Raw genomic sequence first — 72089 nt, 5'->3', positions numbered from 1 at the left:
TGTTGCTTACATTACAAGTAGCATAAGGGAACATCAATGTAAATGGTTGATTAATGTATTGGCTGTGTTAATGGTTAAGACGTGCCAGTGAGTTGGTAGTTGTAGTGAGAATGTGCCCCACTTTAGAGGTTTATTGCTTGATGTAAGAGGCAAAACTGTAAAATAATCTAAGTCATACCTTTGTGGAGAAGACTTGTGTGGCAGACAGGTCGTGGATTCAGAACGAGGCTCCGGTTCTTTCCAAAGGGAGGTGAGTAACGACATAGCTAAATTTTGGTCGTTACCGAATTAAAGCAGTAACAATACAGCCCAGTGCGAGGCAAACATGCTGGCGCAGAGGGGCTGACATATAATTTCAAAAACAAGCTCGTTTTTTCATCACAGGGAGGCTGGATTAAACCTTGCAATCATTGTAACATCGCTGAAAGTCCACGCCAGTCAGCATCACACTTTCACATTGCTGGAACACGGAAGTGCTGATCTGTATGTGCATGGAAGAGTGTAACGGAACAACGAGGGAGCTACTAATCGCTATAAATACCCTCTGTTTCTAGAAACATCTGCGACATCGGATCCACATCAGTTTTCAACATGATACGGGTGGGCCACCAGCCGACGGAGGTCTGGGCAGCCAAGCTCCGTGGACTAAGGGACCCATAGGGAGCCCTCATGAGGCGTCAGAGCAGCACCAAACTTCTTCATTGGAAGATAGCTCTTCGTGGCCAGAGCGGTACAGCCGCTGTACCTCTGCACTTGGCTGAGCTTCTAAGCTAGTATCTGTGGCGTCCTACGGGAATTCAGGAGACGTACACGTCTCTGCTATCTCAGGACTGCAGAGTGCTAGCTCAGGCACGCGCTTTTGAGGTACAGAGAGTCAGAAAAGCAGTACGTGGACGTCAAATGCCCTTTCTACTGCTGTGACCTTCCAATGTTGCTGACATCATACCATGCAGCAAGTCGGGTGTCTCATGATACCACTTCACGTCGCCCCTTCTCACTAAAAGGTACTGTTGTATGTTCAACTTTCAGATCTACGTCGTAACATTTGCAGCGAAGGGAATTGCACAGATTAATGGCGGGATATCACGGATGATCAATTGTTTTTGAAACCTCACCATCTCAAACACTTTGACAAACATGATCGGTTCAAAGCACCCAACAAATTATCAATGCGGCCAACCACGATCCTCTTTCCAAATACCTCTTCTACTACTGTAAATGGTCGGGCTGTGCCATCATGCTGGTGCATTCGCTCATTATCGTTATAACTATCATAATTTCTAACGGGATGGTTTGAAAAGTCAACTTGCATGGTAATCCTACCCGAAGACTTTGCCATGTGTTAGCGATGTCCAGATCGAGCATCCAGGTGTTGCTCTGAGGCGATGGCATGTGACTATGACAAGCATTGTGGAACGCAGACACTTTGTGGTAGGATGCGAGAAGAATTCTTCCGTGGCAATTGTGGAAAAAAGAAAAGAACATAATATCACATAAAAAAGAGTTACATATTCTAGAAGAAAGGTAGATCACATAAACAAAGTAGACCACAATCGGTGCATATACATGATGATTAATCTGCGACTATCGATTGGTTTTATGTAACTCGCTAAGTCTCTCTCAGGAACCGTACCCAGACAGGCGACAGATACTTAATCTATGTTAGCTCCTTCTTAGCTGATATCAAAGGAAATTATACGGTAAAAAATACAAGTGACAATTTGCCATTCGTTCCACAGTACTTTTAGGGGTAATTAGCGGTATGATTATACACGCTTCGGATGTCTCTGTAAGTTCATTACGTTTGTAGTATTTACTCTTTCGTAAATGTTTCAGAGGGTTCATACCGGAAAGTTGATACTTCGACACTTACCATTTTGATATCTCCTGTGAATTTCATCGTTTCCAATGGTGAAACTCTGTATAAGACAACGTATGTGAACCATTTGCGAAAGATTAAGTAGTATAAACGGAAGAAACTTACAGAGACATCCAATATTTATACGACTACACAGCTCACTACACAAAGAAAGCTTAGAGACACTTGGATAAGTATGGTAGAAATAAGGTATATCTTGATCCAAAGATACCGTGTCATTCGTGACCAGTCATCATTTGTATTTTTTACAGTAAGATTCTGCTTTCTAACAGCCGTTTAAAGCTCTGAGAAGGAAATTTTATCGATTGCGTGGCTGACGGCTTTCGCCTGTTGGCTGTCTGGATGTTGTTTCTGATACAGACGTAGTATGGGCTGCATAAAACGAATCGGTAGGGGCAGCTGAATTGATACTTATTGCACTAGACGGGCACTCTCCTGCCCGTACAGAAGTAAATAATGGTAAAATGTGTTTACCGGCCTCCAACGTACGAAACTTCAGCAGCATTGGAATGTGTCACTCATACTGGCAAACATCCTCAGTAACTGGTTTGTACGTCCATCTACTACAAGAATGTGTTAACTGCAATTTTCCGAACACACGCACACGCACACACACACACACACACACACACACACACACACACACACTCACACACACACACACATAACGTGCAACGTGCGCGAGCGTGTGTGTGTACTTAAAATGGATACTTGTAACTATGGAAGGGGGGTGGGGTAGTGATATGACGGTTTCTATTGAACAATAATATTTTGCGTTAAAAGTTTTTCTTAGTTTCAAGAATTATAAAAATTAACTATTTGTTTTAGTTGTTATTTCCTTAACTATACTGGTCAACAGCCATTTTGCATCTGGAATGTGATACATCGACTGTTATGTATTTTGGTGTGTAGAATCCGAATATACCTTTCAGAATGTTCTAGCACGTACCATTCTCGAGTTTTTAAAGGTTTTTTATTTTTAGTATTCAGCATTTCGCTTTTTGCTGTTTTTCTGTTTTGATGTTTAATTGTTTGTTTTTGATTTGCATAGGAGAACTAGAAGATCTACAAACCATCAGTAAATGATTGGTGTGGTAATCCAGTGGTCTGAAAGAGGTCCCCAGTGAGTGTTTCCTGTGTTAGTGCAAACTTTTTGTCTTTAAAACTTACACTGAGAAAAATGGCAACTAGTAGATCTCGTTTCTGTCTAAGCCACCCCAACAACTTTCGATCTGTGTGTGGGAAATTCACTCCAAAAGCCCAAAGAAAACCAGCCACTGATTTGGTTAAGAAGACATATAAATTGTATTTTGATTGTCCTGTTGGTGATGAAGATAAAAACTTTGCACCTCATATTGCCTGCATCACCTGTACTACAACCTCAACCGACTGGTTGAAAGGAAAACGCAGAGCCATGCCACTCGCTGTTCCGATGGTGTGGTGTGAGCCTAATGACCGTTATTCAGACCGCTGTTTCTGTCTTACAAATATTTCGAGACATTCAAGCAAAACTAGACATAAAATAAAGTATCCAAATGTATCTTCAGTGCATTTGCCTGTGCCCCATTATGAGGGGTTGCCTGTTCTTGTCTGTAACTTGAAAGCAACGGAATCAGACCATGTCAAGTGAATCAGAAAGTGTCGAACATATAGAAGATTACTGCCCTCAGTATCATGACACTTCGTCTCATCTCTTTAATCAAAAGGAACTGAACGATTTGGTTGGCGATCTAAAACTTTCGAAACAGCAAGCTTAACTCTTGGGGTCGAGTCTGGAACAACGGAACCTTCTAGTTCCAGGGATGAAAATTTCATGTTTCAGATGAAGAGGTGCTTCGCTCAATATTTCGATATGCAGAGTTCAACATGTGTATGTAGGGACGTCAATGGTCATATGATGCAGCTAGGTGTACAACATAATCCAAAGAAGTGTCGACTATTTATTGACTCCAGTAAAACCAGCTTGAAAGCAGTACTACTGCATAATGGCAATGCTTAAGTAGTAGACATGAAAGAAATTTATGAAAGTATGGCTTTGCTGTTAGAGGCAATCAAATATAAGGATCACGAGTGATTTAAAAGTTGTTGCACTCCTTACAGGTTTACAGGCTATATTCACGAAATACTGCTGGTTTTTGTGACTTTGGAACAGCCGTGACATGAAGAACCACTTTTACAATCAAGGAATGGCGTATAAGATCGTCGTATGTTCCTGGAAACGTAAATGTGAACAATACCTCATTGATTGAGCCCGATAAAATCATTTTGCCTCCTCTTCATATTAAGCTGGGCCTTATCAAGAACTTTATAAAAGCTCTGGATAAAGAAGGTGAGGCCTTCAATCACTTAAAAGAAAACTTTCCCAAATCAAGTGAGGTAAAGCTGAAAGAGGGTATATTTGTTGGGCAACAAATAAGAAAATTGCTGCAGATCCAACTTTTTATACCAAACTCACAGATATCCAATTAGCTGCTTGGTCTTCTTTTAAAGCCGTATCCAGAAATCGCACGGGTTGAGATCCAGTGAACGAGAAGGGAATGCAACTGGACCTCCTCGTCTCGATCGATCGACCAGGGAAGACACAATTGAGTTGCGTCCGAACATTAACGGCAAAGTGGGCTGGAGCGCCATAATGTAGCAGTCACATACCCCATCAAATCATCAAGGGCACTTCTTCCAGCAGGGGAAGCAAAGCCACTCGCTAGAAACGCAGATAGTTCCGTCCTGTTAGGTGACATGGAAGGAAGACTGGTCCCAAAATACGGTCACAAATTATCTGTGTCCGCACATTCTGGCTGCTCCGATGGTGATGACACACTGTCACCATACCTTGGGGTTCTGCATATTGTCAACATATGACTGAAACGAACGTTGGCCTCGTCTGTGATTAGGATGGACGACACAAATCCCGGAATCGTCGTAGCCTGGTGAAGAACGTGGAACGTCGGTTGTTAGTAAACCCTGCACACGCTGTAAGTAATAAGGGTAGTAACAATTGTCATGGAAAATGTTCCACATTGTCGTCTGTCTTACCCTGTACTGGCGGGACAACTGCCTGGTACAGACACAGCGGTCGCCTTATACAGTATTAATCACTTTTTCCTCCAAGTCAGGTGTCCGAAAATTTCGGGTACGTCCTTCCTCATTTCCTAATTCCTAAAATGACCCCGCCTCAGACAAACGGGGAAACACTGTTGCAAACATTAAACGTTGTGGTCTTTGTCTGCGGGGACACGTCTCCCGATAAAATCTTGTTGCCCGCTGCGAGCTGCAATTTGCCTTTCCGTAAGTAAACACTATGTCGGCAAGCTCTCGATTGGAATGTGGAACCATTATGTAGAACGCTTTATCACATTCACTACAAGGTGAGTCGGCAAGAGAAGTAAATCGAACATCACATCACCCATTACTATGACAGGAGAGAGCGGTAGGGCATAACGTACGAGGAACAATAGCATCCTTTAGGTGAAAAGCATGCATACTGTAACTGTGGCTGAATAGTAAAGCGCTTACGATATCGCAGTCTCTATAACAAAATATAAACACTTTCCACTAATCAAACATTGTTTTTAATTGTATTTTAATAATGCGCTCTACGACGTATAAGTCAAGTTGCCTATATTTCCGTTATTCGTATGCGAAAAAATTACCTGCTGTTTGATTTTCTCTGCTGTATTTCAAGATATAGAAGCGTTGATTTGTTCGCTGCACCTTCTAAACTGTAACTCCCTCCACAGATCAGTTTGCTGGATACGGTTTCTCAAACGCAGTCTCCTGTTTTGAGATGGGATTGTAAAATCCAACATTAAATTTACTATCAAGGTGATCTATGATTTTGGTATCGTCTGTCCTGTAGATAGAAGCTTACTCTCACAAATATTGATTAATTTAATACGTGTCGTTCTATGTGTTGATGGATTACATTTGGCATTTATTTGTGGAAGTACGTCATTTGATTTATATGACCTGCGAAGAATGAATTCTTTCCACAGGCGGTATTTTATTGTACTGTTCAGTCCTTCATTTCCGTGAAACTGGAGTAGTGGTGAATTCGATATCTGTGCATTAAGGTCTCAAGGTATTAACTATGGAATTCACCATCGTGATCGATCTGTATATTGTCTGCAACTCGATTCGAGTTACTTCAAAGTAATCGTTCACACACCTGTTTGAATGCCTTCTCGATCTTTTTCGTTTAGACAGGTATTGCTCAAGTACATTTTGAATATGTAAGCGTGATCATTTAAATATATCTGAAATAGATATTTAACAGTGAATGCTGAGTCATATGTACAAAATCTGCTTGTAGTGAGTCATCCAAGCTTGTCATTATTATACTGTACACATGTCTGACAGAACATACAACACACACTGTTGTCTGATACATTGGCCGTAGGTAACAAATTTGGAAGGGGACCCCGATTCCAGCTTCATTTTGGCAGAGGAAAGCAGGATGGTGAAAGCTGAAAATTTTCAAACGCTGATCTCCAGCTTAACGCGTTTGCCTTAACAGCATCGGCTATTGGGACATGCGTCCCGCCCGACACAGTTTCGCAACTTGTCACGCGATAGTAGACAAGTTTAAATTGAACGGAAAATGTTTCGTTAGGATTTTACATGCAAAAATCCTGTTTCCTTCGGAGGTATTTAAAGCAAGCCACTTCTATACCTTAAGATCGTACGAATTGGTTCAAACTTTGCAAGACGGTAGGTGAATAGATAATAATGGATTTTAATCTTCATCGGCTGTTGATATACATTGGCGCCGTCCAGACACCATCTCGTAAGTCAACTTTTTGAACAGCAGTATGTGGACACAGAGAGATTCGCCAAATTCCCTATGTTTCGATGCTTCTACGTCCCATGAACCATGTGACCGGTTTTTGTACAAACATACCACATTTTCGTTCGTATTGTTTGTTTATCTATGTAATATGATCGTACTGTAAGATTATCTACGTAACGTAAACTACTTACATAAGTTATCCTAAAATTCGCGAATTATTTATATTTCGTTTGGTATAGTATTTATGTTTGTTGTTGTTTTGTGTACTACATGAAGTATTCATTGTTAATTGTCATACACTGTATCTACGTGTACATCCTCAAGCGCATACGAGTAAAATGTGTGTAACTATAAAAGAGAAAAAAAATTTAACTGAAAACTTAAAAAAATAATGAAAGTAATAAAAAATTAAAACGATGAAAAAATAAAAAGTAAAACAAAGAATTTCACCCGGGCATATGACCTTGACGTAGTGTGCTCTGAGGACATAGTATGCTGTACAGGACAGCTTTCACCATACCAGGCAGGCAGATTTAGAGGAGCTAGAGTAACGATATCCAGGTGAAGTAACATGGTTCGAATAACAGTAGAAAAACCTATACCGTATCAGTCGTACCCCAAGCCAACAAAAATCCAGGCTACAGCGGTCCAATTATGGTAGACAAAAGTTGGAAACCAGAATGATAAACGCTGCTGTCATAGCACAAAACAGACGAATATGTCCTGCCCAGATTTGGAGATGTGGAGGAAATGAATTAACTTCTCTACTTCACTGGAAACTCAAAGACATTTAAATCAAAATATCTTGACAAATTCGAGCCTTTTAGGGCAACTCGGGGCGGAACGGGATACTTAATGCTTAACAATTTCTATAAAATAAGGGAACACAAGGAAACACTTCTTAATGTGATAAAAAACACCTTGTAATGTACCCTAATGTATCTTATTTTAAAATCACTTAAAACAATACATTCTTCATTTTTTACAATTTTTCGAAGAAAGTCTTGCATATTTCCCGTTCCGCCCCACCCATGGGGCAGAATTGGATAAGGGTATTTTTATTTGTTAAATTATTGCATAAACGTTGAATTTGAATTACGAATATCGTATTAAACTATGCCAAAATGTTGTATAACAGGCAATTCAGACTAAGGAATGTGTATTTTAAACAATTAAAAAGTCATTCTTCAAAATAATAAAATATTTTAATGTCATTCTGAAAAATGTACAATTCTTAATAACCACCAAACCACTAACTACTAGCCCTTTCGATATTAGTCACAAATCAGTATTTCCTCTTCATCTTCACTGTCTATGCCAGCACATGAATTGTGTGCCCACTCCGACGTGCGACCCAGCCCTCATTAGAAACGGAGTAGAGGTCCCTACAATAGAGACACTCAGCATCCACTCTCTCTCTCTCTCTCTCTCTCTCTCTCTCTCTCTCTTTCTGATTCTCTCTTCTTCATCATCTTATTTCTTTTATTTTTCTTAAGGTCTTTGATGTCCTCTGTTTTGGTTTTTTTGGTTGTACAGTTTGATATTTTTGCCTTAAGTTGCATTGCACCTGATGTCTCTGTCCTACATTGTTCATATTTGTGCACCCTCCTCCTTTCCGTAGGCCTGCTTTACGTGAGACAGCATTCTGCAGTTCCTTCTTATAAGGAGAATCTGTTAATACGACGGTTTTTCCTTTTCGTCTTGTAGTCCGCCGAGTATTTTGACAGATTTGTGGGATTGGAATGACAGCCTCGGGCGATATCTGGAAAGGTGAGTTGTTCGGCGAACATAGCTGATTGGGAGAGTCTGGCATTCAAGAACATCCAGGCTGGGTTTGCTTTCTGCTTGCATCAAAATATCACGGGGCAGAACGGGACACTACCCCATTCTGCCCTGTCCCGTTACGCCCCAAGAGCACTTTTGAGGTTAACAACTTTTATGGAAGTGTAATAACTGACGTATTTAAACGCATTAAATAACTAAAGTATAACAAATGCCATGCAATTTAAGGGAATGTGTCATTTTAGGGTATACAATTAACAATTTACAGCTTACCTGGCGTTGAAATTCACCAAACCTCAGAACAACGCAAGCGGTAACGTGACGGACAACAATTCACTTAGATCTCTCACTTCAAACTAAATCAGAATGGCTGCCCTGACTTTCCTTCCATTCGGAGAAGTAGTTACATGCCCATACAACAGGCTGGAACACTGTCCAGTCTAGAAAAGAGCAATTTGCCATTGTGCCCCGCTATCCCGTTCTGCCCCGAGTTCCCCTAATGGTTAACGTTACTTCCTCAGCGCAGTAAGCGCCTCAGATGTAAGGGCTTATCACACCTGCATCTTGCAATTTGTAAAGCCCTGACTGAACCTGTGACCAAAATTCAGAAGATTCAGCTTCCATAGGAACCAATATACAGGGTGTCCCAGCTATCTTGTCCACCCAAAATATCTCTGGAACAATAACAGCTATTGGAAAACGACTTTCACCGGTATCAATGTAGGGCTGGGGCCCATGAATGTACATATTTGGAAACATTCTAAAACGAAAGCATATGTGTTTTTTTAACACAAACTTATGTTTTTTTAAATGGACCTCCTATATTTTTTCTTCAGCAATCCATAGCATGGCAAAGCACATACACAATGGCGTTGATTGCATCGCAATATTCCCATTACATCCCGAGATATTAAGACGCGAAGTTGACGCTTGAAACAACCGACATGCGCTGCTAGCGCACGTCCTGAGGCTCAGGCGTGAACCCCATGCTGCCCGTAATCGCGATGTGATTGACATGTGTAATCACACCTCCAAACTTATCAAGAGGTCCGAAACGAATAATACGGTCTTCTGCGATTACGGGCAGCATGGAGTTCACGCCTGAGCCTCAGGACGTGCGCTAGCAGCGCATGTCAGGTGTTTCAAGCGTCAACTTCGCGTCTTAATATCTCGGGATGTAATGGGAATATTGCGATGTAATCAACGCCATTGTGTATGTGCTTTGTCATGCTATGGATTGCTGAAGAAAAAATATAGAAGGTCCATTTAAAAAAACATAAGTTTGTGTTAAAAAACACATACGCTTTCGTTTTAGAATGTTTCCAAATATGTACATTCATGGGCCCCAGCCCTACATTGATACCGGTGAAAGTCGTTTTCCAATAGCTGTTATTGTTCCAGAGATATTTTGGGTGGACAAGATAGCTGGGACACCCTGTATGTATATATATATATATATATATATATATATATATATATATATATATATATATATATATATATATATATATACACACATATATATATATATATATATATATATATATGCCTGAAGAGCATATACACTGAAGCGCCAAATAAACTGGTATAGGCATGTGTATTCAAATACAGAGATATGAAAACAGGCAGAATACGGCGACGCGATGGCAACGCCTATATAAGTATCTGATGCAATTGTTACATCGGTTTCTGCTGCTACAATGGCGGCAAGTTATCAAGATTTAAGTGAGTTTGAACTTAGTGTTATAGTCGGCGCACGAGCGATGGGACACGTCATCGCCGAGGTAGCGATGAAGTGAGGATTTTCCCGTACGACCATTTCACGAATGTACCGTGAATATCAGGAATCCGGTAAAATATAAAATCTTTGACATTGCTGCGGCCGGAAAAAGATGCTGCAAGAATCGGTCCAACGACGACTGAGGAGAATAGTTCAGCGTGACAGGAGTGCAACCGTTCCGCATATTGCTGCAGATTTCAGTGATGGGCCATCAACAAGTGTCAACGTGCGAACCATTCAACGAAACAACATCGATAAGGGCTCTCGGAGCCAAAGCCCCACTTGTGTACCCTTGATGACTGCACCACACAAACGTTTACGCCTCGCCAGGGCCCGTCAACACCTAAATTGGATTTTTGATGACTGGAAACATGTTGCCTGGTCGGACGAGTCTCGTTTCAAATTGTCTCGAGCGGATGGGGTGTACGGGTATCGAGACGACCTCATAATTCCATGGACCCTGGGTGTCAGCAGGGGACTGTTCAAGCTGACAGACACTCTGTAAATGGTGTGGGGCATGTACAGTTGGTGTGATATTGGACCCCTGATACGTCTAGATACGACTCTGACTGGCGAATCGTACGTAAGCGTCCTGTCTGATCACGCGCGTCCATTCATGTCCACTGTGCATTCAGACGGACTTGGGCAATTCCAGCAGGACAATGCGACACTCCACACATCTACAGAGTGGCTCCAGAAACACTCTTCTGAGTTTATATGCTTCCGCTAGCCATCAGACTCCCCAGACATGAACGTTATTGAACATATCTGGGGTGCCTCGCAACGGGCTGTTCAGGAGAGATCTCCAGCCCCTCGTACTCTTACGGATTTATGGACAGGCCTGCAGGATGATGGCTTCAGTTCCTTCCAGCACTACTTCTGACATTAGTGGAGCCCATGCCGCGTGGTGTTGCGGCATTTCTGCGTGCTCGCGGGGACCCTACACGATATTAGGCAGGTGTACCAGTTTCTTGGCTCTTCAGTGTATATACTAAGTAAAAAACGTTTTACTTAGGGGATGTAATTTCTGGGGGTGAATTTGTTCCTGAGGGGATGTGGGGGGCAGACTGATTTTTCCCCCAAAAGTGACCATTTCCCCCCAAACTGACTTCTTGTTACTTAAATAATGATGGGTATAAGACCAAATATACACAAATTTATGCGCTTCAGTCAGTGAGATGCATCTACAATAGGAAGACTCCTAGAATGTGGCTACACTTATAATATGAAGTATGAAAGAGTGGGGATGCATAAATCGTAGATATAGTGATATATTATGCTATACTGCATAGCATGAGAAATGTCATGTCTAGTCACATGGTACCATGTGTCATGTTGTACAACATGGCATCTGTCGTTTTGCTCTACTTGATATCAGACATTGTATTACATGGCATGGGCTCTAATACTAACATGTAAAAAAAAAAAACTCGAGTATGTCAAGATGTTTTAATGTAAACGTTTTTGAAGCAGCCAAGTAAGTTGAAAAACTATTTCTGTTCTTTTGCATACCTAACTCTGCTCTGAATATATTTGCCTTTCCTGTACTATGATAGTAGCATATTTTAGTGTGGTTTCTTTATTACTACAAAATTATGGATTGTCAATTATTACAACATGTATGATCCAATGGCATCCCATCGAAGTACTTGCGTTTGAGCAGTGCAAAGTATTGAAAATCTACGTGCTGAACCACGCAGTATCGGTGTCTCCACACTCACTGGCTAATCACAAATATCATCTGAAGCAATGCCAGTAACGAATAACTAAATATATTTGCATGTATGATCAGTATAGAATAACATTGTACCTACACGATCCATGTTGTGTCAGTGCAGGCTTCCATATGTTATCTGAATAGCGTTGTGATGGTTTTGTCAATGAATACTTGGAATATCATCTAAAATAACACCATCTAAAATAGCTATGATTAACTGAAATATTCTGCATTCATAGCAGAACAGTACATTACAGTATTACATAACTATGAAATTTCATTCCTTTGAGATATCGACGTTGAGCGCCTCATGCTTGTCCTTCAGGTGGTACAATAAACTGGTAGTCTTCTACGTTAATGTTGTTAATAATAACACTCTATCGGAATATACTAAAACTGAGTGCAGCAGTGGAGGTGGGCCGGGAAAGGGAAGGGGGGGGGCGGGGGGAGGAAGGCGGGGTGCAAGGGCAATTGCAACAGAGCTGTTGAGGGTTCCTCCTAGCTCTGGGATGTATCAGAGTTACCATGCTTGAATTAACACTAGTGGGTACAGACAAGCCGTGTCAGTGGTGCAGCGTGACAAAAAGCAAGAGGGCATCACAGCACACTGAAAACATTTTAGCAAAGTATAGATTGCAGCAATCAGTCGTCCTTGCTTTGATTTTATTATTACAAGTCAGTATAACAATCGCTGAGTGCAACCGCTTTTCGAATGGAAGGTAACGTGATGAAAACATTCTAATCAGATAAAAATCCCACAATATGGTATGACCATTATTCTTATACTATACTGTTTCGCTTTCCCCATCCATTTCTCTTCTTATAGTACGTAGTCTATACCTTACCACGTTTCTGATGCCTATATAAGCCATGCGATTTTCTTGATTAACCTGATATACGAAAACCCCTCCTCTTATTCCTCCACTACTATGCTGATGACTGCCTTCCTCGTCCTCTATCCTAGCCTCCACAAATTCCAAAGACCCCTCCGGCGGCAGATCAATCAGTTCACCTCTTTGTGCATCCAGTATTCAGTTAATCATCACACTAAAATACCTCTGACGACTGATCACTGATTAACATGGAAGCCCTAGATACTAGCCGTTTGACGGAAGACCACAACAGACTAAAATTACTAAAACTACTAACTGGCCCAACGTGAGGATTGCAATCTTCCACATTCCTCCACACCTATAAATGCCTTATCTCAGCCATCCTCTGCTATGCATGTGGCATGGACTGCTTCTCCCTCCTCTTAACACACCTTATAGACTCTCCAACACCACACACTCTGCCTAGCCTTTTGGGTGCACTTACCCTCCTCCAACTGCACCCTCTACCAGCTTACAAAATGCCAAAACCTACTCTTTCATCTTGAACATCTCTGAATATCCTACATTATTTGTAAACCTGGCACTACACACACCCCTAGTTTACACCCTCCTGTACCTCTATCACCATATTCCCCCAACACTACACCTCTATACTCTCCATGTCCTCTACCAATAAAATGCCTTCGCTTATCCAGCTATGAAATCCATTCTGACATATACCTGTCCCACTAGATTTAAAAGAATCTAGCCCACTTGCCCCAGTGAGGGCCCCCTCCACTCAACTATCCTCCAACCACATTGTAAGGCTATGCCCAGAACAACATCGATCCTACTAATATCCACAGTCAGTCTTCGCAACCCACACCGATGGTGCATGTAGGCAATGGGTTGCGATGATTATTGGGTTTACAGATGCAATCACAATGTAAAACGTGACAAGCTGTAAGACTATATAACACATCTTGGTTAAAATTGCAGGTAAAATGTGTATACAAATAGGTCATAATAAATAAGAGTGATTAAATTTGAGAAAATCGAATAGTATATTCACCAGCTGCGACATAGTCACCAATATGACCAGTGATCCAATACTGTCAAATGTTTTTTTTTTATTCCAGTCTTTGATCACAATATAAATTCATTTGACGATGACCGGTTTCAGTCAGTATGACCATCTTCAGATCTACAATATAAAAGATATATACACCTAGTGGGCAGTCTATCATTCATCACAATACAGCATTTCATATCACAATATAGTACCATACAACCTGGGAAATGTGCAAATGGAATAACGGAAAGCGTACTTGTTCTACACCACGTCCTAATGTGATAAGGCCTTAATGGCATCGTCAAAACATTTAAATATACTCAAAACAACATCGTCATATAAATCTAAACTACAGTGTAAAATAGACTACATCGTCCACACAGTCATATTGCTACTGGCGTTATTGTACGAAAGCCACTGAGGTGCAGAAACTACCAGAAAACTGTTTGCCTACATCCTTTATAGATGTCGCTACTAAGGGCTTAGATATACAAACACATTACGTAATATAAAAATAACAGACATTTAAATTTTGATAACTATTATAGAGAATAGTTGTGATAAAGTGAAAGACGAATACAGTTACCCATATAACACTATTAAAAAGAAAATATACATTTCTATAATAGTTATCAAAATGCAAAAGTCTGCTACACGTGTTTTACCTTATGTGTTCGTATCAAATTATGGTTCTTACGTAAATGATGATTACATCTAAGCCCACAGTAGCGACATTTATGAAGGATGTAGGCAAACAGTTTTCTGTTAGCTACTGCACCTCAGTAGGTTTTGTACAATAACGCCAGCAGAAAAATGACTGTGTGGACGATATGGCCTGTTTTACACCATATTTTAGATTTATGTGACGATGCTGTGCTGAGTCCATTCAAACAATGGCTGAGATAAACGTAAATTAAAAAAATAAGACTGCATTATTGTAAAGTTTCGAATGTAGAGAATATCATACTGCAAAAACATTAGCCCACAAATGAAGTACAAGGACATGAAATAAAAAGCCAGTGACATCACAAATAATAAACTTTAAAAAATATACTAATTCTTTTAGATGCAAAAAATCACGAAAATGTGAGGCGGCACAAAATGAATGACGTCACCCAAGTTTAATAATTTACTAAAATGATGATCTCATTGTCTCAAAATTGATTTGTTTCTATTCGGCCAGCTGATCACGTGACAGTCTTCAGTCCGTTTTCTCTGCACGTTCGGCTATTTCTATCCCTTTCAGAATACTTTGCTTTTTGCTTCTGGAGACACCTCATGATTCTTGCCTTTTTAGATGTTACAATTTTTTGATAATTTGAATGGTTATAAAGTTTTGAGTGTTGTGGTTGTTATTCATACTTTGGCACCATTTCCAGCCAATCATAGGGTCCACGTTGCCCAAGAACGATAGAATTTTTATGGATGACAATGCGCCATATCACCAGGTAACAATTGCTCGAGATTGGTTTGGAGAAGGTTCTGGACAAATCGCGAGAATGATTTGGCCACCCAGAACACCCGACACACCTCCCATTGAACATTTACGGGCCATTATCGAGAGGTCAGTTCGTCCACGAAATCCTGCACCGGCAACACTTTCGCAACTATGTACTCTTTAGAGGCAGTGTGGCTAAGTATTTCTGCAGGGGGCTTCGAACAGCTTGTTGCGTCGATGCCATATCGACTTGCTGCACAATGCAGGGCAAAAGAAGGTCCGCCACGATATTAGGAGGCATCCCATGACTTACGTCACCTCAGTGGATTACAGAATGTGCCAGTTGAAATCTCAGTTAATTAAGAAATAACGAAAGACAAAAAGTAAAACTCAGCCAAAATTGGTGACAGTAATATTGGCGACATCAGACCAAGGACGGCCAATTAAAAATAAAAACTAATTTGCAAGAATATAGATATTTTTGTAGGAATTTGCAAAAAGATTGATACTGTACATATTTGTCTTTTATTTCTGACGTTTTCCACTCTGTGATAAAAAAAACTGAATTGAGAAGAAAGAGAAAAAAGAGAATTATTCAGGAACCAAAATAAAGATATAATCGCGATTATTTATCGAAACCTCGAAAGTAAGGAAACAGCTTTTTTTTAAATCTTTGTCCCTCGAAGTTAGAATTAATAGTGCCGATGATAGTGGCTTTTTCTCATTTTATCATTTTGTGAATTGTGTGAGAAACCGTGTGCAGGTATTTGTAGGAAGCTGACTGATGTTACGCACCATAAAATGGCGGACATCAGGCACTAATAAGGATCATGTCCCATCGTCGCTACACTTCTTTTTACTTTAATCGTGTTCTTAGTAAGAAGTATTTATTCCTGTGCAATAAAATTTACATTACAACCAGTAATAGTTGCAGGTTTGGCAACAAAACCCCCGTTGACGGTAATGTGAACGACAGGAGAAATAAACTCCAAAACATAAAGTACCGTTGTATGTACCATCAGAAATCAGGCGCTGAAGATTAGCACATTCCTGATCGCGAAGTAGAAAGTACAAACACTGCCGTGAATAGTCAAGAAAAATTGGGAGGAGATGGAAATGGTGGAATAATCATCTTCCCTATTAGGTCCATTCGCTGAACTGTATAAAGGCTTAGCCGAGACACTGTAGCAAAATTTTTGACAAAGTCTTGCGCGTATTGCTATTGAGCGAACTGTTCACACGAACGAAAGTTTTGAGCGTTAGCTGATGAGAAGACAGCGCAGTGAAACAGAATTTTGAGCGTTTGGCACGTGAAAAGTTCTTTCAGCTCACAAAACTAAACTCAGATCTTGAATAAGTCGTAACGGAATTAGCAAATTTGAAACACGCATGTAAACGTTAACCCGAATCGGCTACACATTTACAGTACGAGGTAAATGAATTAAAAAGTACTCAGTCAGCTAGTAAATACTGTACAACGTTTAACGTAGTAGAATAGTCTCGCTGATGACGAATTTTTTAATTTGCTACAAAAGCAAGCTGAAGAAGCTACAGAATCTCTACCCTGACCACAGTAAAACGGTTAACAAAGAATTCGTTATTTAGTTGCACCAAAAGGATTCACGAGTCAACGTGTATTTGAGAAATAAGTTAAATCTGTAGTTCAAAATGTAAGTTCAGAAGTTATGACGAAGGATTTAGAGCTGATGACGAAGTGAAAACAGAATTAGGGAAGATTAAATCTGTAATTACAAAAGGAATTCTGACGTGGAAAGAAGGTGTGGAGGCATGTGAATAAGCTACATGAACAGCTATTAGCGGGAAATAATAACATAAACAATATTCCAGCTGTAGCAGGCTGAGGCAAGAATCAGTTTTACGCTTCGCCACAACTTGACACATATTTTCGCGATGAAGGGATTCATAATAGCCCAAATGAGAATTACTCGACCTGCAGGACAGCTGTTTCGAGTAGACTTTTGTCGTTACTGATGCAGGACAGTGTATTGAAACAGGACAGTTTCAAGCTTTTATTCCTCATAAGAAAGGAGGAGTTCAAAAAAATGGTTCAAACGGCTCCGAGCACTATGGGACTTAAGATCTGAGGCCATCAGTCCCCTAGACTTAGAACTAGTTAAACGTAATTAATCTAAGGACATCACACACGTCGATGCCCGAGGCACGATTCCAACCTGTGACCGAAGCAGCACCGCGGTTCCGGACTGAAGCGCCTAGAACCGCTCGTCCACAACGGCCGGAGGAGGACTTCACCCAGTTATGTTTATAAAGAGTTTTCGTGGTGCTCTGCCAAAATCAACGACAGACATACAAAATATACAATCTGTTGTGCCCAACATACAGGGTAGTAGAGCCCTATGGCCATCTGAAATAATTCATCGTTGTGATTTTTACAATCAATTTGAGATAGCTTTCCTGGCGAAGTACTGGTCTCCGTTCCATCAGGAACGCTTACGAAAAGAGGTTTTTAGCCCAAAATGCTATAATAGCAAACAAGGAACGCTCCATAGGTGTTTTCAAAAATATATAAACAAAAGTCATTACTGGACGACCCGATTTCGACTAGAGATTTTATATGGAATCGGGAAGCCAATTTCCCACGCCCTTAAGGTTACAGGGTACTTATGAATAGTGGAAAAATCGAAATATTTTTAATGACTTTGTTAAGTTCCATAGTCTTTCCTGATTACATTGATATATACATTATAGGGTTTCAAATGAAAAATTACCTGTATATATAAAATTTTAAAGTTATGGTCATGCATGCTGTTACAGAAACCAGTATTATTTCGAAAAGAACTGTGAACTTTCTGTTTGCAGTGATTATACTTATGATACATTGTATATGTTGGTAATAGTACAGATTTCTAGTTTTTGTAGATGATTATCTTTTGTAGTATTTACTTTTCTATCGCTGAAGCAGTTTGTTCACGAGTTACTTAATGTTTGTTGCCCAAGTTCTACATATATTTGAGGCAGTACATAACCTTTAGTGTGCACTAAATAAGAACTATGCCATGCATTAAGAAATTCAATAAAAGGAAATTCCGTGGTAACCAGTTCATAAACAAAGCAAGCCACACTGTTGAAAGTAAGCTATGTATCAGTTCTTCAGGGAAGAAACTCCCACATGGAACGTATGCTGGTGATTAAATTTTTTGTGTTAACAATGACGCTGTTTGTAGTGTATTTGTTGTTGTTGATGCGGGCATCTTATCTTGTTTGATAAAGGAAGTGGGGAAACGTGCACAATGTAATGGTGTAGGCTGTCTGCAAATAACTGAACAACAAAGTAGCAAAAAGGGTTTAGCGTCAAAATTAGTAGTTCGGTGCAGATCCCGCAATAAATCTACCTCGAAAATGACTTCGAAAATTGTGCATAGTTCATATGATGTGAATTTGAAGTTAGTGTATGCAATGTGTGCGATAGAAAAAGGACATAAGGCTGCTCAAACATTTTGTGGTTTGATGGACCTTCCCCCTCCTCCCAGTAGGTTCAGAAAGTACATAAAAATACTTTTAGGTGCCTTGACGGTTGCGTCTAAAGCATCTATGAAACGTGCAGTAGAAGAAACTGTAAATATTAATGGAACCAGGGGCATCGCTGTTGCACTTGATTGGACACTGCAACGTAGAGGACATCGTTTCTTGAATGGTGCTGTAAGTACCACTTCTCTGGAGAATGGAAAAGTTGTTGAGTGCTTGTCTAAGTACTTTCACACCTGCCGTGGTAACACCTAGGGACATGTCGAACATCAGTGTTTTAAGAATTCTGATGTTTACAGTGGAGGTATGGAGTGTGATGGAGCTCTATAAATATTTCAGAGATGGGTGTCCGTTTATAACGTTAGATATACGAAGTACCTAGGCGCTGGGGACTATAAAGCTTTCAGTAAAATTAATGAGTTCACTGTCTGCCTTGGTAACAAAACTGGAGTGGTGTGGACACGTGCAAAAGAGGATGGGTGCTAGATCGAGGAAGCTACGAAGAGAAATGAAAGGGGTTATTTGATGGAAAATCTCTGTCTGGCCGAGGAAGATTAACAGAAACTGAAATAGACCTTCTTCAGAGTTATTATGGACTAGCCATTAGACGAACTGCACCTCTGAATGATGTTACGGCAATGAGAAAAGCTGTATGGGCCACCTACTCTCATAAATTGTCCACAGATGACCACCCTTTTCACGGACTTTGCCCTAAAGGAGCAGATTCTTGGTGTGATTACCAAAAAGCAAAAGAAAGATATACAATCGTAAGCATTCTCTACCTGAGCCTGATATGAATGAAATAAAACCAGATTTTAGAGACCTGAGTGACCCTGTTTTACATAGTAAATGTCTTCATTGGGGCACTCTGAAAACAAATGAAACTTTCAACCATTGCATATAGATTACCTAAGAATGTTTCTGTAGGACTAAATACATTAAAAGTTGGTGTACTAGATGCAGTGATATGTTTCAATGATGGAGTGATAGGTTGCAGGTCCTGAGAAATTTAGGCATACAATGTGGCTCTAATATGGAAGATCAATTGCTTGCGTGTGACAGACAACGGCTGCATGAAGCTCAAAGATTCGCTCTTCAAGCTACCAAAGAAGTAAGAAGTGCTAAAAGGAATGCCAAGAGAAAGCTTGAAGATGAAGAAATACTGCAGGATGAAGACTATGCTTCAGGAATGTTATGAAGCACTGTTTAATTGGACTCATATTTTAATTTGCAATTTCCCTCAAGTATTTTTCAGAATTCAGGTACAAATATTTCCTGAAGTTTATAAAGCATTGCTCTAATTTTTTTCTGTAACTTGCAATAGTCCGTAGTTACGTAGTAGACCTAAGCTATATTGCAGAATCAACTAAATTATAGAAAAAATAACATTTTTACTAGGAAAAAATTCAAAAAATTAAAAGACCCTCTTGCTACAGAATGTGAATCAATAAAATCCTAGCCATGGACAAAGAAGTAATAATAGTAATCCTCGAAACTGAAGACCAACAAACTAACTAGTTAGGTGAAGTGAAATAATTGTATGTAACCACCAACTACGACCAATTCGACAAACTATTGTCGATCACACAGTGCCCTCATTCTGTATTTGTGGAATGTGAAGGCGGTAATACACTACAACACTTCAGTTTACCTAGATATAATAACGAGATTGTTACACGTGATGACTTACTAGCAAATGCAAGTTCTTACCTTGAACAAAACAGTGCAGTAGTTGCCTTTGCTGCAACAGTAGGTAATGTACCTACCATTGCAATAATTGACAAAGGTGCCTCGGCGAATGTGGCTTCCCTGAATATTTATAAACAAATGTGTGAGAAGGAAAGATCTCCCACACTGCTAGTTCAGAATCGTCGAGCAGTATGTATCGCCAGTGTGAAATCCAAGAATGTTACTTGACAGACACAGGTAAAGAGTGGAACAGGAAATCGAGCATTCAAAAGCACGTTCCTGATAGTAGATAATTTGCCGACCAGTCTATTTCTATGGATCCCTCTCAATAGGGAAATGTTTTTCGAAGGTAGATGAGAAAGAACTGGTATTAGACTTGATCGAAACAGAAAAAAAATTACAAATGTTGTCAGGAAGTCAGGAAGTGAAAAGTAGCTTCACAGATAATGAATGGCGCTAGCATGCAAAAATTAGAAACTGTATTCCAAATTAATGTTTTCCAGTCTTAGTGTCTAACTGAGGATCAACGAAACGAACACTGCAGCTTGCTATATAAGTATTTAGCAGTAGTCAACGAGAAACCCGCTACAATAAAAGGAAACGTGTATCATTCGCGAATGAAACCACATGAAGCGTATTTTAAGTATTTCGCACGAAGGAAGTAAATAACTTCCTTTTCCTGCATCTAATAAAAGATGTGGATTATATCCGTATCAATAACTGAAAAGATACAGTCAGAAATTATAATATTTTTATTCCATCTGATTATTAACGTGTATTATCTAATGGTATAAGTGTATGTACGTTTCAAAGTGCCTAGTTTCAACGACAGTAGATACGCTGCAGTAATTGAAGCAAAATGCTAAATACATTCGAAATGTCTTAAGAGGATACGGTACATCATACGTGAAAAGGTGACTCTTAGATAAATTGCTGATTCTTAGTTTTCATGAAATTTCATGGAGGTCTGCCTATGGAATGGTAATAAATAATGAGAATGAATAGTTTCCAATGTATGTAGTAGGTTAAGGCATACAATAATTTAAATGTTAAAGAATGTAGAAGCTGTAGTTACCATAGGTGTTTCATAATTATTGCACTTGCGTATCTCCTTGGAATGGTAACTATGTGCTGTAGATGAATATCATGTTTAAGTTTTCAATAGGCAATGTGACTAAATAACTTTGAGTTGGAAAAGCATAAACTTCAATTATAGTCAAAACTTTTTCCTGAATTTCAGTTATAAGCGTAATTCTTAGTGATCCGAAAATACTTAACATGTTTTAAATGAGCTGATGACTACACACTGAGAGTAAAAAGGGCATGTACCGTCTAGTGCTGAAAATCTTGCGTATTCAAAATTTTGTGTTGTAACAGCACAGTCTGATGTCTTTAGGCATCACTTGTATTTTCAAAAATAACTAGACTTTCCTCATACGAATTTTTCTGTTCATGGTGCAAAGATTTAAAAAAAAATCGGAGCAGCGGCTTCCTTGAAATAATAAATTTACGCCGGGTGCCAAAAACTCAGAATAAGTACACAGATAAAAATCACTGCCGCACAGATCACGGATACAAGGCCAAACACTAAAATGTAAAGTATACCTGAGTGTCAGACTACATAATTTAAATATGTTGAAATCAGTAGTCAGTTGTCATTAGATACGTTTTCTGTGCCATATGCAATGATTTCAAAATGTAACTCACAAAGCAGTAATAGCGTACTGTGTAACGCCCATAGTAGCATAATCCCAAAATGTGACTACGTAAGAATTTAACATTCTAAAAGATGCTTAATGGCGAATCATGTGAAAGTCAGTGCTACTTAACATTTCCACTGAAAACCGCAGTACGTGAACTTTGACGGTATTTGAGAAATTAATCGTGTGACCGCATTAGCCTTGGAATAGACAACAATTCTAATGTGCTGACCACTTACCTAATGTGAAGTGTCGAAGTTCACGGGCAATAGCAGCTTGGTGAAACAGCGTTCCTGAATACGACCAAAACCGCTCTTTCGCTAAGTGGGAACGATTGTGAACGGACTGTGTTCCGGAAACTGTCGTCTCTGCTGCAGTCTAAACTTTGACAGACGCCAATACGCTACGGGTAGCATAAAAGTCGCATGCATGTGAAGTATGCCTTGTAAAAACAGCCTACTTAATGACTACCTTGCTATGGACACTCTTTGACTGCGAGTGCGCTGTTGAAGGCAATCGAAAATCTGTGTACAACAGTACCATATATGAAATGTAGAACGCAAACAAGAATGTTGCAGTCAAAAACTATTAGGAAAGTGTCACCACTGAGAAGGATACGAACATGAGAAGATAATCTTGATGTTAAAGTGTGCAATAATCGAAAGTCTTCTCAGCGGGCACGCCAGACTTTAATGTGTCTACTAACGCCAAACGATTACATTTCAGAAATGAATGCCATGGGAAGCCTGACCATAGCAAGAACATCGCTTGGCAGCCCTGAGCCATATCGACTTCCTTCAGCATATCAGGTGACCGAGCTCAGCTCCTGTACAACATCTTGGGTCCTAACGTCGACCGATCAGCTGTTCGGCGAGCTGAAGCCTTCATCAGTAACTATGATTTCATCCCTGTATGAAAAACTGTATAAATATTACTGTATTCAGTGCTGTATTACTTTCAAAACTTAGGAACACTAAAACAAAAACAATCATTCAGAAATAAAAAAGACCTTAAAACTTGAAGTTTTCAATAATTTCGGAATGCAAAAACATACTATAAAATTTACCACTGATCCAGAATCAGTGATGTGCTTGTAATGAAACTGTCTATAACACTTTTGATCATAATTCGCAACTCCTGCAACATTGTATTTATCTACATCTCACGTATTTTGTAATACGGAATACATATCAGATTTAAATGGAGTTGTAAAATAACTACTGGAGTTTGTACGTTCAGCCCTGGTCTATGCATAAAACTTCGAGCACGGCCTGAAGTGATATCAGTACCAGCTGTGAAACGTTACATTGTGTGATCAAACGCTCCTAGCCAAAATTCACTATTCAGAGAAGCTCGTCAATAGTACGTCTAGCGAAAGGTAAAGACGTGCCCCACTCTTTAAAATTTGCCTGCATTAGCGTGAACAGCAGGGCAGTTTGGTGCGGGACAAGGCAAAAGCGGTCCTCATGAACGAGCAAGGGAGGCTGTCGTTTGTGCGCGCCGCTTTTGCCTTGACCAGCACCAAGCTCCCCTGCTGTTCACCCTACTGCTGTTGACAATATATGGAAACATCGTACATCGATACTTATTCTACGAATATCGAAGCATACTGTGGGCATTTTTCCACAGATATATCGATATATCAACGTCAAAACTAACATACCGTGCCCCGATATTTTATTATTCATTATATTTTTACGCAGTTTTCGATAAATATTTGAAGTAGTTCTTTTGATATTGTAGTAGAACATAATTTTACACTACTGGCCATTAAAACTACTACACCAAGAAGAAATGCAGATGATAAACGGGTATTCATTGGACAAACATATTACACTAGAACTGACATGTGATTACATTTTCACGCAATTTGGGTGCATAGATCCTGCAAAATCAGTACCCAGAAGGGTAACCGCAGCCATGGTCTCCGAGCTGATAGTCCACGCTGCTGCAAACGTCATCGAACTGTTCGTGCAGATGCTTGTTGTCTTGCAAACGTCCCCATCTGTTGACTCAGTGATCGAGACGTGGCTGCACGATCTGTTACAGCCATGCGGATAAGATGCCTGTCATCTCGACTGCTAGTGATACGAGGCCGTTGGGATCCAGCACGGCGTTCCGTATTACCCTCCTGAACCCACCGACTCCATATTCTGCTAACAGTCATTGGATCTCTACCAACGCGAGCAGCAATTTTGCGATACGATAAATAGCAATCACAATAGGCTACGATCCGACCTTTAACAAAGTCGGAAACGTGATGGTACTCATTTCTCCTCCTTACACGAGACATCAAAACAACGTTTCACCAGGCAACGCCGGTCAACTGCTGTTTGTGTATGAGAAATCGGTTGGAAACTTTCCTCATATCTCCACGTTGTAGGGGACGCCACCGGCGCCAATCCTGTGTGAATGCTCTGAAAAGCTAATCATTTGCATATCGCAGCATCTTCTTCCTGTCGGTTAAATTTCGCGTCTGTAGCACGTCATCTACGTGGTGTAGCAGTTTTAATGGCCAGTAGTGTACTTGCTGTTAGTATTAGCGACGTGGCGTGTGCTCACATGGTGTGTTGAATAGCGGGTAGATTTAAACCCCCACATATATTTAACTTCACACTGCTGGTCCCAAAGTTCCAGCACGTCAGAATTTGATGTTGTAGACTAGGTTTCAACATCGCTGTTAAGTATCCTCAAAATTCCTGTTTTAAAGATCTGATGTTTAATTGTTAACTATACCACATTTTATTTGCGGAGGACTCTTAGAGGAAATGCGTTAAACAACAGCAAGAATAAAAAAGTTTAAGGTATGGCTATTCATTTATTCGCTGAATCGAACTGACGATACCTCTTTTTTCTGTTTACTGAAGATATCTTGGAAAGATTTAATTGTATTAATTCAGGTAAAATGAAAGAAAGTGCAACGTTTTTCTTAATCAGAAGGAATAAAGGTATTCACACATGTGATGTGAAATACTTATAGTACAAACTAAACAAATGTTCGCTTGGCACAGAGCTCGGAACAAAATAGCGACATTGCCTGCGAATGGAATATCAGTCACCATAATGCAAGACAGAACGCAAATACGGTAGTAGATGGCTTTTTCTAGAAACGCCACCAGTCGTTTATAGTATATCAATGGACACATTGCTCCAAGAGATACAGGTAAGTGTTATGAACGCCATATGAACACTTTCTGGACGCTCTGTCATGTTTTAGTGGTGTTTAACCTATTAACTGGAGATATTTAAGTGGAATTACAGATGATGGCGTAGAAGATCGGTAGATAACATCTATCATGATAATTTTGTCCCCAAGCCGCATGGCCTAATGACGAATACATATTAATTTTAGCAACTCGACCATTACTAACAGAGGTGGTATAATTTGTAACAATACACTTACATCTATTCATTATTTCCCAATAAGATACTAATTTAATGTACATTAAGTTCGAACAATGGGGCGACTTGCAACGATACGCGGCTCCCAACGTCGGAGGTTCGAGTCCTCCCTCGGGCATGGGTGTGTGTGGCGTCCTTAGTGTAAGTTTTACATTGAGTAATATGTAAGCTTAGGGACCGATGACCTCTTTTATCAATAACTCCGCAAAAATTTTATTTCATGTTCAACGCTAAGAAAGTCCGAGCCGCCATCTCTCTACGACTTCGGAGGAATTCGGAACCAGGGCAACTGATGTGAATTAGTTGGAGGTGCAGAACAATGACCTAAGGAGCACAGCACTCCACAACTAGTAGCCATTCGAAAGATAAAAGGCGAAGGATTATAAGCGTTTCCATTTATGTTTGGTATTTCTGTATAGAATGACAGTGCAGCGGAATAGTTTTAATGTGGTCACATGTCCCGTCTAGGGTCCCAGCTATCGGTTACTGTGGTGATTTACCCAGGACCAACTGTAAGACCTACATTGTGAATGAACGTCAGTGCACGGGTTGTCAGGGTCTGAATTATCTTTTAAACATATTCTATCATCATTGTTAACAAAGGCACCCGCCACATAGCAGACCTTCCTGCCAGGACAGGACTTGAATTAAAGTACAATCTTCAGATCTAGAAAAAGCAGCGCACAGAAAACGCCATTAAAAGACATCTGGATTGGCTGGAGTAGATTAGATTAGATTAGATTAATACTAGTTCCATGGATCATGAATACGATATTTCGTAATGATGTGGAACGAGTCGAATTTTCTAATACATGACATAATTAGGTTAATTTAACAACATACTTAAGTTAATATAACAACTTTATTTTTTTGTGTTTTTTGTTTTTCTTTATTATTTATTTTTATTTTATTTTATTTTTTTAATTTTATTTATTTTTTATTATTTTTTATTTTTTAAATATTTTTTCTTTTTTTCTTAATTTATTTCTAAAAATTCCTCTATGGAGTAGAAGGAGTTGTTACTCAGAAATTCTTTTAATTTCTTCTTAAATACTTGTTGGTTATCTGTCAGACTTTTGATACTATTTGGTAAGTGACCAAAGACTTTAGTGCCAGTATAATTCACCCCTTTCTGTGCCAAAGTTAGATTTAATCTTGAATAGTGAAGATCATCCTTTCTCCTAGTATTGTAGTTATGCACACTGCTATTACTTTTGAATTGGGTTTGGTTGTTAATAACAAATTTCATAAGAGAGTATATATACTGAGTAGCTACTGTGAATATCCCTAGATCCTTAAATAAATGTCTGCAGGATGATTTTGGGTGGACTCCAGCTATTATTCTGATTACACGCTTTTGTGCAATAAATACTTTATTCCTCAGTGATGAATTCCCCCAAAATATGATGCCATATGAAAGCAATGAGTGAAAATAGGCGTAGTAAGCTAATTTACTAAGATGTTTATCACCAAAATTTGCAATGACCCTTATTGCATAAGTAGCTGAACTCAAACGTTTCAGCAGATCATCAATGTGTTTCTTCCAATTTAATCTCTCATCAATGGACACACCTAAAAATTTGGAATATTCTACCTTAGCTATATGCTTCTGATTAAGGTCTATATTTATTAATGGCGTCATACCATTCCCTGTACGGAACTGTATGTACTGTGTCTTATCAAAATTCAGTGAGAGTCCGTTTACAAGAAACCACTTAGTAATTTTCTGAAAGACAGTATTGACAATATCATCAGTTAATTCTTGTTTGTCAGGTGTGATTACTATACTTGTATCATCAGCAAAGAGAACTAACTTTGCCTCTTCATGAATATAGAATGGCAAGTCATTAATATATAGTAAGAACAACAAAGGACCCAAGACTGACCCTTGTGGAACCCCATTCTTGATAGTTCCCCAGTTTGAGGAATGTGCTGATGTTTGCATGTTACGAGAACTACTTATTTCAACTTTCTGCACTCTTCCAGTTAGGTACGAATTAAACCATTTGTGCACTGTCCCACTCATGCCACAATACTTGAGCTTGTCTAGCAGAATATCATGATTTACACAATCAAAAGCCTTTGAGAGATCACAAAAAATCCCAATGGGTGGTGTTCGGTTATTCAGATCATTCAAAATTTGACTGGTGAAAGCATATATGGCATTTTCTGTTGAAAAACCTTTCTGGGAACCAAACTGACATTTTGTTAGTACTTCATTTTTACAGATATGTGAAGCTACTCTTGAATACATTACTTTCTCAAAAATTTTGGATAAAGATGTTAGAAGGGAGATTGGACGGTAATTGTTGACATCAGCTCTATCCCCCTTTTTATGCAAAGGTATAACAATAGCATACTTCAGTCTATCAGGGAAAATGCCCTGTTCCAGAGAGCTATTACACAGGTGGCTGAGAATCTTACTTATCTGTTGAGAACAAGCTTTTAGTATTTTGCTGGAAATGCCATCAATTCCATGTGAGTTTTTGCTTTTAAGCAAGTTTATTATTTTCCGAATTTCAGAGGGAGAAGTGGGTGAGATTTCAATTGTATCAAATTGCATAGGTATGGCCTCTTCCATTAACAGCCTAGCATCTTCTAATGAACACCTGGATCCTACTATATCCACAACATTCAGAAAATGACTATTAAAAATATTTTCAACTTCTGACTTTTTGTTCGTAAAGTTTTCATTCAATTTGATGGTAATACTGTCTTCCTGTGCTCTTGGTTGACCTGTTTCTCTTTTAATAATATTGCAAATTGTTTTAATTTTATTATCAGAGTTGCTGATTTCAGACATGATACACATACTCCTGGATTTTTTAATAACTTTTCTTAATATAACACAGTAGTTTTTATAATTTTTTATAGTTTCTGGGTCACTACTCTTTCTTGCTGTCAGATACATTTCCCTTTTCCGGTTACAAGATATTTTTATACCCTTAGTAAGCCATGGTTTGTTACAAGGTTTCTTACGAGTATATTTAACTATTTTCTTGGGGAAGCAGTTTTCAAATGCATTTACAAAAATGTCATGAAATAAATTATATTTTAAATTGGCATCAGGTTCACGGTACACCTCATCCCAGTCTAACTGCTGTAGGCTTTCCCTGAAATTTGCAATTGTTAAATCGTTGACTGAACGTACTACTTTGGAGGACTGTTTAGTATTGCTGAATGGAGCTATGTCATATATTGTAACTAGCTGTGCACCATGATCAGAAAGACCATTCTCAACAGGCTGAGCATTTATCTGGTTAAACTTATCTTGGTCTATAAAGAAGTTATCTATCAGTGAGCTGCTATCCTTTACCACCCGAGTAGGAAAATCAATAACGGGTGTCAAATTGAAAGAACCTAGTAATACTTCAAGGTCATTTTTCCTATTACCCTCTTTCAGAGAATCTACATTGAAGTCACCACAAATAATAATTTGCTTCCCCCTGTCTGACAGATAGCACAACAAGGAGTCCAAATTTTTCAGAAATAGATGAAAATTTCCTGATGGGGACCTATGTACAGTTACAATTATAAATGTGCCTTTATTTAATTTAAGCTCACAGGCACATGCTTCTATATGTTTCTCTACACAAAACTTTTTTGTTTCTATACTTTTTGCTCAATGGTAACTTTTGACATATATGGCAACTCCTCCTTTCTCCATATTTTCTCTCATTACATGTGCAGAGAGCTTATATCCACTTACATTTACCTTATCCATATCAGTAACAATGTGATGCTCAGACAGGCATAGTATATCTATTTCATTCTCAGCTTCTAAATCTTCTAAACACACCAGAAGCTCATCTACTTTATTCTTTAAACTCCCAATATTTCGATGAAATATACTTACATTATTTTTAATTATACTTTTATGAGAACCTTTCCTTATTCTAACATTTGCAGTACTCTCCTGTCTGAGTTTCTCATTGTGCTTAGGCCTAGTTCCTACACCAGTGGTCATATGGTGTTCAGAGAGGCAGATTATTTCAACTGGGTTGGGTGACTTTAATTCATCAATGCAATTACCTAGGACTGAGATACAACTTGGTGGCGATAAAATTTCTGGTGATTGGTGAAAATTTATAATTGATAGCTGTGACTGGTGATCAAATGTGCTAGAATTGTGCTGTTTAATTTCTTTCCTAAACTGAAGATTTGTTTCAATCCTGACCTCTCGTAGAACTTGACATCTTTCTGTCTTACCTATCCTAAAAAAGGTGCTGCTCCAACACCTGTAACCACTGGTATTTTACCATTCATGGCAGTGCCTCCCCCCCTTAAATTTCCTGCTATTACCCCAGCCAGTTTCCCCTTCCCTTTCCTGTTGAGATGTAGGCCATGCCTGGTATAGTCCCACCTACTGAGATAATCAACAGGAACCACACCAATATGAGCCCCCGCACCCGACCCAAGCAGCTGTTCCAACTCCAAATTAACTCTCCCAACAGAAGAGTTCAAATGAGGCCGGTCATGGCGTCTTAGGACAGATACAAATTCAACATTGGTGTGTCTCGATGCCGACGCAATCTTTACCAGGTCACACTATACTGTACCCAGGATCTCTGTCGATGCTGTTCCCTGGCCCTCCCACAATAACCACGGTGTCTTCCCTGGTAAATCCTTTACAGAGTGAACCTAAATCCTCTGTCACCTGATCCAGACTAGCACTTCGTTTGAAAAAATTTGTGACCTGGTATTCTGGTCCTAATTCCTCCTGCAGAAGTTGGCCTACACCTCTGGCATGAGAACTGCCTAACAACAAAACTTTCTTCCTTTTCGATGACTTTCCTACATTATTTTTCAATTTCCTATTGAAAGTTTGTTGTGTCCTGTCTACACCTACCTCTGCTTGAGGCTCATCAGTTTCTAACTGAAGCAACCGGTCAAACTTATTTTTGACACTCACCACAAAACTGTCAGACTTAGTTCTAGGCCTGTTCCTTCTGCTACCTGTTGCCACTTCCCACCTCTCTTTGCCCTTCTCCCTCCTTAACCTGTCCAGATCTTCCCTTGCCTGATCTAGCTCAGCCTGAAGGGCAGCAATTTTCCCCTCCTGTTCCACTATCTTCCTATCTCTGCTGCAAATCCTACATAACCACTGATGAGCCTGATCCACTTTCCCAACACCCACGCCACTGCAGTCCCCCCAGTGAAAAAAACTACTACATCCATCACACCAAACCCCGAAACTAAAAATTCTACGGCAAGTCAGGCACTTCTCACTCATGGCAAAAATAATACTTTAGCTAGAATAAATCAATTAAATTACCGAAAATCAAAAAAGACGTTACAAGAATTAAGCCTATTCACAAATGTATATAAGCAAGTTTCTGATTTAAAATTGCGCTGTTTTTCTGAGATCTGTATTAAAACAATGAAGGTATACGCTATTTATTATATATTTCACTCGATGGAATGAAAAAAAGGACAATTAAACGAGATACTTTAACTTTGATTCTCCAAAAACGTTACGAGAATTAGGCCTATAAACAAATGTATATAGGCAAGTTTCTGATATAAAGTTACGCTGTTTTTCTGAAATCTGTATTAAAACAATTAAGTTATACGCTATTTACGGTAGTTTACTTATTTGTTACCGAGAAACTAGTTAAATTACCGTGAAACAAGAAACAAACACGTTTACAAAATTTAAGCCTAAGCGCGACTTCGCGAAGTTACGATCTTTTCGTGTTTTCTGAAAAAATACGCAAAGAAAAGTCAAACCTTTAATGGCAAGACTAAACGATACACTAATGCACGTATTTAATTTGTTGTCGGCGATAAACTAAATTATATTCCTGTCTAAATCACTTAACTTTCTGGAAATGGTTTCTGGCGTCACTATCGGGACATGCAATCTTTAGACGGAAGTTTCTGGGACAGGCGTCTTAGAACCCCTGCCTGGAAGGCCTACATTGTCCGGTGTGGGAGTAGAGAATTTCTTTAACTGATGCGACGAAAATGTTACTTTCTGACTGTCAACTGCTGCTTGAGTCAAGGGGAATGCCCGCAGAACTGACACACACTATGCTTTTAACTTAATTTAGGATATTGCCGTGAGTGACTGCAGGCCTGCCTGCAGAGGAGGAATATCGGCCTTTGTCTGCAGCAGAGTCACTTCGTGTCTTGTACTCGGTACAGACGCTTCTTGTTGTACTTGGGCCTTCCACACGCAACTGGGATACTTTGTGGGCACGATGCTGCTGGTGGATACTCCGCCAGCAGATCCTTGAGTCAGACCTCCTCCATGGGCGAGGCAGCAGCGACGCACACACCACCATGCTTAGTCAGCAGTTAGCAGCTCCCGTAACTAGCACTCTCTCACTCCAAAGATGGTAAGGTTAGCAAACAGCACCAGCATATAGGTCACGATGAATTAATTACATATCAATAATTTCACAGTTAGTTTCTATCTTGGCACTGGAGCTGACAACGTTGCACTACAACTTCACTTCTATCCCAAGCATGACTGCAGTCATTGTTGTCGAGTCATGGATTTGAGACATTTAAAATTTAATATGTTTCACGGGATGTCAAGGTTTGAGAACTGAATTTACATCACATCCTTCCCTTCTTAAACATTACCAACCATAAATCCTTCCAATGTATCTGGTTTTATATGAGTCATAATTGTCATTGTATCTGGAGCAACTTTTACTAAATTATTAAGGAGTGTTTTTAAAGAAAATTACATGTGCTGATAAACTCAGGAATTGTCGTACCCTTGAATTTATTTCATAGCTAGTCATCTCTATACATAATTAACGAAGCTATGGATTACCCCCACCCATTGATCCATTGCTGGGCCAAATACTTGCGTTCATTAACTCCATAGCGGTAGTTTAATTTGCATGGTCCACTGGTAGAAGATTTAGATAGATAATTCACTAGCATCATTTCATGCCCTCTTTAATAACGCAGGATGATTTCACATAAATCGTCGAACCTGGCCAGGATCTCTTGTGAGGCAGTTAAGTAAGAAACCTTCGAACAACAACATATATATAGAATTGCTTTACTATAATTTTAGATTAAGTTGCTTGTGCAAATACTTAACTGGTGTTTTGTTTTGTGAATTCTTGCCCACATTCTGAGAATATCGGCAATGGCAACAGGGTTGTAACTTATCGATGATTTTCGATATATGTGTTAGGCAGTCCCTTTATTTGTAGTTTTATTGTGGTAGGTTTATCAAATACATGTCAGTAATTCGTTATTTAAAGAAAAACGAGATGCCAAATGAGGCTAGTAAGGGATCAGGCTAAAGGTGACCCAGTAAAAAACAGGGAACAAAGTCAGTTTACAGAAGAGATAGATACTGTGGGAGAGCAGATATAATTTCCCACAGAACAGACTGCTCGTAGAGCATCCAAAAATGAAAGAGACTGAGAAGAAATCATGGAAGTAGCTGGCACTGTGGGTTGTTATACTGAGGGAGAGGTCAGGTCACGTCATGACACACTAAAGCTGTGGTAAGAATCTGAAGCTACGAGGTGGTGGAGCGGTAGGTCGGTCACGCCACTACAGGCACATACAAAATTCATTTCATTGGCATCAACTCCAACAGATGAGTGGGGAAGCGCAGATTGTACCAATTTATACTTTGTAAGACAAATAAAGTAGAGCGACAACAAGGACAGGAAGGAGGACTACAGAAAGTTTACACAGAAATTAGCAGCGTCTAGGAAAAAAGGGACGCTAGGGGTGAACAAGAAAGTGGAGGAAGACATGACAAAAGCAAAGAAGACTAGCAGAGAAGGAAAAGAAACTAGGAATGTGGCAGAAGAGGCAAGGGAGTGGCTAGGGAGTTAAGAAGGAATGCAAAAGTAAGAGAAGAAAATTGAAGGCAGGAGTAGGAGAAAGAAAGAAAGAAGCGAGAGAGGAAGCTAAAAAAGTCACAAAAGAAACGAAGGAAAAGTGGGAAATAATAATCACAGAAACGAAAGAGGTCAGAAAAATTGTGAAGGAGGCAAATATGTAGCTGCAGAGGCTAGGCAAGAACAAAAGCGGCTGAAAGGATGGCTAGGGAGACACAAAAGGCTCAGGAATGAAACGAACATTGGATCAGAACAAATTGCTGCCATAGAGCGAGATTAGCAATGGGCAGGAAGAGCAGGAGGAACATATGGGCAAGATGAAGGAGAAAAATAAGACCGAAAAATATATCTTCAGCGAACTAGACAAAGCTATAGAGCAGCTAAAGTCACGTAATCAGGAAATGACGGAGCGATAATTTCGAAATTGAAGTACAGGGTCAGAGAGCTGAAACACAGCTTCCACTGAAGCATCAAAAGTTTAATCCCTTCTACAATTCAAAAATGCGCTAGAACGAAGAAACCAGTAGATTCAGAGGACAAGTAACACAAGTGCTAGGATTAGAAGCAGACGCGAGGATATAACACAATTTTGTGTCATTAACGAGGACACACATAGGTGAAATGAATGACTTTAACACAAGAGCAAGCGGCAGTAACAAGTTCGCAAAGAGTTTAAGCTGCGAGGAAGAGAACAGTAGTGGATAGGACGTGCCCCACAGATAAAGAAATGTTTGATTTGAAACACGTCCTTTCCAAACGTAAATCGCAGGCGTAAGAGGACATTCGTTTCACCCCAAGACTTTGATATATCAGTTTGATTTTTCTTTGCCACCAACATGGCCAATACAATATAAAGTGGACACCTTGTTAGTACATTTAGAAGGGGACACAGCAGTAAAGAAGAGGACTACCACACTAACTTCTTGTCTTACAGGGCGTTTGGGGCCGGGGGCTTTCTTTGCGATCTATAGGTCTAAGGAAACGCAGGTACGAATTAAGGAAGAGATAATAATGTGCAAGGATATGGGAGTATTATGACAGAGGGGCCCTATGAAATTTTTCAGCACATTGCTAAGAAAGTACCACTTCCTAGTTGTACCCTGTAGTGCTAGTAAAATTATTAGATTCTGCTTCACGACTTCAGCGATCACATACTGACAAGCTCTGATGGGTGGATCCAACGAAGACGTGAAAATGTTCATGAATGTGTTGGGCAAACTAGAATTCACGTTTGACAAGAACCAAGTGCGAGATAGAAGGAGAGAACAACACTATTGTATTGTTCACAATAACTTTTACGGACCGCCGTAATGGGGTAGCGATAGAGGGGCCAACATAAATACACCGCTAGGATGTAGTATCCCATTTAATCATCACCGAGCAAAGGCAGGAGTAGGAAATTACTACAGACCAGAGAATGGATCACATTTCGTAACAAAATGGCATGATCCAGAAGGGAAAAGGCAACAAGCAGAGATGACAGAATCAGATCACCGGGTCCAAGGCCTCACAATCATGCAGAACATCCATCACAGCAATGACGTGATGGATGCAGAAACGGCTGTAAGAACACCCACAGAAGAAACTGCATTGACTGAGCCAATGAAATAGGACATATAAATAGAACAGAAACCTTGACCGAAATGAGAAGGAAGATTTTCACATTCAAACGCCAAATGAAAATACACTCCGCAACAGAATGAAAGGATCGCTTATCCGAAAACCAGTAATTGTGATGCTTATGTCTGGAATTTGGCCCAAAGGCGCCTACAGCCCTCCTCTACAATGGTGCAAGAGCGTGGCGCCCTGCGGTGTCACATTCTGGTTCGTCGATGGTTCAAACAGCCAAGCGTCAACTCAAGTGACAAAAATGGCAATGCTCGCAGGCTCATGTGACGTGTAAAGTGGACTTATGATGTCCCATTGACACCAGATTTCATCACAGTTCTGCCCAACGAAGCTGTAGGTGTTCGGGACAACGGGAAAGTCGCCAGGCCCATATTACCCATATTTCTTTCCTTTGTTTGACGGTAATGCAGTGGAGGTCAAAAACGCGACGCCCGCTCTTGAATTCGCGCAGTTTTATTATGAGTGGCTAAGGAAAACGTTCCAGACAGAATCGACACGAAATGGGCTTAGCAGATGGTGCAAAAAGTGTCAATGAAACTACGCCTTTCCGTGGGTCGTTGACAGTTTTCAGTGCCATGACCAACAGGAAAAAATTCTTAAGAACTGAAGTAGATTGTTCGTGTCAGTTAGTATGGGCAGAAATCATTCTTCGCAACCAAAATAAAACAATAATTGGATCCTTTTACCGACCTCCAACTCAGATGATACAATAGCTGAAAGGTTCAAAGAAGAGTTTAATTTCAAACGCGTACACGACAGTTATAGTTGGTGGTGACTTTAATTTACCCTCGACATGTTGGCGAAATTATATGTTCAAATTTTGTGGTACGCATAAAGCATCACCCGACATTGTGCTAAAAGCATTGTGTGAAAATAATTTCGAGCGTTTAGTTTATGAGCCCAGACGAATAACAAACGTTTGTGAAAACACACTTGACCTCTTGGCAACAAATAATCCTGAGCTAGTTGTTGTTGTTGTGGTCTTCAGTCCTGAGACTGGTTTGATGCAGCTCTCCATGCTAATCTATCCTGTGCAAGCTCCTTCATCTCCCAGTACCTACTGCAACCTACATCCTTCTGAATCTGCTTAGTGTATTCATCTCTTGGTCTCCCTCTACGATTTTTACCCTCCACGATGCCCTCCAATGCTAAATTTGTGATCCCTTGATGTCTCAGGACATGTCCTACCAACCGATCCCTTCTTCTAGTCAAGTTGTGCCACAAACTTCTCTTCTCCCCAATCCTATTCAATACCTCCTCATTAGTTACGTGATCTACCCACCTAATCTTCAACATTCTTCTGTAGCACCACATTTCGAAAGCTTCTATTCTCTTCTTGTCCAAACTATTTATTGTCCATGTTTCACTTCCATACATGGCTACACTCCACACAAATGCTTTCAGAAATGACTTCCTGGCACTTAAATCTATACTCGATGTTAACAAATTCCTCTTCTTCAGAAACGCTTTCCTTGCCATTGCCAGTCTACATTTTTTATCCTCTCTACCTCGACCATCATCAGTTATTTTGCTCCCCAAATAGCAAAACTCCTTTCCTAGTTTAAGTGTCTCATTTCCTAATCTAATTCCCTCAGCATCACCCGACTTAATTCGACTGCATTCCATTATCCTCGTTTTGCTTTTGTTGATGTTCATCTTATATCCTCCTTTCAAGACACTGTCCATTCCGTTCAACTGCTCTTCCAAGTCCTTTGCTGTCTCTGACAGAATTACAATGTCATCGGCGAACCTCAAAGTTTTTATTTCTTCACCATGGATTTTAATACCTACTCCAAATTTTTCTTTTGTTTCCTTTATTGCTTGCTCAATATACACATTGAATAACATCGGGGAGAGGCTACAACCCTGTCTCACTCCCTTCTCAACCACTGCTGCCCTTTCCTGCCCCTCAACTCTTATAACTGCAGTCTGGTTTCTGAGCTAGTAACGAGCATCAAAAGAGATACAAGGATTAGGGAACACATCGTTGTACTATCGAGATTTAATATTGTAATCCCCAAATGCTTTAAAAATAAACGATGCAATACACCTATCAAAAAATGCAGATAAAAGTTCACTTGACGCCTTCCTAAGAGACAACCTACACTTCTTCCAAATTAACATTGTAAGTGTAGACCACATGTGACTGCAACGTAAAGAAATAATATCGACATTAATAGAGAGATTTATTCCAAACAAACTAACAAACGACGGAGCTAATCCCCCTTGGTACACAAAATTGATCATAACACTGTTCGGAAACAACGAAAAAGACATGCCAAATTTAAACGAACGCAAAATCTCTAAGATTGGATATTTTTTGCAGAATCTCAAAATTTAGCGCGGACGTCAATGCGAGATGCTTATAATAGTTCCCACAACATAAAATTTGTCTCTAAACCTGTCAGAAAATCCAAAAAGATTCTGATCGTATCTAAAGTATACTAGCGGCAAGACACAATCAATGCATTCTTTGCGCCATAGCAATGGCTATACCATCAACGACATTGCTGCCAAAGCAGAGTTGCTACAGACTTATGCAATTCCTCACCAAATAGAACAAAGTAAATATTTCAGATTTCGAATCAAGAACAGCTGCCATATAACTCAGAACTTAGTAACTTAGAAGTAGACCATATAAAGCCGCAGATCTTGGCCACCGCTGATTTTTGTGGAAGTTATTAGTAGTAGTTATAAAAATAACGGGAAAACTTTGAAAACATTTTTAATGTATTCACGTTCTTGACTAGTCTATAAACATGCTTATCGATTGCCGCTGCTTTCTGATGCGGGAACACTTCATGGTCTTTGGCCGCGCGGTAGATTCAGTATCAGACCTCGTTGCGTTCTCCGTAATTCGAAGAACAACTGAGAATATAAATCACATTATCGCACAGCTGGTCACCAGTGCTCGAGATCACTACTATTCAGATGTGCTGTTGACTTACAATGCGCGAAAAAATGGCTGCACTTTTAATTTAACATCATCAACCGATATGCGTAGAAGTTCATCGCGCTAGTGAGCTGGTTTCTGCACCCACAACGTAAAAATATAATTAAGACAAAAAGAAATTAATCGTGCATAAAATATTAGGTAATGACATGTTTAGATTGTACCTGTTCCTGGATTTCTTTGTTTGATATTTAAATGACACCCATCTTCTCCCTCCCAAAATATCAATGGATATTGCAAAGCGTCGTAGGAACGATGACTGTCTTCAATCGCATGCACTGTGTTATCCCTGCGTTGGATGCGTATATCTCGACGTTCAAATGCGTCACCAATCATAACAACTTCATTAATGGTGGGTGCAATATATTAGCCCACGTGCTGCCCAGATGGTATTTTGTTTGCTTTGATGACGATCGTATAGTTGTCGTTTTGCAGTCTGTTTGAAACGGTATTGAACAACTGGACCAACTGGTTGTGATTCTGTAAAAACGGTTCTAAAATACCCACAATTTCTCGCTCCTCCACCTGCTCGATATGGTTTTACTGGGAGCGTGCGTTTATTTGCTGCTCCTCATCACTCATGAAGTAGATTTGCAGAAATTTTGAATCGGTATCAGGCATCGGCATTAAAGGACCAATTTGATAATACACTTGGCCCTGAATCTTAAACGTTGATTGAAAATTGCGACCATCCTCATTCTGAACGATTTTTGTTGCTCCAAATGATGTCGTTTGAAAGCACGAATTGAATTTGCGAATTTTACGCAAAAACAATTTAGATAGAAATGTAGCTCCAGCCAATAGTGTTTTCAATGGTTCTGGCGGCGAATTCAATGGTGGCAATACAACTTTTCCAGACACGCAGCAGAAACCGGCCGATTCATTTTTGTATTTGAGTGCATGACAGTGTTGGCATTGTTTGTTCATAGCGCCGATTTTTTTTTTTTTTTTTTTTTTTTTTGTCATCAGTCTACAGACTGGTTTGATGCGGCCCGCCACGAATTCCTTTCCTGTGCTAATCACAATTTGTGAATGTGACGAATATTCGATGTCCGACTCATATTCAAACGCAAGGCGATGAAGTGATGCACGTGTCAATGCGCGATACACTTGCAAACGCTGTTGCTCACGTGTTCTGAATGTGTCGGTGACTCTTTGACGGGCCAGTCTTTGCCTCAATGCATTAGCTCGAAGGCGTTCGTTGCGTTGCTCTTGACTTTCATTAGCACGTCTGATTGCAACCTGGCTCCTTAAATTTTCATTGTCCGTCAATTGATCTTCTGCCGATCTATTTAACCGACGGTTCTGGACTAATTGTGAATTCCGAGTCCGTCGACCAATATTTCCTCCTCGTCCACGAAGACGTGGCACTGTTTTATGTACGTAACTTATATGTGAATATAATACACTTAATATTCACTGAAATGCGACACCTGAAATATCAAAAGACACCGCACAAAAATATTAAAATGTCAAAACACTGAAACACTCGTAACACAATACACTCAGCTTAAAATGTCGAAAAATAAACGAAATCCTATGCACATAACTTATATCTGAATATAATACGCTCAATTGTGCGTACAAAAATGCAACGCCACCTACCGTGCTGATTTAAGAATGTAAATTTTCCAACCCCCACTTGAATGCATACACAAAGATTCATTCAAGTCGATCCAGCCGTTTAGTTGCAGTATAGATAAATACGCTAGATACCGACTGCAGCGCCATCTGCCGGGCTGATTTGTGAATCTAAACCATCCAGGGTGCCACCCAAACGCATACAAAAAAATTCATTCAAATCGGTCTAGCCGTTTAGGAGGAGTTCAGTGACATACACACGTACAGTAGAATTATATATATATATATATATATATATATATATATATATATATATATATATATATATATATATTTGCTTTAGCCGAAATTAAAGTCTAACATAGAGAATTAATTTAACGCCCTGAACAATATAACAATAAATACTTACTTTCTAGAGGTCTCATGGCTATGTCTCAAGCGTTCGATGCCCTGTTGAGCGTGGGAGCTAATTTAATTTTTTGCTTCTTTTTCTAATGAAATAAACAATATGTAGAATGTGAAATGTGTGTGCAACTGTTGAAATAAGAGCCCTATGTCTTCACAGAAATTGTAAGGATAAATTTCCTTCCGCATCATTGGTTGTTATATGCAGTCGTGAATTAGTTTCACAATAGTGTGCCTGTGACGAGTGACGTCGACGAGAAGTAAAAAGAATAATTATTTCGTCTTCTATTATTGCTGAATCCCACCACTAGTTTTGTTCTTACAATGACCGATTTCAGATGTCGTCTACAGCAAATATTGTTTATTTCGTTGCAGATGGCTGTGGCAATGATCCATACAACCAAACAGAGGAATTAAAAAGACGAGAAAAATTAAATTTTAGTTGCCTTATACATACGATACGAACACAATGAAATTTTTATAATTAATATTTGTAGTTCTTATTTTCATGACTGCGGTAAAGTGTTGCGGCAAGGATGCCACGTAGCGCGGGAGTGGAAGGGTTTTCAAGTTGCAATGGTGACAGGATCGCAGCAAATCACAGTTGGCACTTATGCTTATGATAGTCCTCCGCCCATACTGCCGGTTAGGGGTGACGAATCGATCAACGACCTTGCCAAAGATATTGGTTCAAAGTTTATATATATCGCGAGGCGGTGCGTTTCGCCTGCGCAAGTAAAATATTTATTCCTTGACTAGCGTTGCTCGATGGCGAGCGAAGAAATGTAAGAAAATTGGTAAGTGACCTGACTTGGTTGCGACAGAGGATAACGAGAGGACGTGTATGAAGTGTGTCCAATGAAACAGTCATTGTTAGCCGTCAAATTGTATAATTTGTGTTTTTTGAGATTCACAAGCGATATGTAACGTTAAATGTGGAGATTAGTAACTGCCATAACCCAGTCTGGTGCATTTCAAAGGTAATTTCGCTTATTTATTTTTGAACAAAAGATTCTGTGATAACTGTAATGTACGACAAGCTTGTATAGGACTTCGCCCACCTGGTAGTCGATGTAGAACCTGCTTCAATAACGCGGTCAAAAGCAGAGAAAGTTTTTTCTGCTAAAACTATTTAATTTCACTCGCAGGCAATCATCGAATGACAACATGCGAATGGCAGTATCCCAATTCGAGAAGATCCTGTAGGAGTTTTCTTTCTCTTACATTTAAAGAATTTTACAGGCGGGCGTCGGAGTTGGCAGCTGCTTCTACACCACGAGAGTAACTTGTTTACGTGTCCGAAATTACATACGCTCTGGGAGTAGTCGACGTCGCTGTGGATATTGATATTGTCCTTCCCAGACATACAAACAGGGGGACTACATACACTAGTTCAATAACAACGAGTTTAATTTACCAGCTTAAAAACAGTAAGTTCTTCTTTTGAACCATAATATTATAAACTGATCATTCAGTTTTGTTTTATTTTACCCATTACAAACAGCTCGTGAATGCCTGTGACTGTAGTAACGATGGTTGTGTTTGTTATATTGTTATAAAATAGATTTCCTGCTGCCAGCAACGATGTTCGTTTATATGTTTCCACACACAATACGTTTTTGGGCACTAGAACAGGGGTCTACAAACGTTTTAGTCTGCTGGCCACATTGACTCCTCCACGAAGTCGTAAGGGCCACGAACTACCTAGTGGGATTAAAGCACCCTAGCACTCCATGATCACCGTAATGTAAGGCTAAAGGAAAGATGAAATCACAAAAATCTACGGTTGTGGGAATAGCGAGCACTGAAACGAACAACGATTTTCATTTAATTACATAATTTTGATTGGTGGACGTACCTGTCCAAAATTCTGGCGTATTTTATTCTGGCGAATTTCACCGACAAAAAATCTCAAAATCATTGTTAGCAACACTATTACCGCAAGACGTAACAGAGGTAGAGTATGTCAACGCATTGTTATTTCAAGCGGCGCAACAATAAATTTAGTTATGTAGTCTTGATAGTTCTGTTGCGTGATTGTGTCTATGTTGCGAGTGTCTCACGAGTTTTCTAGTGTTTTATGCGCTGTACTAGTAGGTGAGACGACGAAGTGTGGGACAATTCAAAGTTTTAATTCGAAGAGACAAGGAAAATCTGAAAATCGAAATACGTGTAGCATGACTTCATAATTTTTTCACTGTATTTTTAGTGGAACTACAGTGTAATTGTATTTAATTTAGTAATTAAAGTACCTTAAAAACAAATTTATTTCATTTTGTTTAGGCAAACAGCTCCCTAGTTTTATTAGTATTAAATAGCACAATTTTATTTTCAGGTTACAATCTTTTGTGAAGTTCTGTACAAATATGGAAAAGAAACGAAAGGTTGACAGTGAATGTAGAATTTTTAAAGAGCAATGGGGATGTCAATATTCGTGGTGGAGTCAAGCAACAAACCAATGTGTATTATTTGCAATGAAGCAATATCAGTCTTCAAATAATACAATTTAAAACGTCATTATGAGACTAAGCACTCTCAGAATTACTCCAAGTTTACAGGATGCGAACGATTAGAAATATATGAGTCTTTGAAACGCCAGCTAAAAACCCAGCAGTCGCTGTTTAAGTAAATGCTGAACAACATGCAGCAACTCGTGCTAGTTTTCGTGTGGCTCATTTAGTAGCGAAACAGTGTAAGCCATTTACCGACGGTGAATTAATTAATAACTGCATTATTGCAACAGCAGAAGAAATGTACCCAGAAAAAGTTAATTTATTTAAAAACATAAGCTTGTCGGCAAACACTGTGGTTCGAAGAATAGATGACATTGCACAAAATATATCAGCACAACTTCGTGACAAAAATCAGGACGTAGACTGGTTCTCTTTGGCCGTGGATGAGTCAACAGATGTATCAGATACTGCTCAAGTACTACTTTTTATTCGAGGTTCAGATGGCTCTCAGCATTATGGGACTTAACATCTATGGTCATCAGTCCCCTAGAACTTAGAACTACTTAAACCTAACTAACCTAAGGACATCACACAACACCCAGTCATCACGAGGTAGAGAAAATCCCTGTCCCCGCTGGGAATCGAACCCGGGAACCCAGGCGTGGTTTTATTCGAGGGATTGACAAAAATTTATGAAGTGTATGAAGAGCTCCTTGATGTTGACAGTATTCACGGGACGAGCACTGGCGAAGATATTTTTAAAGGAGTTGAAAGGGCAGTTCAGAAAAACAATCTTCAGTGGAAGAAATTAGAATGTATTACAACTAATGGTGGCAAAAACATGTGTGGGTAAAATAAAGGTATTGTTGCACTCCTTTCCAAGGCCATAGAAAATGACGGTGGATCAAAACCATTACTAGTGCATTGGATTATTCACCAACAGTCTTTCTGCGGAAAACATTTAGATATGTGAGAAGTTTTAAAGCCAGTTATTTCAGTTGTTAATTATATCAGATCCCATGCACTCAGTCATCGCCATTTCCGAGAGTTTCTTGAAGATACTGAGTGACTAGTGACTAGAAGAATTATGATAGATATATACACTGACATTTATATTATTGTGACGTATTATACATGTGCAGTTCAGCAGTTAATGGCGTATCTTTCCCTTAGTTAATGGTGAATTTGGAAATAATTGTTAGCTGCAGATTTCTAGTAGATTTCTTTCTGTACAAAAATAATACAGAGCTTAAGACATCGGAAACGTAAAACTTACCATTTAAAAGCCAAAAAAAAACTGGAAAATTGTTTCCCGAAGCGCGTAGCACAGAAAATTCAGGAAAGTAATGACTGACAGCAGACAGCAATATATGTTTTTTAATAACACAAAAAAGTCATTCTAGAAATAAAACCGGTCCTCGTAAAAAAACTAAGAACCAAGAATAATTGACGAGTCATGGCTTTTTCAGATGGACAATTATATTCGTTTAGAAACGTATGACCGTTTAGAATATCAGAGGAGATTTTCTGAACAGTTAAAGAGTGAGTTTACACGTAACGTGAAAGTGTTAACAGTACCGATGCAGCCCGGCGCCGTGGCGAATACACTGTCACGAGCAGTCGGTTCACATGACGAGAAAAGCTCGGCATGACTCTGCGGCGGCCTCCTCTGACCTGCACTGAGAAGTGCGCGTGTGAATGCGCCGACCAGTGCTCGCCGAGTGGCTGATGAGCCGAAACTGAGTGCCGGCCGCAGCCGCGACGCTGGGAAGCTGTCGGCGGCGATGTGCGCGGTAGCAGGTGCGCGCACGCTTGGCCGATGTCCTACCTGCACTGTGCACGCTTGCGGCTGCGGCTGGCTGTGGCTGCCCGTGGCTGGTGGCCGGTCGGAGCGTCGCGAACGCGAGTGCTGTACTAGAGCAGTACTGGAAAGCGAGCGCTGTACTAGAGCGGTACTAGACCAGTACTGGCGCGCCTGGCGCCTTAAACTAGGAAGCCTCCCCCAGCCGCTCCTTCCCTCCCTCGCCACATGGGTGTTTCCCTGTAGCGGTACCGCCCATCTCTTGCCTGTCTATCAGGGGCCGAGGTAACCTGAACCTGAGCACCGCTGTTGCTTACTCAGTTCTCCCACTTGACACTTACCCACACCATCATTTTTACGCAGATCATCACTCTGATAGACAAAGAGTTCACCGACTTCTACATCTACATCTACATCTACATACATACTCCGCAATCCACCATACGGTGCGTGGCGGAGTACCACAACTAGCATCTTCTCTCCTTGTTCCACTCCCAAATAGAACGAGGGAAAAATGACTGCCTATATGCCTCTGTACGAGCCTTAATCTCTCTTATCTTTGTGGTCTTCTCGCGAAATATAAGTTGGCGGCAGTAAAATTGTACTGCAGTCAGCCTCAAATGCTGGTTCTCTAAATTTCCTCAGTAGCGATTCACGAAAAGAACGCCTCCTTTCCTCCAGAGACTCCCACCCGAGTTCCTGAAGCATTTCCTTAACACTCGCGTGATGATCAAACCTACCAGTAACAAATCTAGCAGCCCGCTTCTGAATTGCTTCTATGTCCTCCCTCAATGCGACCTGATAGGGATCCCAAAGCTCGAGCAGTACTCAAGAATAGATCGTATTAGTGTTTTATAAGCGGCCTCCTTTGCAGATGAACCACATCTTCCCAAAATTCTACCAATGAACCGAAGACGACTATCCGCCTTCCCCACAACTGCCATTACATGCTTGTTCCACTTCATATCGCTCAGCAATGTTACGCCCAAATATTTAATCGACGTGACTGGGTCAAGCGCTACACTACTAATGGAGTATTCAAACATTAAGGGATTCTTTTTCCTATTCATCTGCATTAATTTACATTTATCTAGAGTTAGCTGCCATTCTTTACACCAATCACAAATCCTGCCCAAGTCATCTTGTATCCTCCTACAGTCACTCAACGACGACACCTTCCCTGTACACCACAGCATAACCAGCAAACAGTCGCACATTGCTATCCACCCTATCTCAAAAGATCATTTATGTAGATAGAAAACAACAGCGGACCTACCACACTTCCCTGGGGCACTCCAGGTGATACCCTCACCTCCGATGAACACTCACCACCGGGGACTTGCTCTAAGCTGTCCCGATCCGCGCTTAAAGCATAAATCTTGCAAATATCACTGTCGTTAGAGCGTGCGATTGGAACATTGGATCACACAAACCTTAATGAATCAATTATCTAAATCTCTGCGCATCTTTTTTTTCGTGAGTTCCTTACCTTGGATTTTGTCATAGATACAATTAGGCCGTCCAATGTAAATATCGAAAAACACAATTATCTTTTCAGGTGATAAATAATTTGTTAAGTATCTCTAATTTCAGCTGTTACTCTAGCACCACGACGCTGTTAGCCAGCAGCAAAGGGCCCAGAAAATGATGTTCCTGTAAGACCCCCATCTGATGAGGAGCCAGCAGTGGCTCTAAAAGTAGTTCGTGGTGCAACAAATCGTAAATATTTCAGAAAATGTTTGATTATTATACCTAAAAAAAATCATCAGTTGAACTCACGGTTACAGTTAGTAGCCCGCAACGTATATAATGAATTCTCTTTCCTTCTTCAGTCCATTTTGTTACTCTTTTCTTCTCAGTCTCATTGAGTACACTTCACATCTGTAAGTTCCTTGTTTATAGTGTTTTAGTCTGAAAATTTCAAGCAATTATCTGTGCTTTTTTTTAGACATCTTGTTACTTGCTATGTTCTTGTTCGTTTAGTGAATTATAAAATCTTGTCTGTAAGTCTTGCCGGAAGTCTGTGATTGTAACCATAAAACTTTTTATCCTCTTCTTCGAACGTCTGCTGCGAGGTTGAATAATTTGTCTGTTGTGCTTCGGTATTTTAATCACTAGCTATTTTCCCGTCTGTTTGGACCGAGAATCTTTCTCGCAGTGTTTGGTTCCTCAGTGAGTGTGTTTCCCGTATCGAATTTTATGCGAAGTTTTTGAGTTTCGCTGGGATAAAGGGCTTTTCGTTCGTTCTAGTGTCTCTGTATCTCCCCCATGTCCGAAATCCATCGCCGTGGTTCACTCCGAGACGCCTGGACACTTCCCTTGTTGAGAGCCGCTCATGGCACAAAGTAACAATGCGGACGCGATCGAACCGCGGTATTGAACGTCTAGGCATAGTTGAACTACAGACAACACGAGCCGTGTACCTACTTCCTGATGGAATGACTGCAACAGATCGGCTGTCGGACCCCCTCCGTCTAATAAGCGCTACTAATACATGGTTGTTTACTTCTTTGAGCGGGTACAGTGACATCTCTGAATAGTCAGAAGGACTATGTCTGTGAGGGACTGTGTCTGTGACATAGTATCCACAGTCAATGCCTATCATCAGGAATTCTACGTCTACATCTACATTTATACTCCGCAAGGCACCCAACGATGTGTGGCGAAGGCACTACGTGCCACTGTTATTACCTTCCTTTCCTGTTCCAGTCGCGTATGGTTCGCGGGAAGAACGACTGCCGGAAAGCCTCCGTGCATGCTCGAATCTCTCTTATACCCCCTCGGGAGGTATAAGTAGGGGGAAGCAATATATTCCATACCTCATCCAGTAACGCACCCTCTCGAAACCTGGACAGCAAGCTACACCACGATGCAGAGCGCCTCTCTTGCAGAGTCTGCCACTTGAGTGTGCTAAACATTTCCGTAACGCCATCACGCTTACCAAATAACTCTGTGACGAAACGCGACGCTCTTCTTTGGATCTTCTCTATCTCCTCTGTCAACTCGACCTGGTACGGATCCCATACTGATGAGCAATATTCAAGTATAGGTCGAACGATTCTTTTGTAGGCCACTTCCTTTGTTGATGGGCTATTCTGGGAAGTGGGGTGATGAAAAACTTTTTTTTGTGTCTATATCCTCCTTTCAAAACACTGTGCATTCCCGCCAGCTTCTCTTCCAACTCGAAGTTCCTATTTCTTCTCCGTGGATTTTAATTCCTACTCCAAATTTTGTTTTGTTTCCTGCACTGCTTGCTCAGTATATACAGGGACACTTTGATGATGTCGTCCAGGATACCGAGCAGCATACATGGCATAAGCCCGTTGGGAATTTTGATCACAATACCCATACATCAACACGATATCGACCTTTTCCGCAATTGGTAAACGGTCCATTTTAACACGTATTGATCACGAAACAAATACCGTTCGCACTGGCGGAATGTTACGTGATACCACGTACTTATACGTTTGTGACTATTACAGCGCCCTCTATCACAAAGCGAAAAAAGTGGTCCAACTAAAACATTCATAATTCTTTACGTACTACACGAATATGTAATATAAATGGTGGTTCCTATTTTAAAAAAACGCAGTTGATATCCGTTTGATCCATGGCAGCGTCATCTAGCGGGCCATCCATAGCGACATCTGGTTTCCCCCTTCAAGCTAGACAAGTTACGTTCTTTGTAGTTTTTTCGTTTGACGCCTATTTCGTGAGATATTTGGCCCGTTCACGATCAATGGACCACCCTGTAGATTGAATAACATCGGGCATAGGCTCAAACCTATCTCACTCCCTTCTCAACCATTGCTTCCCTTTCGTGGCCCTCGATTATTATAATTGCCATCTGGTGTCTGTACAAATTGTAAACAGACTTTAGATCCCCGTATTTTACTCCTGCCACCTTCAGGATTTGAAAGAGAGTATTCCAGTCAACACTGTCAAAAGTTTTCTAGAAATGTAGGTTTGCCTTTCTTAACCTAGCTTCTAAGATAAGTCGTAGGGTCAGTATTGCCTCGCGCGTTCCAACATTTCTATGCAATCCAAACTGATCTTCTCCGAGGTCAGCTTCTACCTGTTTTTCCTATTGTCTGTAAAGAATGCATGTTAATATTTTGTACCCGCGCCTTATTAAACTGGTAACTAGTTAGTTTTCACACCTATCAGCAACTGCTTTCTTTGGAATTGGAATTATTATATTCTTCCTGAGGTCTGAGGTTATTTCACCTGTCTCATAAATCTTGTCCTCCAGATGGAAGAGTTTTGTCATGGCTGGCTCTCCCAAGTCTATCAGTAGTTCCAGTGGAATGTTGTGTACTCCCGGGGCCTTGTTTCGACTTACGTCTTTCAGTGCTTTGTCATATTCTTCACGCAGTATCATATCTCCCATTTCCTCTTTATCTACGTCCTCTTCTATTTCCAGATTACAGCCCTCAAGTACATCGCCCTTGTATAGACCCTCTGTATATTCTTTCCACTTTCCTGTTTTCCCTTCTTTGCTTAGCACTGGTTTTCCATCTGATTTCTTAATGGTCATACAGGTGGTTCTCTTGTCTCCAAAGGTCTCTTTAATTGTCTTACACCTAGTGATACATGTTTACGATCTTAAATTTGTCCTCTAGACATCCCTGCTTAGCTATTTTGCACTTACTGTCGATCTCGTTTTTGAGATGTATGTATTCCTGCTTCATTTACTGCGCTTTTATATTTTCTCCTTTCATGAATTAAATTCAATATCTCTTCTGTTACCCATGGATTTCTACTAGCCCTAGTCTTATTCCAACTTGATCCTCTCCTGCCCTCACTGTTCCATCTCTCAAAGCTACCTATTTTACTTCTACTGTATCTCTTTCGCTGTTGTCAATCGTTCCCTAATGCTCTCTCTGAAGCTCTCTGCATCCTCTCGTTCTTTCAGTTTATCCAGGACCCACCTCCTTCAATTCCGACCTTTTTCCAGTTTCTTCAGTTTCAGTCTACAGCTCATAACCAATAAATTGTGGTTATAGTCCACATCTGACCCTGGAAATGTTATACAATTTGAAACGTGGTTCCTAAATCTCTGTCTTATCATTATATAATCTATATGAACCTTTCCAGCGTCTCCAGACCTCTTCCACGTATATAATCTTCTTTCCTGGTTCTTGAACCAAGGGTCAATTATAATTAAGTTATGCTCTGGGCAAAATTCTAGCAGGCTGCTTCCTCTTTCACTCTTTACCCCCAGTCCGTATTAACTTACTACTTTTCGTTCTCTTCTTTTCCCTACTATCGAATTCCAGTCCCCTATGACTATTAAATTATCGTCTCCCTTAACAATCTGAATAATTTCTTTTATCGCATCATACATTTCTTCGGTCCCTTTATCATCTGCGGAGCTAGTTGGCATATAAACTTGTACTACTGTGGCATAGTAATTCTCAAATTCCGGTAATACTTCTCCGAAATGTCATTAATGCCATGTTCAAGGCAGTTTTAATTCGTTCTAGTGTCAAAAATTGACTATGATGTTTACAATCAACCACCAGATGAATGTCCATATGAAGCTGGGTATAGGTGCATTAATTATTGGGACTGTTGCATTGTGCTCTGCCTTCAAAATGACCGAACTTTCATCGAAGCCATATTCTAGGTTCCAGAAATCGGTGCTGGGTGTGATGCAATAACATAAAGTAATTCTTGAGCTGAATTAATTCAGATTTGGAGGTCGCTGGAATGTAACATGATGTAATTAAGAAGCTGTTAAATGTTCGATGGGCAAGTTCATGAAATACATAGATAGATGGTTAACAGTCAAAAACGAACTTCTCATGAAGATATTCTGACGTATGTTTGCTGGATCTCTTGCCATTTATGAACGTGGTTCCGATGCGATCTGTTTTCTTGTCTGAGAATCACCCCCGTTCCTGCCATTTCACACCTAGTCCAGTTCAAGGACTCTCTTCCTTCACGTTCACCCTGATTATCGATCCTGTGGTCTAATCCTGAAGTCGCGAAAGCGCCTTTTCCCATTGTTGTTCAAGATAGGTAACCTATTGAAATGTTTCACACCCGACTTTACCAAACATCTCGCCAAAACTGTTATCAAAACCATTACGGAACCTATTACCAGAATCTTGACTAACAAAACCTTTGTTCAAAATCGTCAAAAAAATTATTAAATCAAACCCCATCAGAACGTCTTGTCAGAAGATGACATTTTTCTACCGTTATCTTTTCATTCAAAACTAATCACGGAGACAGAAACTACAGCACAATGCATGTGTTTATGACCTTTGTAAACGAGTTAATACTTGATTCACTGTAAACTGGCGAAAAGGAACATCTTTGAATGAGAATTTCTCCACGTCTTTGATGGTTTCCTTCGGAGCCCTTACCCAGATGGCAAAGGTCCTTTGTTACTAATATAGCCATTAGCATTACTAGTAGTTATTTGTCAACTAAATGACTAGTACATATTTTCACCTTTGTCGTTACAGAAGTAGCATGTTACCCTCTGCTGTTCAGAACGAACCTTTGTGGTAACTAAATATTGGTGCTGTAAAATTTAGTTGCCATGGGGGTCTTACATAATATTTCATTATACTGTATAACTGATTCAAGATGAACGGATCAGGGTCAATCAGGGTCAATAACCTCAGTTTATGAACAGTGGGCACGTTTTCTAACATAGCGAGATGTTACAATATATTTTGTTCAAAAATATTATCAGTTGCTTACAATTTTAAGTCAAAGAGAAATTCCTACTATTAAGCTTGGCGTTCTTAGACCCCCAGTACTAATATGCAAATCCGCACGGTGGAATGGAGCGTTCACTTGGATTCTACTTGTCAAAAAAAGCAGTCCATTTATGAGAGGCAGAATTTTTTGGCAATTTACCTTATTGTAGCGAGCTGCCATTGCGGAAATTAGGATGTAATTATAGTGCAAGTCATTAATAACGAGCAATTAACATTGATATTTCAAGCAGTTTGTAAAGAAAGTAATATTCAGAAAATACAAGCTGGTTATAATTGGAATGTATTTGTTCGTTTTTAAATTTGGTGGAAAGTGGAGCCAGTAATACAAAGCATCAGGGTCCCTATAGATCGGAAAAAAATGTCTTACAATGTATTTAGAAAATATTGACCAACAAAAGTGACATATGATTCTTGAGTTTCTCCCGGCGTATTTGATAGTTAATATATCCACGGGTGTGCTGCCGATCTATAGTGTCCAACGGGCACAATATTTCGGCGATCATACATGTCGCCATCATCAGGCGAACTGACGTTCACAGGAGCTCAGTCCGTCGGTTCACCTGATGATGGCGACATGTATGATCGCCGAATATTGTGCCCGTTGGACGCTATAGACCGGCAGCACACCCGTGGATATTTTGACTAAAAGTGACATACTTTTCACAACTTCTCAACTGCAATGACCCACACTCTTACTTTAAATTGGAGGAACCTGATATAATTGATACAGCTGATACAGTTACTACCCCATCAGTAAATGAATTACAGCAAGCAATAAAGAAATTAAAGAATAACAAGGCTTGTGGCGAGGACAAGATATATGCTGAGTTATTAAAGAATGAAGGCCCACAACTGGAATTAGAAATAAAGGCGTTAACAGAAACAATTTGGGAGACAGAAACCATTCCTGCAGATTGGAAAACTGCAACTGTGTGCCCCATATTTAAGAAGAATGATCCACTAGTTTGTGATAACTACAGAGGAATTGCCTTACTGGATGTCACCTACAAAATCTTATCGAGCTGCCTATTAAGCAGGCTGATACCAATAACAGAAGAACTGATTGGGGGCTACCAATTCGGTTTCCGAAGAAACAGATCCACATTAGATCATTTATTCACCCTAAGACAAGTAACTGAGAAGGCGTCGAAATTCAGTGTAGATGTCCATAGATTATTCGTAGATTTTAAAAAGGCCTATGATAGCATACACCGACAGACACTCCTAGCTATGATGAAGGAATTTAAAATACCATCAAAATAAATCAGATTAGTTAAAATGTGTATAGATGAAACTTTATGTCTCATAAAGACACCTGTAGGACAAACTGAAGATTTTAAGGTGTACACTGGACTGAGACAAGGGGATGCCATTTCACCTATTTTATTTAACCTTGTCTTAGAGAATTTTCTAAAACCAGTCCACAAGGGATCCAGCTACAGGATGTCAACATTACAAGACTTGCCTATGCAGATGATGTAGCAATAACAAGTAGTTCCAAAAGAGAATTAATAAGAATGATGCAAAATTACTACAAAATTGCTGAGAAAACAGGATTACATGTTAATGAAGAAAAGAATACCTGCCCATAAGTAAGAAAACCAGAAAAGATGCACCTCTGACTGTAGATCGATTCAATTTCAAGACTGTTGACCACTTAAAGTACCCAGGAAGTCTTTTTAGTAATAACAACAGAACAGATACAGAAATACATGCCCGTTTATCAACAGCAAGCAAGACACTTTTTAGTTTCATCAAAATTCAAAGAAAAAGATCACTTCAAAACCCGCTTATATCAATCGACTATTACACGTGTGATGTTATATGGATGTGAAACATTAATATTTAGGAAGAAAGGTGAAGAAAAACTGTTAATATTCGAAAGAAACGTACTAAGGAAAATTTTTGGGCCTTTATACGACGAAAATTACATGGAATGGAGAATAAGAAGAAATGAAGAATTAAGAGGGCTGTACAAACACCGTAACATCGTCGAAGTCCTCAAGAGGAGAAGGTTGAATTGGGCAGGCCATATAGCAAGAATGACAGAGAATAGACTACCTAGAATGGCATTCACTAGAACAATAGATGAAACGAGAGGAAGAGGGATAACATTCGGGAGGGCACAACTAGGATGAACAGCAACAGCAACTGGACAAACAGCCCATTCGACAGGCAGGAATGGCTCATAGAACAGGCGTATGGTCGATAAGGCCCTTGCCACATGTAAAGTAAAAAGAAAGTAGGGTATTTAGTTTGTCATAGAAATGATATTGGGTTCTGAGTAACAATTATGTAACGAAGGAAGGCAAGTTCTCAGCCAAGATGGCATTTGTATAATTTTTATTTACTGTGACTGGTTTCGGTAAACAGAATTACCACAATCTGATCTGTGAGTAGTGTACATAAGGTGTAAAGCCCGTTAGATTATGAAAAATAGCGTAAACTATCATAAATAAAATATATAGACTAAATTACTATACACTTCGGTAAAGTTCAATACAAGTGGCCAGTTAGAGTCATAAATGTACCCTGTGGTATCACGTAACGACAACACGTTTAAGGGTTGCGTGGTTGATAACGGAACAGCGAGTTTCCGTTACACGCTGACAGTAGTTGTCCGGTGTCTGGCGGATCCAGTGGGGCACGCCCACCGAGCTACACCTCCTGCGGCTCTGTACTTCGAGAGCTCTCTGCCACCACAGTGTAGGGCGTCCGGAGGCAGCCACTCAGCGCACTCACGCTTGGAGTACTTCGCTTCAGGACGCTATGCAGAAGCTGCCGCATCACTGCTCCTTTCCATCGCTGTTGATCCCATAATACCTGGAATCTGTTTCTTACTGCATTATTACTAAAGTCTTAGTTCGCTTGGAGAAATGCAAGCTAATCAGACCTTCTGTATACTGCGTAGCATTTACACTGAACATTTCCGCTACTGTCCAACTTCCCTACGACGACTGTTGCTGCACCATTTTGTATCCCATCTCTCTTGCATGTGTATGAAGTAATGAACACAAGATGCACTGCCGTGTCAAAGTTAAAACTAGTGTTTACAAAAGTGCATGTGTCCCATGACTTATAATATTGGACGGATGCACTTGGCGAAACGTACTGTAAATACTCGTTTTTACTTCGATACGCATTTTGGTTCATATCCAGATAAATCAAGGAATGAGTATATTTACAGTTCTAATTTGGAAATTGTATTGGTCTGCACCGAAGTATGTGCAATAATAATTCACTCTGTGTATCATATTTCGAGTCGTGCTGCGGCTCGCGTTGATGCTGTTTGTAGGTCTCCGCCCTCTGTTGGAAGCCAAGCGGTACCGTTTAGTTGGCATGGTTGCGGTTGTTTGTCCTTCTCGTGTCGACTGGCGCCACTCGGTTTCGCAAACGTTGCCTGTCCGTTAGTGGCAGCAGCGGCGGTTATCGATATGTAGTAACTGTTGCCCCATCTTTGGGGCGACGTCGTTGTTTTCCCGGTCTTGTGAGTGGGCCAGCTCGGTAGGGGCCTGTGGAGGAGCCAGGACCGTGCAGTGCCATAACACGCTGGGGCCGCTGTCGGCTGGCATACACTGACGGATGGAAGGGCTGTGGTCACGAGGGTGCACGAACTCGCCGTAAACCGGATCCAGCAAGCTTTAAGATGAGTGCATTTCAATCCCAGTAGAGAAACCTCCACCATTCTGATGTCTCGCGATTCTCCACTGACTTGGGATCGTGTTGCTGCTCATAGTGTCGCCGAGGCGAAGAGCAGAGGTGATTCTTCTACTCCGATGATAGTGGTTCCTTTCTCGTTCCGTAAGCTCTAAACACACTATTGTGGGGACGTAGTGCAGACCACCGGTGTATTGTTCCATCGTTTCATTTGGTTTATCGGACGGCAGGTAGTTTAAGCAACAGTTGACATTAGTCATTCGTTAGACTGCCGCTGGTCCGGATTACTATCTTGTGAAGTGAGTGCAACTCTTGCGTGAATATCTTATCACTCGCGAAAGTGTTTGTTGCCGGGCCTTCTCAGAGGTAGATTCCTGGAGCACCGTTTGTGACCCCTTGGTTCTTGTAAGACATCGCGTTCTTGCTCTTGTTTTTTAATTAACCTTTGCTATTCAAACAATGTTCAAATAGCTCTGAGCACTGTGGGACTTAACATCTGAGGTCATCAGTCCCCTACAGCTTAGAACCACTTAAACCTAACTAACCTAAGGTCATCACACACATCCACGCCCGAGGCGGGATTCGAACCTGTGACCTCAGTGGTCGCGCGGTTCCAGACTGAAGGGCCTAGAACCGCTCGGCAACTGAGGCCGGCAATTAACCTATGCTACTGTATTTGCTGATTTACAGCAGGTTTCGAAATTTTTAAATTTTATTGCGGTTCCTGGCGTGTAAGGCCTTCAGCCGTGTTTGTGGTCACTTGCCTTAAAATTCTAATTTGCTATTTGTATTTACGTATTTACGTAGTAAGCCTTTAAAACCTTATTTACTGCCATTCCTGGCGTCTGATGCCTTCTGCTGTGGTTATGGCGACTTGAATTTAATATTTGAGTACCTGTAATTTGTAAGTTGTGACGATTTTTAAACCATTCTTAATTTATTGACATTCCTGGCGTGTAAGGCCTTCTGCCCAGATCACAGTGGCTTGCTTCTGAAACGTTATCTGCTGTATCTATGTTTAATAATGATTTGCTAAATTGTAACTCACTGAAAACACTATTATTTACACAGTTCTTCATTCCTTCATTAATAACGTGTGGTACTTATATTTATTGTTGAGTCTGGAATTACTGGTTTAAAATAAACTGTGTGTAAAATGCAACCAATAGTAACTGATTACGGCCCCGTCCACAATGGTAACCGAATCCTGCCTTCCTTGACTACCAGGTTTGAGGAACGTAACAGATGACATATGCATGGCTTTACACATATTTAAAAAATTGCAAAAGTACGTCTCGTATCAGATGAATTAATTTTAATTAAAATGAAAGTAGAAAAAGCGAAAGAAGAAGCTAAAAGGACAAAGCCTGAATTGAAATCCGACGGTGTGGCAACACTCATACGCGTCTCAGTGGTGAACAGTTACCTGCTCTTAGTTCCCGGCCCAAGCAGTACTGTGTGCCAATTACAAAAATCTAGGAGCCTCTTGTTTTCTTTGACACTTCTCATGTAAATATCTATGTAAAAATAATTACAGATTTGTTTTGAATCTTGTTCTTGTTTTCCAAAACTAGAAATTAGTTTCAAGTATGAAAATTTTAATTTTATGGGTCCAGTGATATGCTTTTGTGCCTATCTCGTCTATATCTGCGCACATTCGATTGCATGCAGTGTTCACTGCATCTCCTAAACACGGAATCCTTCGAGTTTCATGAGAAACAGGATTTTCATTAATGTGCGATGAAAATTACCTTTTACCCGACAGCAGGCGAATGAGTGTACTGGTCTTCAACTGTCGCGGCGCACGGACAGCCGCAACAGAAGGCCTGCCAGACAGACGGCAATTATGGAGAGTTTGTATGCTAGGCTGTAGGGCGCGGCTGGCCAAGTCAAATACCAGGAAATTTACATGTGCAAAGTAATTCTAATTGCACTATAGTTACGGTAAATAGAATTAAATTTTCATTATTTGAGAGAGCCTTGATGAGACAAGAGTTACTTTAGGCCAATGAAACTTATTGGAAATTTTTGTAAGGACATGTGGAAGAGAAATAACGAATAAACCACTGAAATAAACACATTTAATTTCGAAATGAGAGCGTAACATGTGTTAATTGTGTATCATGTTTACGTTCCAGGCTAAAAATTTTGCTCAATATGACGAGCACCTGCATCCACGACACCCTTTAATGATCTATGATTGCTCTACTGCTCCCCCATAAATCTCAGTTGGGATGTTGGATCATAGCTTGTGCAGCTGACGTCACACAACTCTTGCACAGCACTGTTGCTACTGTTTCAGTTAAACAGCTTTACGAGTGAATCCCTGCTCACCTTGTCCAGACCCATGTTGACGGTCTCCAGTTGTAATGCACACTAATTCTAGAGTTTCAAGCCTACGCCACCGTACCAATACCGGCACCTAACGCCAAGTAATGACACTAACACTACAAACGGGGTGAATGGTTCAAATGGTTCAAATGGCTCTGAGCACTATGCGACTTAACTTCTGAGGTCATCAGTGGCCTAGAACATAGAACTACTTAAACCTAACGAAGCTAAGGACATCACACACATCCATACCCGAGGCAGGGTTCGAACCTGCGACCGTAGCGGTAGCCCGGCTCCAGACTGTAGCGCCTAGAACCGCACGGCCACTCCGGCCGGCCAAAACGGGGTAAATCCAGCAGAATCCGAACATCATTCCCATAAAGTTAAGTACCAGTACAATAAATAGTTTCCCGTCTACCATGGCACAAGTAGCGAAAGTTTAATTGTAATCATCCCATACAACGAATTATGTGAACTGCTCTGTGTGTGTTAATCCATCTATGCGGCAATTAGTACACCGAGAAAATATGAAATAAAACCTCGACAACACAAGACTTTAATTGAACATGGACAACCATCAGCTGCATAACGGAATGACGACAATGAAAATTTGTGCCAGTCGGGGCTCCAGATCGCATTTCCCACAGATCGCGAGCGGTCGCCTTACCATTTGGCTGTCCATGCACCATTCACAGCCAGACCCAAACTCCATTACGTCGTCAACCACGTATCTACAACCTTTACTTGTACGTCCATTATGTATGTTCTCGTACCGGTGAGATATTTTACTTGAAAAACGCTTGCCTGGTGACGGCGGATAAGTACCATATTACAGCGCCTTTGTTATTACGAATTCAAATGAAATGTATTCTCGTACAATAATGTATTTATCAGCCGAACCTGGGCAAGCGACTTTGCAGTAAAATATATCGCCTGCTGTACAACATAAATAATGGAAGTATTAGGTTAAAGAGGCTCTCACCGCAATTTTGGTGCCAAATTAATACCAAATTGACATGCAAATTATTGAAACTGAGCAATTAATTCACCCCGCCACCACGCCCCCTCCCCCCCCCCCCCCCGATGACATCCACGTAGTCTCAGTGCCTTCCCCCCCCCCCCCCCCCCCCCCCTCTACCAGCCCCAGCCTCAACTACCCTATTGTACCGAGCGAGGTGGCGCAGTGGTAAGACACTGGACTCGCATTCGGGAGGACGACGGTTCAATCCCGCGTCCGGCCATCCTGATTTAGGTTTTCCGTGATTTCCCTAAATCACTCCAGGCAAATGCCGGGATGGTTCCTATGAAAGGGCACGGCCGACTTCCTTCCCTAATCCGATGAGACCGATGACCACGCTGTCTGGTCTCCTTCCCCAAAACCAACCAACCAACTACCCTATTGGCGGAAATTCCGAGTTTTTGCGGGAATTTCGAATTTCAGTCGGAATTTCTTTCTCCCAGAGCTTTGGTGACCTCTCGCCCCATCCCCTACCACGGAATTGGCGGGAAATTAAAACTGGCAGTACTCTTTACTAGACTCGAACTCTGGTCCTTCTGGACGGAAAGCACAAGTACACACACTTTAAAACAATTATGTCAGCAGAGGTGCTTGGACTAGGTGCAAAATTATAAATGGCAGTGCCCTTTCTCGGATTTGAACCCTGCTCCTTCTCGATGCGAAGCACTAGTGCACCCTATCCCCCCCCCCTCCCCGCCCCACAACAACACATCGAAACTGACCAGATTCTGGAGAGGAAGAGTAGTTTTTTGAACTTTATTTATTTTGGTCAGGGAACTGACGTAAATAACGGTCCGAATTGACAGAATTTAACTTAAAGAACAGGCATAAATGCACAACTATATTCATAGCGCTTCACAGGGAATGGCTAAAATCACATTGCAGTTCAAAAGTTGATAATGCCATACAACTGTTGTTATCCCAATGGGAAAAAATTTCACAATACCATTCGAAACTAGTGATTGACACACTCAAAGTCTACCCTTCGCCTACAAGCTGACTGGAGAAAGGATAGTGTGTAAGGTACTATCTTTATTCTTTTTGGTGGAAAATGTGTTCAACTGACCGTATGCTCGTGTCAGACAGAGAAGGGTCTAAAAAGTGTGTTACCTATAAGTATACAACTGAGAACGATATCTATTGCTGCCTATAGCCCTTCTTGGGTACATGAGCTGGCCACGGTCGCTCCCCGAATTGATGCAACGGTCCTTCACCAACACAAAAGCATGTATTGTCAGCTGAACATAGGAGATAAGAGGACTGTCATCCACTGTGCAACTTGTTCGTGTAAAGTATAGCGAAACAGCTTCACCCGTAATGCGCCAGTAATCGTTAGGTGGCGCACCTGCTTTTTGACCTCACACAGGCTAGGCACACACCCCATGGTTCCAATAGGCCTGTCGTTCTGCAATGTAAAACTCAACTTTTTCTTCTCAGGAAGACTGGGCCCCTCTGGAATGACAACGAAATTCTGGAAAACTGTCGAGAGTGTCCGTAGGGTCTTCAGTACAATGAATCGCCACGAACACATAGCTGGGCTGTCAGCTTTATCGACGGCGACAAAAGCTACACATACAATAGAGCACAACAGTGACACCCCTCAGAACAAAACAGTAATAAATGAGGGCTATACTGGCCATGGGTTGTTTGTCTAAAGGACAACGACGACCTCCTATGCAACTCAGCCACCATGCAGTTCTCAGCACTGGATTGTAACACATGGAGCAATTGGCTCTGAGCACTATTGGACTTAAAATCTGAGGCCATCAGTCCCCTGGAACTTAGAACTACTTAAACCTAACCAACCTAAAGACATCACACACATCCATGTCCGAGGCAGGATTCGAACCTACAACCGCAGCGGTCGCGCGGTTCCAGACTGAAGCGCCTAGAACCCGCTCAGCCACTCCGACTGGCGGACTGTATCATTTATACTTAACATCACCGTGTTTCCTGTAGTCAAGCATCTATTAGATCTATTAGAAAAGGAAAACACAATCGCGATGATAATAAATGTACTCTTAGGTTAGTTTATATCTATGCGCTAATCAGTTTTCCCATTTCTTTCGATTTTATGTCGGATCCATCCATGCGACCGCGAAATAAGTTATTGTTCTGTGTTCTAAAATTGTCTCTATATGTAACCAAGGCATATCCAGTCACCTCCACATTCGGAGAGCGCTTGCTCTGTTTTCTGTATCTCTATGTACATGCACACCTCGCGGAAGACTCCCAGGTCCCAATGCGGTGAAAATGAGAACGTACTTGTTTATCTTCTGGTTCACAAAATGGTTCAAATGGCTCTGAGCACTATGGGACTCAACTGCTGTGGTCATAAGTCCCCTAGAACTTAGAACTACTTAAACCTAACTAACCTAAGGACATCACACACATCCATGCCCGAGGCAGGATTCGAACCTGCGACCGTAGCGGTCGTGCGGTTCCAGACTGTAGCGCCTTTAACCGCTCGGCCACTCCGGACGGCTCTAGTTCACAGGGGAGGATTTGTACATGGAGTCAAGTATGCGGCAACAAGAGGAATGCAGGAAAACGATGACGTTGAAGCGATCCGGATAGGGAAGGCAGTCAATTTTTTTCTCGTTGAGTTCGTATTATAGCGTATGTCTACTGAGGTAGCGGTGATACACGCGAGTTGAATACTGTATTTGATGCTTTTCAGGAGGACAGAGGATCATTCACGTCTAAACTCACATCTGTGTTAAATGATAACAGAGAGTGTACGGGATGATCGATTGAGACAGAGCTGCAACTAGGTACGATTGAAACGTTGACTCATTTATTCTAGAGAAGGACAAGTTGCTGAAGGTAGATTTTTTTTTTCGAGTATTCTATTTGGATGCTTTAGTCACGTGATATAGCCAGCGTTCTAGTCGTATGCGGGTACGTGTTCGGTATGTGGTTTAAAGCACTGTCTACTTGCGATCGTTAACGGTGAACCCGTCGGTCATCATAGGACTTCCATCTCATTTGTGACGACAGTTGACACAATCCTCTAAACGCACTTTGATTTACGCGATCCCCACCCTGTCGCATGCTTGGTGTAAAATCGAGACTTCAGCGTCGTAACTAAGTTAGCTGTGGGTATTTGTGACGGGCTGTAATCATTGTGTACACACTTACCCGACAGACGGGTGTTTACAGAGTCGGTGACGGGATGACTTTTAATTTTCACATGTTGGACGCTGCTGTTATACGTATCTGTTTGCTTGTAGGATGTACCGGCTGCTAATAACTATCATTTTTATATAGACCTGATGGAGTAGCAGTATTATTACTGACTCGTGATCTGGTGTGATCATTGGGCACTAGACGTGTCCGCAGGGCTATATTGGGCTCGTATCATAGAAAGGAAAAGTTTTACGATTGGGGTAGAGATAGCTCAGCGTAGGGTGACCGGGGAGAAGGATGTATGTCCGACAGGACGGAAAAGTAAGCGATCTAAGGTTATTGCCCGTTTCTAAGTGCCGAACGTTCTAGTCTTAGGAGTGTGTGTGTGTTTATGTTCTCTCTCTCTCTCTCTCTCTCTCTCCTACTGGAACATTCGATGCACCGATCATGGACTCTAGAACAATACTTTACACATGATAGATTGGATGATTTGCTTAAAAATCTATCGAACTACTTTGTGTATAAATATCGCTCCGTTCTTGTTCTTCTTAACTGCATGATATTAAATTAAGGCACTTTGAGATCTGTTACTATAGATCGATATGGTGTGCTAAGCTCCAAGAATTGGTTACATTTCGAGAAACGTGGTGCACTTGGATGGGTTAGGACTAGGCAAGCTCTATTCAGTCAAGAGAGGTGGAGTGTAGCTGTATTCGTCTGCTCGGTTGAGGAATAATTGGGTGGCGATATTGCGGGGTAGGTAGGTCAATGCCGAGGTGAGGATGGTCTTTTCACGTAAGAGGACTAGATAGCTCTGTGACCGCCATACGCAGAGAGATTGTTCGAGTACTATGCGCGAGGTCTTAGAAATACGTAGAGCGTTGTCTGGTCTAATTTGATCGTCTTTATGTGTTCGAGAATTAAGTGTGAATGGACGTGCTGAACAGTCATCTATGAATGGTCGCAATGATACTTGCAAAGTAGAAGATGTATGGTTTAGCTATGATACTGCAATTAAGAAAACAAGCTGTCACATGATTGTCCAGTGTTGGACTTACTGTAAAATTTTTCGCGATATCAACTGTGGTGGATAATATTACAGTAGATCGGTGGTGTCTTATCCATCGCATCTGTGCGTTGGGTACGACATAATGATTGACTGACAATGCTTGCTTGAGTCAGGGGAGAAATTTTGGTTGATGGACCGCAACTTCCAGGGTTGCTAGCACCGAAAACGGTGATCCTGTACTTATGTGCAAAAATTACCAATCACTAGAAATGAAATGCAGAGTTATGAACTATTCGGTCACTGCGACATATGAGTTTAAATGTAGAGGTGGTCAATCACTATCGAGGGAAGTCGCTACAACACCAGCAGGCTCTTCTATTTTCCTTGTGTTGTGGCTGTCCTTTATTTAAAATCATTCAATGTTATGCTATCGACTGTAAGAATATGATTTATAAGGTGCAAGGTATAGTTTCCTGTGAGAGGCCGTGCATCAGTCCGTGTTAATGTCTGTTTAGAATCAGACACTGACTTCGAAGTCGCGGCAGAAAGATGAAATGCTCGGCAGTGTGCAAAAGCGTGTTAGAAAACACTGTTTGAACAAGGGCCAGAGGCAGCTTCTCATTCGCTTAGAGTATGGGTGATCAAACTTTAAAGGGGTCTCTGCAGCGTGTGTGTATATTTAATATGATCTTGTTCATATAGGCATCTGTAGTTTGAGGTGTTGGATTTGGTGAGCTGTTAGGAATTCTTGGATGGTTGCACTCTGAGTTATTCAGAGGGACGTATTGTGAATTCCGTTTGTCCGCGCTGGAGGTGGATGGCATTGGTGCCTTCGTGACTTTTTCACTGTTTTATGGTAGAGGATAAAGATGATAGGGTGTTCAGGATCTGTTGTACTTGTACCTAGTTTGAGGTGTACAACATTGCGCGCATTTCCGGCGAATGGACAAAACAAGGTCCTGTTGTAGTAACTGAGATCGTTCTGTTTATAGACAGGTTGCAGAAGGTAATAGATATGTCTTTCTCTGACTTAAAGTACAGAGATAAGATGGGTGAAGATAAATGCATACTCATCTATGCTTAGAAAGGGAGAATGCTTTTTTATTATTAAGTGAGTTTTGGCAGGAGTGAATATGGTTTTATATATGCGAGTGGAAATTGTGAGCGAAGGGTGAATGACATCGGGTTCCCTGGCTGGGGGAGACACTGTTTACATGTCCTGTTGGAGATGCAAGGGGGAGATAGAGATCTGCGCTGTTCAGGAATCCATTTGTGCACTGTATATCGTTGACAGTAGCTGGAGAGCAGGTATATGGGGAGCCCACTTCAGCATTCTGGTCCTGGGGCTGAGTCGGTGGCTGTTTAGATGGACAGCTAAGTGGCTTTGACATACCGCCGCTGGCGCTCGGTCACTCGCTTTGTAAGGCGCTATGGGATTAGTTTGAGCATTTAGTACTTGTTTCGGTGGTTATTGGATTAAGAACTGTAATATTGAAGGTCATGTCCTCAGTGGGACCGCTGTTTAGTTGAGTAAGTGTGTTTACGTATTTGAAGATATGTGTCCCGAATGGTGATGTTAAGTTGATGGCGCAGTTTAGCTACCACTGTAAAAAAAAAAAAAAAAAAAAAAAATAGCTGTCTGCTGCTGAAAGAAAGAAAGAAAGAAAGGGATGACCTTGCCCCCAGACCTGATGGATGAGTTATTAGATAAGAGCAAGTGATAGTTGAATGATGCTATGTGTTCGGATATAGGGGTCTCTAAAAGGCGGGGTGAGATTTTTTTAATGTGGAAATTTATGAAATCTATAGATAGTGATATTCGACTTCTAGTGACAACAGTTAAGAGCGGAAAAATAGGTACAAATCGAGCGCTGGCAGAATGTTGCGGCAATGGTAATAATATTTAATTGAAGGTGGAGGTGGTAAATATGGACCAGGTTTTGAATATTGTCGTATTTGCTTGATGCTCTGTATAAAAGTTTGACTCTGACCTGAAAGGAAATAGCATCCCATAAGTCCGGGTGGGTCCTTTTGCAGAATAATTCTCAGATACTGTTCGGTATTGATCGACCAATTTATGACATCGGGTGACACATATGGAGGACCCATCTGCGTAATAATTCCCTGATGATGTTCAGTGTGAATCCACCAAGAAATGAAATGTGAATCCACTTATGTTAGATACGGTACTACAAACGCCGAGGCCACAGTCTACCATTTAATGTTGGTAGGTGGAGGATGGGGATCCCAGCTGTAAATCAACACAAAAAACTAAGTTACTGTGATTTTTGTTTGTTTATGTGTGTGTTTGTGTGTCTGTGTGTTTACAACAGAATAACGTCAACACTCTATACACCCACAGTAACCCATGTCCACACATGTTTGTTTTAGCGTTGGCCTTAGGACTTACTGTTGACATTTTGAGGAGGGACTACAGTTTCAGATACACTTCCTGGCTTGGGACACTGTACCAAATTTGGATGGCAGAAAATAATAGCAGGCCACACCTGGCAATGGAGGCAATCAGGGCATATATGCACTTGTATGTTTACACATGGAATATGGAAAAATCAAAATAATTGAAAAATTTAGGAAAAACGGCAAATAATGTCAAGAATTCGGTAAAATCAGGCTATGACGTAGTCATAGAAGGCATCTATATTTGTACTGGGGAAGTAACATAATTTATGGTGATGTAAGCACTAGATCGAAATGCCCAAAGATCCCTTGGATACTTTCCTAGAGAGGTAGAAGGAAGAGGCGACTATTACAAGCACAGCTCCATCAGCTCACATACTGACTGAGATATATGCGCTAAAAGTTGTGAGGGAGCTCGTAGAGTCCTTGGGGAAAGATATGGATTTTGTTATTTATGCAGAGGAAGGGAGGAACATGGAGTCACACATATATATAGAAATGGAATTCGTTGTACTGAGGGGCAAATCAGTAAAGGTGGTGTAACCAGTATATATATAAGAGGGTATGACGCCACAGATGTTTTAATTGTGGAAAGACGGTGCATTCTAGACACAGTTAAAGAGACGACATTATCGTACTTCGACTAGATCTATGTGCATGAGGAAGCCGTAATTTTATTTTACTCTCAATACTGTGGTATTCTCTCCACAGTACATGAGAGTTGGACGACATACGAGGTGCGACAATAGAGTAATGAGACTGATGTGAAAAAAAATGTTGCTTGCCGTTTTAGTCAAGTTTATTGTTGTCTCCTTCAAAGTAGGTCCTTTCTGATTGCACACACTTTTTCCAGCGCTTCTGCCACTGATGGAAACATTTATGGAACTCATCTTCTGTAATATCCTCCAAGGCCCTCGTCACAGCGTTTTGGATATCTTGTGTTGTTTGAAAATGGTGTCCCTTGACTGCCGTTTTGACTCTTGGAAATAGAAAAAGGTCGCACGGAGCGATATCTGATGAATAAAGTGGCTATGGTAGTTCTGAAATTTGTTTTGAAGTTAAAAATTGCTGTACTGACAAAGCAGTATGGGATGGCGCATTATCGTGATGCAGAATCCAATTATTATTAGACGAACCGTTTATCGATGGTCAGTGTTCACCCACCCTGGCCAAGTTGACATCCGTCCGTGAGGTTGATGATCGTCAAATACGGTCTTCATCTTTAACATTCGTTCTGCCTTCACTAAACATTTTATGCCAACGAAAAACTTGAGCTCTTGACATAACCTCCTCTCCAAAAGCCTTCTTAAGCTTACTGTAAGTTGTCGTCGCATTTTCACCCAATTTAACGCAAAAAGAATTGGAATACCGTTGAACAATATTATGCGGTTCCATTTCCGTGACGATAGACACAAACACATCTAAACTTATTACAGCACAATTCACGACTGAGCAGTTGCATTGATGTGCCACTTGGACTAGAAGCAGCTTATAGACCAAGGTCAAAGATATTGTGCGTACGCAAGCCGGCAGGGTTGCCACCTACAGCAAACAAAATCGGTCTCATTACTTTATTGTCGCACCTCGTATGTGTTTGGAATTGTAAAGGTATTCGGGTTCATTGTGAAGCCAAATTTATGGAACGCATATTGTCGTTACTTTAGACGAAATCTCGAGGCGTTTGCTTATAGCAGGTAAAATAGATTCTGTGTACAACCCTTGTATACATCGCTGAGATTAGCACCTAACACCTTTGCTCGTCGTCTGTCTAATTTTTAAAAACCATTTATCATTTTTCCATTGCGTTCTCCGGCGGTATCAACTGTGGGAAATTTACTGCATTCGACACATATAAAATTGAGCATTTCAGAAGAGAGTTATTTCTCTTTGACGAGATATTCGATGGACGACGCAGGAAGCACATATATTGTTTCATATCTCATAGCCACGTTATGGTAGGCTATGTCTCTCATGCAGCTGAATCACCCAGGTTCGTCAGTGGATCTGTCTGCCAGACTATGACCTCTCCTGTCGCCATCTTCTGTTTAACCGCTTACAGTCATTACTTATATAAGCAACTCCATTTTCCCCATAAAGCGGCCTGGGTGTTTTTAAAATGAGTTTCCCCCATTAGAATGCGTCTTTGGTAGTGAAACGAATACAAAAAAAAAAAAAAAAAAAAAAGAATCGCCTCCATCCTACCTCTTGCCTTGCAGAAGCCACGTAGCGCGACGCACATAATGTCAAAACTCGATTTGAACCGTTTAGCATGTGTCCAGCATACGTAAACAGATGTGCTATTGTGTGCCGTATTTGTAGCATGTAACAAGCATCTGTGACCAATATGTATGTGGACATGGCCCTCTGGCCAAATTACTGTATGTTTTTAAATATTTTAGCGTTGACAAACATTTATAATGTGCTAAGTTTTATCCACTTGACATCTTGTGCATGAGATTCAGGGGAAAATGAATATATTTTACCACAGCAAAATATTTAAGATCTGAAGATGACAGCTAAGAACGTTGGAACTGGTTGCCCTGAATAAAAAATATTTTGAGCTTTGAGCAATCTTGGCTTCTGAATGATTTTTAACAGTTAAAACATATCGCTCTTCAGTACTCTCATAATGAGAAAATTCAAGCACATAAAGTAATCTTTAGTGCTTATGGCTTTTCGTTGCTTGACCCATTCCCCATCCCTTTTGCTATGAGGTACCCACATTGCAGCACACATACTAAGTAATGTAATTGACTTACAAGCCCATTCCCATTTATTACGTTTAATAAGATCATGGGAGCTATAGTGCAACAGCCTTAATGCTCAACTCAAGTTATTTTGCTACTGTACTGAATAAACACCATAAATAAAGAGCATTTGCTACTGGTGGTCACTCTGATTATATTTCCACGCCAAATCAGACTGACATAATGTCTATACCAACAACACCCAGAGAATTAAAGTAAATACTGTTGACTTGTGTGTATGTACGTACGTTTCAGAGAATCAGGATCGATAACAGTTCATAAATTTATCCTCTGGATTCATAAAATTGATAATTCGACCCGGGAGTCGATTTTTCAAAGTCATTATGTTATATTCGTATAAAACAATGTATTCTGTGACGTTAACTACTACTGGGTGCCTATTTGCAGGACTGATGACCTAGGTGTAGATATTACGCATTATTGTATAAACGCGCAAGCCTTAGTTCTACTTAAAATAATATCAAAGTTGTTTCGTTGTGACGACCATCTCTGCTGGGATAAGATTATCACGTTTTCCATATGGTTGGCAGGATTGAAAACGTCAACTCGCGTTTCTTTTACAGACACCGGGGCTAGTACTTTAATAAATTTAAGCAAGTAGGTATTCATTTCTTTTTTTTTTTTTGGGAGGGGGGGGGGGGTGGATGAGGGAATGTAGCACTAGGCATGTTGCATGTCTTTGCTGTTCAACGCCCCAGCGGTTGGCCATGGCGCATACACCTCGCAAACACTCAAGATCGTATCAATAGATTTCAAGTGCAATTATACGTGGAAGTAATGACCGGAAGACCATGTTACTGGAATAGTTGTCATCACCTGAAGACTTATGCCAATTGTATAAATAATCATCGTTAGTAAAAAATAACATTTGCTGTTAATGGTCATACTGATATGCTAAGTATTTGTCCTACACATTTACGATTAGTAATATAGGCTGACGTAGCGTCTGAACCGGCAAGTTTGGGAAAATAGTAGGAAATACTGTAGCGATCCGGACAGTTGTACAGTTGACTGTCTCTGGGTAGATGCGTCTGTTCATCAAAGCAAATCTGTATATGATTAAACATAATACCACAGGGATTTTTTGTTTGCTTTTGGTAAGAATATGGAGATTTCTAATCATGGTAAATATAAGACTGCAAAGAACAACTACAGTCAGTAGAAGTCCTGATTATCTTCTTGGCAGAGATGTATAAGAAAAATTATACATTCCCGATACGTAAAGCAGGCAATGTGTATCAAGCAAGCAGATTTAGACCACTGTGCACTAAGGTGTTTGGATATGAAATCGAAAGATGATTTCATAATTTTGTCTGCTTGAATATAACACTGTTTTATATGTTGCTGATCACATGATCATAATACCTTTTCTGGTTAGGACCCTAAAAGAAGAATGCATAAGAGTTATGTTCTTAGCTGGACGTGTACATATTGTTTTACACTGTTTTTTAATGGGCTGTACCTCTATTGCTGGGTTGCAATACGGCACCTCAATAATCCAATTGAAAGAAAAACAGCCAACATCTATAATGGTTTATAAAAATATACACTACATGCCTATGTTTTTAATGTGGAAAAAGATTTCAGAGAACAGCGATACTGGCGGCTGTTTTATAGACGATCTGATGGTGGAAATCAAAGTTACTCTTCCGGATGAGTGAAATCATTCCATCCACCCCGTTACTTCCTATGGAAAGAAGACTGGAAAACGTGTCCCATTATACATTCACAGCTATGGCTGGCAGAAACACAGCTTTTCAAGACACGTTGTGTCGTGTTTTTTTTATTATTTTTATTATTGCTTGACAGAATTGTAGGTCGTGTGTAAGAGGATAACAATATCAATCATTTCATATCTTCTTTTTAGAAAACACACACACAAATTCCTTATATTACCATGCGCATCTCGCAAAGGGGAGCAAGAGATAAAGACGACTGCATCTGTATGAGCCCTAATTTCTCTCATCCTGAATTCACTGTGATGTCGGTTTTCAGTAGTGTTTTCACGAAAAGAATATGTTGAGTGAACCTACTGGTAACTAGTCCAACTTTACATTGTTTTTCTTGAGAGAAGTCCACTTTAATGGGGGGGGGGGGAGGAGGAGGATGTCTTACAGTATATCTGTAAGCAAGAAAAGATTCAGGGCTGTGAACTGTGCTCAAAAACTTTATAGAACCGCATTGTGGGAATTTTTCTACAGTAGGAGACCCATACCTGATTGGAGCAAAAGATGTGGGATGCAATACCAGAGCACACTACCTTAAATGAATGTCCCGTAGACAAATTATCCAGCAGAGAGATATGAGAGGAGAGTATTACTGGCAGTTTCCAAAACAGTTGTCGAATTTTCTGCCTTGCAAGAGAACGATTTAATAATATCCTGTCAACAGCTTTCTCCCCTTGGAAGCATTAGAAACGAAAGTTTGATGGTAGTTCATTAGCTAACTGATAATGAGAACCAGAAGAGAGGTGCATTCGTGGTAAAATCTCAATATCCAGCACTATACATCTGATTATATTATTGTATCCAGTGCATGGGTAATATAATATATTTTAGCTAATAAGACAGCAGTTTAGTTAATAAGCTAGCAGCTCACAGACGTGCTGGAGTATGTACATGAGCATTGCAATCCACAACTGCGTTTGGTTAATTCATCTCACCTCTCCTTGTTTTCACTGCCACAAGCTCAGGTTTGTGTTTGGTTGTCAACAAAATGGCGTCCCTCTTGTCACTCCACTTTCCGACAAAAACCTTTGAGCTGCTTTCCGCAACCACGATTTCCCCCTTCTTCAACTTTTTTGTGATGATAGTTTTCGGATTTCCCCTTCTTTTTGCGCGCAGTTTTCCCACCAGATGAGTATTTTTATTGAAGAATGTGCGCCACGTTCATAGAAGAGTAACAGTTATCTACAAAGAGTGTCCTTCCAGAATTCAAAAGTGAATCCATTAACTCTAAAACAGTTGCTGTTGTTACGTCTATAGCATTACATCTTTTCCACAATACATTTTAACATTCCAAGTGTATCCACCTACAGCACACACTTTGTATAATTTTACTCCGTATTTAAAACGTTTCCAGGAATGTACTGACGAAATCGTAACCTTCCAAGAAATGAGATTGTTTCATCAGTACAAACAGCTGCATCTGGAATGAAAGCTTCCTCAAATATTGTGTTCAGGCGATTCACAAGCTTTCTAATTTTGAACACTTTGTCATGTTCATCTATGTTTCCATTGTCGCAAAAAAGTGTGCAATTGAGGAACAAATCAAACACATTTCGGGACGTAATAGAAGACACCTGGTTTTTTTTAAAGCGGATTCTGGTACCAATAATCCTCCGTTCTTGTTTTATGATCAAGCCCTGTGAACAACATAAGCCCTAAAAATTTCCTCAAATCATCAACGCCGATATCACTCCGTAAAGGTAGTCTGGATGATGATGATAATGTTTCTGCAGCTATTCCACTAACAATCTCATGCTCAGCATAGCGGTTTGTTTCACTCACTATGAAAGTGCAAATGTCTTCATCAAGAAAAAAATTGTAACCATCAATGGGACGAATATTTGCAGGTAGATTGTCCAAAAGTGCATTGCATATTCCACAATTACCAGAAAAATAGGTTACCTGTACACCAGACCACTTTACCCCATCAATCTCAGAGATCTCTTTAGGTGACAGCTCACATCCACAGTCTTCGTCATTAGAAGATGAAACTTTGTTTGCCCCATTTGTAGACGTATTATTCGTAACTTGCGCGTGTAGTTCTTGTTTCCTCAGAGGATTAATTCATCTTCACTACCTCTCTCACTCAAGGAATGAGCACGGTAGTCTGGGTCGGAATCACTACCACTTCCAAACAATGATTCATCAGATAAACTCGATTCCTCCAACCATTTTCGGATTCTCTCCTCTTGTGAATCCATTTTTCACCGAACATCCACAGAATCATACTGAAAACAAGCACTACACAATGCCACATATGTAAAGAAAATGTCAGTGTACAAAAGGATCACGTACTGACGCTACATCGTAAACAGGTAACAACTGCCTGTCATCCATTGCTGTCACTAAAAGACAACAATACTTATACCACTGGCCTGTATAACGCGACCCCCATTTGACTTTAGCGCAGGTGTGAGCGTGTATGCACCACAGACAAATACTAACGAACCCTCGCGTGATCGAATGTGATGCACGTGGCGAAAACAGAAAAATCGATGTGCATCAAATATGATACACACGGAGGTGAAAATATTAAACTGTATATCCACAAATAGTCCATAGATATCCGTTGGTGAACGTGTAGGCTAGGAGCACATTTTATTGTGCGAGCTACAAGCTTGGAAATGATTGCATCTACATGGTGTTACAAAAAGGTACGGCCAGACTTTCAGGAAACATTCCTCACACACAAATGAAGAATAGATGTTATGTGGACATGTGTCCGGGAACGCTTATTTTCCATGTTAGAGCTTATTTTAGTTTCGTCAGTATGTGCTGTACTTCCTCGATTCACCGCCAGTTGGCCCAATTGAAGGAAGGTAATGTTGACTTCGGTGCTTGTGTTGACATGCGACTCACTGCTCTACAGTACTAGCATCAAGCACATCAGTACGTAGCATCAACAGGTTATTGTTCATCACGGACGTGGTTTTGCAGTCAGTGCAATGCTTACAAATGCGGAGTTGGCACATGCCCATTTGATGTATGGATTAGCTCGGGGCAATAGCCGTGGCGCGGTACTTTTTTTATCGAGACAGATTTCCAGAACTAAGGTGTCCCGACAGGAAGACGTTCGAAGCATTTGA

Source organism: Schistocerca americana, chromosome 7 (assembly GCF_021461395.2).
Source record: "Schistocerca americana isolate TAMUIC-IGC-003095 chromosome 7, iqSchAmer2.1, whole genome shotgun sequence".
In the NCBI taxonomy this organism is placed as follows: Eukaryota; Metazoa; Arthropoda; class Insecta; order Orthoptera; family Acrididae; genus Schistocerca; species Schistocerca americana.
Note: the sequence above shows the minus strand (reverse complement) of the source record.